A 72089-nucleotide genomic window follows, 5' to 3' on the forward strand; every position below is an offset into this window, starting at 1 on the left:
GGCCAAATTTTGTCTGCCGTGGCAAGAGATGGAAACGAGCAAATGTATCCATTGGCTATGGCAATGGTAGACAGTGAATGCAAAGCATCGTGGGAGTGGTTCTTGGAGAATCTATTCAATGATTTTGGGAATCCCAGGGCAACAAAGTGGATTTTTATGTCTGATAAGCAAAAGGTAACAATACTTTTGTTCCTTATTAAGTTTGATCTAATTATTATGGAATTGGATAGATTTTTATAATTGTTTATGTATTTGCATAGGGTTTGGTTGAAGCTATGGAGAAGTTGATTCCTGGGGTAGAGCATAGGTTCTGTGTGAAGCACATGTATGACAACATGAAGCTCATATTCAAAGGACTAGAGTACAAGAAGCTGTTGTGGGATGCTGCTAAAGCTGGGACTGTTAGGCTGTGGGAACACTATATGGACAAGCTTAAGGCATTTGATGGAGCAGCATGGACATGGGTGATGGAGAAAGATCCCAAGACATGGGCTAGGTGCTATTTCTCAGTTGAAACAAAATCCGATGTTGTGCAAAACAATATGAGTGAGTGCTTCAATGCTTATATTAAGAAGAGTAGGGATAAACCTGTGGTTAGTTGCTTTGAGTGGATTAGGAAGAAAATGATGAAGAGAATTCATGTGAATACTGAAGGTATGAAGAAATATAGGGGTGATATTTGTCCTTACTATCAAGAGAAGCTGGAGAAGCTCAAATTGAGTGCTAGAGGTTGTATCGCGACTCCCGCTGGGCAAAAGCTTTATTCCGTTGATTGTGGGGATTACACAAGCGTTGTTAATTTGCAAGATAGGACATGTAGCTGTAGGATGTGGGATATAAGTGGTATCCCTTGCAAACATGCAATATCCGCTATTTTCAGGAATAGGGAGATGCCTGAGGCATATGTGCATGAGTACTTCTCCAAAGCTGTTTACTTAAGTGTATACAGTCATATAATGGCACCAATACCAAGCAAGGAGGAATGGGAGAAAACAGATCTTCCAGACATCCACCCATGGGTTGTGAAAAAACCTGCAGGAAGGCCTAAGAAGAAAAGAACTAGGCGGTCCGATGAACCGAGAAATCCATACAAGGTAACAAGAGCAGGAGGAATTGTCGTATGTGGTAATTGCAAGAAAGAAGGGCATAATGTTAGAGGTTGTACCGCGTCTGTTACAGGCGAAACTGGCTGGCAAAGGAGGATGAGGAGAGCCAAAAACAAAGAATTGAATGTCCAGGTAAGGTTATATCTAATGAGAAATGGTCATTTGTTTACATTATCTAATTTTTTATGCATAATGATTTAGTTTTCATGTTTTTTTGTAGTCCTCACCCCCTAGACGGGCTGGAAGACCAAAGAAGAACGCTCGTACATCTGCACCATCATCTGCACCATCATCTCGGCCTTCATCATCTGCATTGCCAAGTAGGCGTGTAAGAACACCATTATCACAGCCACAACCAGCATCAACTCCACTCTCTGCAAGAATACCTGCAGTTTCAAGTTCGCAGCCCCAACCAATGACGAGTTCACAGCGCCAAACTATGGTGAGTTCACAGCCTCCAAGTGCAAGCAAGACGACACTCGAAGATATCTTGCGGAGGCTGAAAAAATGAGCTTGGGATTAGATGTTTTTTTGGATGCTTATAGCATGTTAGATGTTTTTTTGTGGGTCTGAAGTACCCAGAGCAATACTCTGTTTATGTGGCTATCGGGTCTAAAGTACCCTGTTTTTGGATGCTTTGTAGTAAAATTTCTGTGTCTAGCGGGTATGAAGTACCCTGTTTTTTGTGTATGTTATTACAGGTTTAGTTAAGACGATTGAACGATGTTGACTTAACTGCTTTTGTAATGCATCTTCGATGTTTTTTTGTAAATTACAGGTCTATACAATGCTTACAATTATGTGTCAATTACTGCTTCAAGAGCTTACAATTATGTGTCAATTACAGTTTCAAGAGCTTACAATTAAGTGTCCATTTCTTTTCAATTACAGGTCTCTACAATACAGTTGTGTGTCAATTAAGTGTCCATTTTTTTATCAATTACAGGCTTCATTGCAAATACATAATGAATGTGCTTGCTAATGTCGCCAATATCAGCCTTAATCCATACCTAAATAACCTACTCCAGTTTACCCAATACCTTTACATAATTCTAACCAAAACATTAAGCAAACATTCCCATTTTGTGTCAACAAGAACAACATGAAACTTAAGCAATTCATATCATAGAATTCCAATACCAATTCATAACACAAATTAACATTTCATACAAAATCCCATTTCATGCCCAATTGGTATCACAGGATACCAAATACATACCAAAAAATCCAAGAACAATTCAAGAACAATTCAAGGTGCCAAAGAATTCCTATCATTGTTCCCTAAATCCAACCAATACATCTCTAACCCTATTATGACAATAACCAAGCAAACTACATTTCCTATACAGCAGTTCCATGTCCATCTTCTTCCCTGCCTCTCACTCTGCACAACGATTTCTTTTTCTGCCACCATCTTTTTAGCCAAACTCAACTCCACCTCCAACTCTTCAATCCTTTTCTGAGCAATTGCAATACCTTGTTCGTATATCTTTCTCTCCTCCTTCAATGCTAATAACACCATCTTTCCCCTCCTGCATGGCAATTCATCAATCCATTCAAAGAAATTACAGCCCTTCACCTCCTTAAAACGCCCACAACCAAAAAACCGCCTGCCCATGTTCCCCGGCGTCTTAGCTGTTCGTAGTGGTGAAATGAATCCGCAATTGCATCTCACAGGTCCTGACCATTCTTCTTGACTTCCCTGCACCCACGAATTTGAGGATGTTCGACTCATCCTACCTGAAACGCGTTCGGGATTACAATACGGTGGACGGAGAGTTACAATTCGTGCCAGAACGGGAGTGTTGGGTATCCAATTAAGGAATTAGGGTTTGCAATTTGGGAGAGGGTAATCGAATTAGGGAAAGGGGGAGAAGAAGAAGGGGTGCGATTTTGGGGATTTTTGTTTTTTGGGTTTATATATAAAATATTTAATTTAATCCCTGTTTTGCCCATGGTCAATATTTGGGTCAAAGTGCCACGTAAGCAAAAATGACGGAGTGAGTGAAAAAATCTATTCTTTGCTAACGGCGTTTATCACAGACCTCCGTTTGTAAAAAAAAAACTACAGGTCCCAGTTCGCAAATCCGGTATACCACATGCATTTTTTTTGTACTTATCCCTATTTATAATTAACATATGTTCCATTTAGAAGCGGAAGGTTTCTATTATACCCTATTAAATACACATTGTCACATCAACACACATGCTATTTTTTTTTTGAAACCGAACACACCTGCTATTAAGTTCCAACTAATCCTTGATTTAGAGTGCTATATTCCGATTCTAAAGAAGGGTGTTAGAAATATTAATCCAAAAAGATAATAAAACATGAATAACAATAATTACAACACATAATATTAACCTGAAATTTCAATAACATAAACGAAATAACATAGTACCTTTACATTAACAAAAATTTGACTGGATGGAAAAGGAATTAAGGCCTGATATTATTAGTCTCCTTAAAACAAGTTTTACTACAATTGGTTATCGTCTTTTAGGATACAATAGTTACGTGCTATAAACTCTAACCATGTGCAAAGGTTGTCACCATAACAGGAACGTGGATAGAACATAGGGACAAAACAAAAATTGCAATACGGTATCCTTTCATTAAATTCAAAGGAAAAAAGTTAGTAAGAAAAAACAATTCAAACTAAAACTTCACTATTCATTTTTTTTCTCTATGGAAAAACAAACAAAACCAAAAAATCCATATACAAGGAAAAATTCTATTGATACAACTTTTAGGATTAGATGCAAGATTTGGATTAGATATAATATTTGGGGATTGGATACAAATATTTGAGAATTTTAATAAATCTAAATTTAAAAAGATTTAATTCCATATTTATCCAACAATCCCTCACATGAATAAAATTGGAAGTGAAAAAATTCTATGCAGTGATACCTTTTTCTATAGTCGATATCTACATAGGATGGATAGGTAAAAACCACAGAACCTTCCATTGTGAAAATATATTTACTTTACTGGTTAACTAGCAGACGTGATATCCTTGCACTATTCTACTGTTTATATAAATGATGATATACTTCACATAAATACTAAAAATAACTTAGGTTTTGATTCTCGTGGTTATGCTCGTTATGGCCATAAACATCTCTTAGTTCAGCAAGAGTTTAGAGAACTAAGCCTCATTAGTATCCTTTGAAGCAACCCCACTTCACTCTCACATATGTGATTTCTAGTTCTCAGAATTCTGATACACAAAGAATCTTTAAAAGCACAACTTACATTTTCTGGTTTATATCAATGTTTACATCATAAAAATGGACTTGGATTGATCTTCACAATGACCTGACAAATTATATGTAATTAGTTGTCCCTGTGAACCTAAAATCTAATGGGTTTCAGTCCCACTCTTTAATCAAAAGCGTACCATAAATACCTAAGTATAGTGCAATCCGTAATCACAAGCGTACCGTAAATATGTTCTCTTGTATAGTGAAATCTGTAATAAGAAGCATACCGTAGATAGGTTGAATCAAATAGTGCAAGCTCTTCAAGAGAGTCAACAACGAAGTGGGGAGGGAATGCAATAGGAGGATTCTGATTCACGTCAACTTCGACTTGGTGTAACTCCTGAAATGATTGAGCAGGTTTTAAAGAGGCAAGCTGATTTAGAGGGGCAGATGAGAGATCAGCTAGGATCTTTGCAGTTAGTTATAGGACGCTTTCAGTTAGAGCTAGCCGAGCTACGTGGGCATTGCAAAGAACATTCGTCTAACCAGGATGAGTCTATAGATGACGATGATCTCAATGAGAATGATTTGACTTAGGACGTTTGGCTTGGCTTTATCTAGATCCTGTGGTTAGGATATATCTAGTTTATCTTAGGTCGGACAAATATATATAGTTAATTTGTCTACAGTATTTTGGATTGACTTAGATTTATGGATATTTTGATTTTATGGTAATTATTGAAGACTATTTACTAAATATGTATTTTCATTTAATATCTTTCATAAATGTTACAATTATCTGTCTAGTATACAAAAATATCAGTGAATTTATGTTGTCAAAAAAACAGCAGCTAAATCAGGTATGAAAAATGATCTGCTATAATCAGCATCGGAATTGCGACTGAATATTCCATCGCTGTAGAAATAAATAGCAGCCAAAACTGGTCGGAAATTGTTTGTAGCTGTGGAAAAATCAGCAGCAGATTTTTGTGACCGACACATGGTCGAAAAAATTTGCTACGGACACGAATACTGTGGTCGCTATGCTGTTGCAGCGGGGGTATTTCCAGCGGATTCGGATGCGCTGCTGATACATATTTGCTACGGAATATGGCTTATCTACGATGGATTTTTCCGCTGCTGATCAGCTGTTTTCTTGTAGTGGATGTGATGTGGAATCTAAGATAAAGCATATACCAGGAACGATCCATATTCAAATATAAAGACTATATATCTCTAACGGGTATAGTTCCAAGTTTGATACATGCACATCGAGCACCTATATAGTACAGAAATGCTTACTTGTGTCGCACTTTTTCATGTTGTTGTGTCGCACTTTTGTGCGACACAACAGGGGTGCGACACAAGAACTTTGCATCGCTCTTGAGAGCGACACAAGCTACTCATCTGTTGTGTCGCACTTGTCAAGCGCGCGATACAATAAAGCGATAACTCTTGTGACGCGCTTCTAAAGTGCGCGACACAACATATGATATTCTTGTGACGCGCTCTAAGGGTGCGCGATACAAGCTCCCTGATTAATCTGGTACACTTTATATCGCTCCTTCCTCACGCGCGACGCAAAATATTGATATTTTAAAAAATATATATATATTTTTTTGGATTGAATGGAGCTCTAATATTGAACTATAATCAAGCATAAATATCACCAGTAATTACACGTACATTGTATTAACAATCATGGCTAGCTAGCATTTTTACTTTATTAGTCTCTTTTATATTCATTGAAAATTATTTAACAGTAATTACACACTCATAAGGGATAAGGTACCAAAATAGGCCTATGGTTTTTGTAGAAATAAATTTAGACCCATGTACAAAATAGTACCAATATAGGTTTAACGTTTAAAAAAGTATCAATCTAGGCCTCAAGAACGGATTGGACACGTCATTCCTATTACTCCGTTAAGTTTTGACTTTCCCTCCATGTATAATTGACAAAACTTAACAGAGTAATATCAACATCGTGTCTCGTTCCGTTATCGAGATCTAAATTGGTACCTTTTTTAAACGTTAAACCTATATGTGTGCTATTTTGTTTTCAATTAAATGGACCGTTAATACATAGTAGAGAAAAGTAAATGAACACTAATAAGATAACAGACAACCTGGTAAGATTACATCATGTTGATTCTTTGAGCTTAAGATATCAACTTCCGGAGCAATTGATTCTTGTTGAATCCTCCATGTCCTTTCAACACCTTCAGGCTCGAGATAGCCTCTAGGAATTGGCGGAAGCCACTGATTAGAAATATCACATATTAGAAAAGGAAAGAAAAAAGAATTCTACTTTTTATTTTATGGGAAGGATCAACAGTGTGGAGAGAAAAAATCTAGCAGTTACAGTACAATAACATGCCAGGATCTAAGAACAGAAAAACTAACCATCCTTCAATAAATAAACTATTTTGATATATTAACTAACGTTAATGAAACAAATTGAGAATCACTTTACAACACTCACCCTTTATACCTTCCAAAACCAGAGATGAAAAGAGAAGATACAAAATTAGAACAAACTATAAGATATAAAGTAGCAAGTAATTCACCTTCTCAGCCTTGGCAGCAGCTTGTGCAGATGTTCGATATAATCCTTCTCTATCAGAAAGTTGTCCCTTTAAATTTTTTTCTTTTAATACCTGCAAATAATTGAGAAATCAGAATGAGAGGGAAAATAATAAATAAATAACTCTGCCACTAGAAATCTCAATCACCAATCCCGCACCTCCAAATTAGCACCCTCTCCTCTAAGAAACTTTACTTCCGCATCCAACTCATGGGGTAACTCCTGCAAATAAGAAGCACAGTCCATTAATTTTACATCCACACAAATGTTTCGGGGTCACTTACTATGGATTAAAAATGTGATCTAATGTGGTACCTGCTCCATAGGGGGTTGCTTGATACCATCTTGCTTGACATCCATGTTTACAGGCTGCAGGGTTAATAAGAAAACAAATCCATTTAGTACTTCTGGCCAAATAGACGAAACTATTTTGATTTATGCATGTTACATAGTAGAGGGCACAACAAAACATAAAGTATGCTCAAACTATAGCAGTACTGAGTTATGATAATCAAGGAACTAATAAGGTTGAACAAAAATGAAGCTTCGAATTTATTCACTAGTTTGTCCAACTCACATGCATTCAAGTTCGTTAATGGAAAAAGCAATAAGTGCTGAAAGCTCAAGTGAATTAGAATTACTGGAAAAGAAACTACATTTCCCGAATAAAATTTAGTACATTTTCACTAGATTCGAGTTTGAGGGAAACAAATTCAATTTCAAATTTTAGAAGAACAACAAAAACGAAAGGACTATAAAATAATGGTGAGAAGACCGAGAATTCTTTGATGTACTTGTGTTGTTTCTTCTGAAAACTGCCACAGAAAACTAGAATTCTGAAATGGGTAAGTCGAGAAATAAACCTGGGGATGATCATCAGTAAAACAAAAAAAATATAGTTAATGAACCATATGAGATTCCCATAGAAGTATGGAAGGGTGCAGGAAATGTAAGAGTTTGTATGGTTTGTCCTCAGTAACAGAGTATAATAATTATAGATGTATCAAGCTCATGAGTCATACTATGAACTTGTATCAGGTGGTCACCGAACTAAGGTTGTTCTAAAGTGTGAGAATTAATTTGGCTTTATGAATAGAAGTTGACTATGGAAGCTATATTCCTCAAAAGAAGTTTGGTGAAAATGTGTAATGAAGTAGAAGATTCATGCCAAGAATATTCATGCAACTAAAGACATGTGTAATGAAGTGGTTATGGCTGTGAAGAACCTTGACAGGGGAATCAAGAAATTCCTATAATTGTTTAGTTAACAATCTGCTTTGCGTCCTTATCTTTTTACCTTAGTAATAGATAAGCTTAACCAAGCATATACAGAGGAGATCACCTGATAAGAGGGAGTAAATATTAAGTTGGAACTATGCAAAGTACACGAGAAGATGATGCAACATAAATTTCAAAATAGTCAAGGCTAATATAGACGTTGAAGTATGCCTTGGAGGATGCCAGTACCTTTGTCTAACTGCCTCCTAAAATTAGGATTTAAAACTCATGATACATAAAATATGGCAGAGGAATGATGTCAGACATAAGAGACTAACAAACAGATTGTATATTGATATTCAAAATGGAAGAGGCTAACAAACAGATTGTATAATCATCTGACCTTACAAAGATGGAAGAGACTAATAAACATGGAAGAGACTAACAATATACTACTATCCTAACTAGACCAACCAAGCACTGCGGCAAAAAAATCCCAAATAACCACCACGAACAGAAATTTAACCCAGAAATTAATTCATCACAACATGAATAATAGAAATTTAATCCAGAAATTTACTTACATCGCATGTGCGAGACGGAATAGAATGATGAGACGGAACGACACTATGCAAGAAGGAACGACGAGATAGAACGACGCTGTGCGAGACGGTAGAGGAACGAGAGCGCTCGGAAGGGATGAACGGTGGAGGAACGACGGTGGAGGAAGCCACTCCTTGTTTCCGACGCCTTGAGAAGCGGAATGACCGGCGGTGTGCGAGGTGGCGGTGCAAGGTGGAGATGGCAGTGTGCAAGGTGGAGGTTGGCGGCTATGGAGTTGACGGCTATGGAGAAAATAAAACCTAGAGATAAGGAAGCAGAGAAAGCATACGATAAAAGAGTTCTGGTTTTATTAATTAGGTAAAATTCTTATATTTAAACGTTTTATATTTTTTATAATTAGTAAATGCTTGACAAGAAATACAATGGTTCAGATGGTTAAGACATTAGATAATAGTTTTATAGGTTAGAGGTTCGAACCTCTGTATTTACATTTTAGTTCATTTTATTTTTAATTAATTTATTGGGATAAGTTTATAATCAGTGAGTGGTTGACAAGAAATACAATAGCTTAGATGGTTAAGATATTAACTAATGTTTCTACAGGTTAGAGGTTCGAATCTTCATATTTACATTTTAGTTCGTTCGATCCTCCATTTTTACACTTTAAGTATATATTTTTCAGTTCATTTTATTTTTAATTAATTTATATGGGATAAATTTTTAAGTTTATATATATATATATATATATATATATATATATATATATATATGATAACAACCCAAATTATTCTTGAATAAGGAATAAGGGAAAATTAATAGAAATAATGGCAAACCATTATTCCTTCCAAAAGAGATATTTATACATGATTAATATGGAATTAATGATAATTAATGCAGGGGAGAATATGCAAATAATGAGGTTCGAACCTTCATATTTACATTTTAGTTCATTTTATTTTTAATTACGTTCGATCCTCCATTTTTACACTTTAAGTATATATTTTTCAGTTCATTTTATTTTTAATTAATTTATATGGGATAAATTTTTAAGTTTATATATATATATATATATATATATGATAACAACCCAAATTATTCTTGAATAAGGAATAAGGGAAAATTAATAGAAATAATGGCAAACCATTATTCCTTCCAAAAGAGATATTTATACATGATTAATGTGGAATTAATGATAATTAATGCAGGGGAGAATATGCAAATAATGAGAAAAGGAAGGAGTCTCTAGTATTATGCCACGCCACGTGGACCATGGCGAGATACGCCATAACGAGATACGCCCGATGAGAGCGAGTAGCGGAGACCCACCATAGCTCTCAAGGAGAGCGTACATACGCCTTGACGGATCAAAGAATACGAAAAGGGATATTCATCTTACTGACAGAATATTATCCCAAGGACCAAAAGGGATATTCACCTTGAGAACGTCACAAGAAGAACCGGATGGCGGATCTCCACGGTTCAGCTCAGTGAGATCCGCTGGCGAACCTATGAGGCGAATCTCCTCTTTCACCTGATTCATCACAGTAACGGCTAACCGCCGACTCGGTCATAAAGACCATTAATGAGCTATCAATTAGCTAACCGTCAGGTTAAAGGTAACCAGTAACCGCCAGCTTAAAGGTAACCAGTAACCGCCATTAATGGAGCATTAATGGAGACCTTCTAGTTGCTGAAGGTTACGACTTCCTAGATATATATAGCCTACATCCTTAGGCTATCAAGGTACACTTTTACTTACCCTTTGTCAATTCACTTTGCTCTCTTGTTCTTCCTTACTGACTTTGGCATCGGAGTGTCCCCGGCCGATCCCAACGGCGCCTCACAGGGAAGTGCTCCGATCAAGGATTTTTCCACAAGTTATCAATATATATATATATATATATAGGATATTTAATTTTCATCATTTTTATAATTTTTTAGTTTTTTAAGAAATATGTAGAAAAAAGAAAAAAAATATGAAGAAAAAATATTTATATTCAAATAGTAGTTTGTATTAGTTGTGTCGCACTTTAGAAATGAGCGACACAAATATAACACACTACTTGTGTCGCTGTTATAAAAGCGTGTCACAAAGATAAAACACTCATTGTGTCGTTTTAGTAAAAGCGCGTCACAAGCTTACTCTTGTATCGCACTGAAAGACAGGCGATACAAGAAGTAATTCATTTGTGACGCACGCTCTTCAAGCGTGACACAAGTGATGACACAAAATACTTAGTTGTGTCGCGTTTAAAGAACGCGCGACACTAGTTGCTCTGTTGTGTCGCCTTCTCTTCAGGCGCGACACAAGAGGTGCGACACAAGTGAGCATTTCTATACTAGTATGTTCCAATATGTATATAGCACAAGAGCTCTCGATAGTAAGCCGGTCACACAAACTATTTACAATAGCATGGATGAGATTGAGATGAGAATAGGTATATGTTCCATTACGTGCGAGTGAGAGATGTTAGAATTATTCGAGTAATGGATCGAATAATTAATCCACCCGAAATGGAATCGGGCCAAGCCCATCTAAAAAAGTGGAGGATTAGGGTTAGGGTTTTATGGCCTAACTGAAGGCTATAAATAGATAGCCATCTAACCCTAATCATAAAAGAGAATTAAGATTCACTCATGTGCCTCCTCCTTATCCGAGCCTTCCTCTCTCAATCTCAGACATCCACTTTAGTTTGTGGATCCTTCGTTGATCACCTCGTGATTAATATCTATATGGATGATTACGACATCGTCGTTGATCCAATTCCGATTTTTCCACTGCTATTCTTCTCAACGGATTCTGCTCTTATAGAGGTAAACCTTAAACCCATATTTGTATTATGATTATTTGTTAGGATAATCCCTTCAAATACGTCAAATTAAATAATATGAATGGCTTAGTGATTGATATTTCCATAATTATTTACCCTAAAGATAACAATACACATTTCAAGTAAAGATAACTTGGTTGCAATACTTTTAGCTAAATTTAGAAGAGGCATTGTGTATGATGGACATATCATTGATTCTCTTTTCTTTTCTCATGTGGTGTTTGGGAATGATTCTGCTTCTCTAGTTGGAATATGTCTATTTCCATACTTATTAAAGTTATATATTTATATACATTGAACTGCTGCTTCTGTGATATCACTATTCTCTTACTTAAATTAGTAATACCCCTTTCAACTAACTTAGCTGCATGGTTTATCCAAACCAATCACTAATATTTTCAAGCTTATTTTAATTCAAACTTAAGATAACTACACACTAATTAATCATCATCTTCTCTTAAGTTTATTAATTAAATTTTATGCTTGCAAGTTTTAAACACAACTTTATTTTTATGTTTTGATAGCTCTAGGATTTGTTGAAGTACGTAGTATCTAGTTTTAAAACTCTCTGAACATTTCATATAGGGGGAGATTTCCTTAGCTGGATCTCTAAAAAAGAAGAAAATTATATAGCTGTATGTTGGGCTGTATCAAGCCGAGTCAAGCTTTGTTCTGATCATACTTGTCTTGTTAGAAAATTGAAGAATTCGAACTCCATATTTGGCTCATTAGCTGCTATATCGAGCTGTTGGTTTATTTGTTCATGAGTTTTTCTCAAGAGCATCTCATTAATTCTGTTTATGAACTTTGCTCACTAACAGCTCATTGATTATGTTTATTTGAAAATTTTCAACAGAAAACTACATAGTTTTCATAAACTAAAAAGCTAAAGTTTCACACAAAACTACTTAATTTTACATTTCATCGTTTATAGAAATACTATTATTAGAAAATAATCAAACCCCACTTGCTCATTAATTTGTTCATGAAACTATAATTGAGCCTGTTCGCGAACTTTTGATCCGAATTGCACTATGTTCAAGCTCACTCATTTATAAATTGAGACGAAGAAGAGCTGTTATCGAGCTGAATGCCAAGACGTTCATAAGCGACTTATCTCATTTACAGCCCCATCTGGATGCATGGATAATTATTATGAGATATTATATAATAATAAAAGGTATTTTTGAGCTTTATATCTCTCAATTGAAGCTTTGAGGTTAAATAATTTCTTAATATAGTATCAGTGCATTTTAGATAAAGTGGTTAAGGGTTCGGATTTTAATAACTCCATTTGATAATAGATTTACAATACATAATAAGATGTTCATGCATTGCATGTATATGCTTTAAGCTCATAAAATATTCATGTGTATAAGTGTGTCAGAGATAATAATAAAAACTTATATATGAACTTTACCTGTTTATTTGCTTTTAAATTAAATGGTTTCTTATCAATTAATATTGACTTGAGGGGTTAAGGGGTCCCAAGTCTCTTAAAGCTATACTTCAAATTTAAATCTTAACATACGCACAGAAAGTTTTAATTAGAAAATATTCATCTAAAATGTGTATAATGAGTCTCGAAATTATTATTACTTGTCCTCTTAAAAAAAAATTTAAATTATAAATAGTTAAATCTCTTAAAACAATATAACTTTTACACATCAATATGAATATATATCACATGTCCTCTTTCCAAAAATAAATAAATTATATTACTTGCAAATGGATAAAATCACAAAGTTATTATTATTATTATTATTATTATTATTATTATTCCTTAAAATTTTATAGAATTTTTAATAATTAATCCAAGTATCTTAGCAAAGGGAAGTATTCTCGTTTTTTCCCCTAAAACAAGATTTAAACGTAAATACTGCAAACAGTTTTTTTTTTTTTTTTTTTAAATCTCAACAATAATGGAATATAATCTGATTATAGATGATCGATGCGACCACATAGCTTTAAGTTGAAGAGTGCCCCATTTCCTCAAATACCTTGCGATTTTGAAGTATAAAAAAAGAAACTACCACTGAAAGAATAAGGTATAATTAAGTAAGATTTTAACACATCATCACCAGATGTGATAATGTACAAAATCAGAAATTATTTTACCTTGTTTTGTTGTCTCTCACAATTTTTGCTTCAAAAGTATGAATTTCAATTCAAATAATCTCCCTTGACTTTACATGCGTTTAACATATGAATTTCAATTCAACATATGTTTTTTTTTTTTTTTTTATGGAAATAGTTATATCTTCGATAGATGAACAAACAACAAGTACAACAAACAAACATAAGGAATAAAAACGTTACAAGGTCCATAAAGGCACTAAAACGACTACAAAGAGCAGAAATAACCATAAAAGGTATCAAAAACATAAAAGAACAAGAAAAAATATTGCAATCCACTCATCATCATTTAAGCCAGTCTGAACATTCGGATGTAAATCCATTCTTTTGTTGCAACCACGTAGATCCATTAATCCACGAACAAGATAAGTCGTTTCCGCTCGTGCTAAATTCAAAAAAGGTATAAACGAAAGAATAATAGAGAACCGATACAATTCAAACGAATAAAGAGATCAGATGAAGTATGTGAACACAAACAGAAAAAAAAAATAACAATATTAAAAAAACACAATAAATCCAACAAGCGAGAGGAGGAAGAGAGAAACTCTTCAAAGTAGATTCACAAAATAAGAAAAATTGTCTATTTGATAAATGAGGGGGTTATGAGGAAAGAGGGGGAAAGAGAAGAGAAGAAGATTCAACATATGTTTTGATTGTTATTTATAGAGGTAAAGAATTTCCTTGGAGCAAAGTTTCCCATTTTCCAAGTCTGGTTCAAATAATCAAAAGTAGAATTGGCTCTGTAATTTCAATATTGCAAATTGCAAAAGTACATACATTCTCCTTCTCTCTCCTTCTTAATTAGAAAACATCTTTCCTGGCTTTTTGTTTTTGGAAGAAAAAAAGGAGGTGAAATTCTTCCTTATCTTTTAAGTTGGAGAAGAGGAATTTTATGCTTTAAAAAAAGTGTCAACCATACAAAATTTATCTTGATTGAAAATACGTTGTAATTAGCGTGAAGCTTACGGGTTGTTTGCATGTAACGAAATTTTGCTTAACCATAACTTGTCGCAGCAATGAGAGAATTATGTACTCATGGGATTAAAATCCTTAATAATTATAAATACTTTAAAGATGATATTTTTATTTATTACAAACACTTTAATGAGAGAAATTTCAATATTATAAACATTTTAATGAGGGGGTTTTCGTTATCATTATAACACAGTAATGAGGGTAAAATTACTTATAATGAAGAGATCACTTTTCTATATGTAATTAATGTTTTTAGCAAGAGAATATTTAATAAGGAAATCCACGAGGGGCATTTCTCTCAATAAAAACTATTTAATGAGTGCATTTAGATTTTTAATGGGGATTTTGTCAATCGTAGAAGTTTTTTTTTTCTTGTAGGAACATTATTCATGACAGTTTCCAACTTAACAATGAGAGATTCCGCGACAGTGGTAAAAGGTATAATCTGAAAGGGGCAAGGAAGATGAGATTAGGGAAAGGGGAAAATAAAGAAATATGTAAAGACGTTTACCTCATGGGCTTTGGCAAGTACTTTCTTTCATAAGCGCAAGGGAAGACATACCCTTCATTACCTCATGAATTGTGGGTAGTAGTTGTTAGGGCCAAACAAACAACAATACTCACAAATAAATAATAGATAAAAGATAAAAAGACACATAAGAATTTTAGCGTGGAAAACCTATTCATTAAGAGTACAAACCACAATACCCTTAGGCGACTTAAATCTCCACTATAAACGCTTACAATTTTTTAACGGAAAAAAACTGTACAAACCCTCTAACACTCAAAACTCAAAGTCCAAGTTAAACCGTCACTAGTTAATTAGCCTTGAAAATGCTACCAATTCAATTAAAATCCTAAAGCCTATTTTATAAGAGAACACCCCCTTAAGAATCCCACTTTTTTCCAATGTGGGAATTTGGAAGCTATCCCAAAATATCCTCCCTTAATCCAACTCCCCACATATCCCGACAGCTTTAGAAAACAGAACTCTCTTTTGTAGTCCTTTTTTTCTTCATTCTACTAAGGGAACATCCATCTAGATAATATAGATTTTTTTCCTTTCTTCATACCTTGCAATTTCAAGCTATCACAATTGAACACCTTACAGAAGTTGCCGGTACCAACATATCTACACCCACGAGAAGCCAATTCACCCAACAAAATTATGTTTGCTTTAGCACTAGGTATGGACTTCACATTAGCAAGACAACATCATTGAGCTTTGGGTGGACTCTTCCAACGCCTTCAATCTTCATATTTGAATTGCTCCCATCACATATGTAGCCAAAAGTTGGTAATTCTTCAGCTAATGTGGTTAAAGATTGTGATGTACTATTGACTGCTGCAGGCTCGCACCTCCATAAGCCTCTTCCCATTGAACTTCAATTCCGCGGGGTTAATTACAATTGTTATGGCCTGGACATCAAGAGTGCCATATATAACAACACAAGGCTCAATAATTTGAACTATTTTTTGTTTCTTAGTCTGAGGAGAGTCCTCCAGATCTTGATTCTCGACGGAAGGGTATATTTTCTTATTGGCTTTTTAAGACTTATGGTGGAGGAATGCAAAAGATATCCATAAAGTTCACATCTTAAAATTTTATGTATTTCATTGTCCTGACGCTTATGCATACCTACATATTTGTAAAAATAGAGAAACTGTAGAGATCAATGTTATTAGAGTAGATGTGATGTGGAATCTAGGATAAAGCATGCACCAGAGATGGTCCATGTTCAAACCTAAAGACTATATATCTCCATGGGTGTATAGTCCCAAGTTTGATACATGCACATCGAGCAGTTAAATGTTCTCTCGATAGAATGTCGATCGCCCACACTTTTTACTATGGATGAGATTGAAATGAAGATTGTAATATGTTCCATTACGTGATAGTGGAAGATGTTACAATTATTTGGGTTATGGATCAAAAAATTAATCTGCTCGAAATAAAATTGAATCAATCCCATCTAACTGGAGGATTAGTGTTAGGGTTTTATAGTCTAATTAAAGGCTCAAGCCGACTAACCCTAACAATACAAGAGAATAAGAATTAAGATTCTCTCCCGAGCCTCCCTCTCTCCCTACTACTATCCCTCTCTGTCTTTGACCTCCGCTTTAGTTCGTGGATTCTTCATTTTCACCTCGTGATTAATATCTATGTGTGTGATTTGTGACCGGTGATACAAGATCGTGATTGGTTTGATTCTTCTATTGTCTATCTTTCCAACAGATTCTACTTTACAAGGAGTAATCTTAAATCCGTATTTGTATTCAGATTATTAGTTTATAATCACTTGAATTAGTAAAAGACCATAAAATCTTTAAATAATAAAAAACAATTGCATTGGAAAGTGTTATTGGAAAAAAAAAAAAAACCAACTTCAGTATTGGTTCACTTTCAAAATATTACTATTTTCATTTTTATTTTTTTAAATTTGACCATTAGCAGCCTGTATATATATAATTTAGCAGGCCTTATTAAAACACACGTGATATATATGTACTTCCAGTCTTACTAAAAAAAATAAAATATACAAATGATAAAATAACAAAATTGTGATAACTGCTAATTAGGGACCAAATCTTTTTCCTTTTTCGTCCTCAAATGTTATCTGAAGCAAGTTGTGATAAAAGTTGCAATAAAATGCTAAAAACAAGTGTTTGTTAGGTGAAATTTGGGCGTAAGTTCCATCAGCTTCATTCTAGTTAGTCATTTCATGAATTACTTTCGGCTGTCATGTAAAATCAACTTAGCTTTTTCTTTTTTTTAAATTTATCATTTATAACAAGATAACAAGCCCAAAATTTTCTTCCCTTTACTTATAAAACAAGTTTACAATTAATTACAAAATTTATAAAATGGATAATTAGAAGAAATCGAGTTAACGCGGAGCTAAGCAACATATGAGTATCAAAGATTATAAAGATGATATTAATCCATGACATTTTATTCAAAGGGATACGCAAAAATCACCGAAGGAAGTCGGGAAGTGCAGAGCACAACGGAAAGTGTCAGAAATGAGTGATAGGAAATTTTTGAACACCTGAATTGCCAACATAGCCCTAGGTTCCCAACCTCAAATCTAACATCTTGATCCAATGCCATGTATATATTGTCCGTTTTGTTTCAAATCCAATATCTTGAGTCCTATGGTTTTAAAATGTGTCTGCATACGAATAAGCCACAGTCAGACATGCGATAAAATTGGAACGATATAGAGAAAATTAGCATGGCCCCTGCGTAAGGATGACATGCATAAATCAAGAAATGGTCTAACCTGGTCCGGAGTGGATGGTGCCAGGATAGAAGGTCTGAGCAAGGAGCAACCCTAAAGAATGACGATAAGGACAGGAATAAACTGAATCCATATTGAAAAGGGAGAGACAGAGTAACTGGATCTTATTAGTAAAGTGGAAATCCAATACATGCAAACGCGTATTAAAGCCGTGTGATCCAAGGTGTTGGATTTGGGCCAAAGTGGACAATATCTACATGGTATTGGGCTATGATGTTACAATTGGTATCAAATCTGACTCTCCACGTACGATATGTGGTTCAATGACGAACCAGGCAGAAGCTAGTGGTCCTATAACGATCCAGTCTAGAGTGAGTGGCGCCGGAATAGAAGGCATGAGCAAAGAGGGTCTTAAAGGATGGCGATGGGGGACATGAATGAACTGAATCCCACATCGAAAAGAGAGAGAGTGACGAAAGCTTAAGTTGGATTTGGGCCAAAGCGAATAATATTTACGAAGTATTGAATTAGAATGTTACACTAAAGTCTCTTGGATGAAAAACGATGAACCTAAACATCTAACCTTTTTTCTTGGGAAAATTACACAGAAATTCATCTTTCAAAAACTATTTACAACTATGTCAAATCATACTTTTGAATTATGTCAAACTAATAAAATCACAATTTTTAATCTATTTTGAAAACTAGAGTTTATAAATTAGAGGTCTTGAATTTATTGTCTATGGTTTAGGATTTATGAATTGGTATTTAGAATTTTTAAATTGAGGGTATAAAATCATAATATATAAAAAAATAATGACATATTAAGAATTAAGTTTGGTGATATAACTTAGTTGTAATTTTGTAATTAATTATGATATTCATGTAATTGACCCTTTTTGCTTCACAAACTTTTAATTAGTTGGCCCTTTCCACTATAATTACAATTTTCTTTGATTTAGTATTATTTTTCTTTGATTTTTTTTTCACTTATTACAAATATATTATTAGTTTGTATTTAATTATATATATATATATATATATTTTTCTCTTTTTCTTTGTCTAGTTAACTTTTATGTCTTCGACTTTGAGGTAATTTTATTGTGAATTAAGGGAGAGAGTAAATCGTATTGATTGATTTCCTAGATTGGGATTAAGGTTATACATGGATATACATAGTAAATAAGTTGGAAAAATAGTCTAACAATACAAAGTGGGAGAAGATTAAAATAGAAATGTGTTATCTAGAGAGAGAAGTGATAAAAAAATTTATGATAAGAAAACATCTCAGTACACCAGCAAAGTAAGGAATAAAATCTTACATAAATATAGACATAGCATAGTACAAAATTTATAAAGGTAGAAAAGAATTACAAAGAACAAAACAAACCATAAAGGTACAGATAAAACAAACAATAGATCTCAAACTTCAAATTTGTAGAAAAACACATGTAAGCCCATCTACAAATTTTAAACTCTTCTGAATCTTCAGATATGAGTCATTTCCTTTGCAATCACGTAGATGCAGTGATCTACATATAGGATACCATTTCTGCTTTTGCTAAAACAGAAAATGTTACAAATGAAAAGATAATAAATAACTGATGCAATTCAAGCGGAATAAGAGATTTGGTGAAATATATGCAATCCAACTATAATTTATTAACCAAATAAGAAAAACAAAACAATAGAACTGTACAAGAAAGAAAAAGGAAGACAGTCTTCTTTCTCCCTCTTCAAATAGAAGACTCCAACTTGAAAAAGTAGAAAATCTAATCAACAGGGAAAATAATTAATGAAATTTGTGAAGAATTGATAAAAATGGAAGAGAATAAATGGTTTGAGAATTAAAAATGTTTTTAGTTAAAGTCTTACATCAAATTTTCCCTAACTTTTTAAGCTTTCATTAAAAAAAGGTCACAGTTTTAAAAATGTATTTAATTTTATCCTAGCTTTTTTACTTTTTGTCAATTTTATTTTATATAGTTTTAACTCTACAATAAATTTAACATATATGTTAAATTTATTGTAGAGTTAAAACTATATGGTCCTAGACTTTATGTTAAATTTGAATTTGTTAACAACTTTCAAATTATTTTATATGTTGAACCAAACCTAGTTTCGAGCTTGAGCCGAACTTAAAAATTCTAGACTCGACAAGCCCAATTCCTTTGATTCTCGAACCAAACCTACCTAGATTCATTATTGGTTCGGCTCGTTGACACCCTAATTGGCAATGATAGGATTGGGAGATATAAGATGATACATTGTCAACAGCACGCAAATATTAAGGTAAAGTTTGTATTATCTAGATTAGAGAATTTGATGTCATGGTTGTGAGTCGTCGGAGAGAGTAGGGTAGAGGCCTGCTTTGGTAGCATAATTATAAATTAAGGGAAATAGTAAATTGTACTGATTAATTTCTTTGATTAGGGTTAAGAGTATACATTGAGTATGAATAGTAAACAAGTTAGAATCATAGATTAAGATAGAAATGTGTTATCTTAATCTTACAGATACGTGAGAAGACAATTAATAGATAAATTATCAATAATAAATTTATCTCTTTCATTTTGTAACGAAAAAAGCTATCGTTGAATCAAAATTTCATAACTATGAAAGCTAGAATTTATGCCTTTCAAATTGGAGATTTTGAATTCCTTCAAATGTTGTAAATCTTTTTTTGTTGGTTTAGGATAACATTGTTGATTAATTTCCATTCATAGCTAATGTCAATTATCAGTTTCAATTTTTAGACGTAGGTTACATATAAAACATGTTTTAAATTTAGATGGAAATGGTATAAAGTTGTATTATTGAATGAAATAAAGGTAGATAGCACTATATATCCAAGTATATGATAGTTTTTAGAAATAATTCCATTTATAAAGCTAATATAATTATCCTGGCAAATCCCCAAACTTGTATAATTAAATAGAAATCCATTACATAGTTTGAAACTCCCAAATTATTCTTAATCTGAAGATTTGGCAATCAGGTAAATGAGTGGCCAAATAAGGGCATAGGCCATGAACTTATCAAGTTGGTCACGACACTATCATATCAACTCCACTTTATACAGTATATATAAGAACAAGATTGGCATAGTTTTATTATGTTTTTTCCTGATTGAAAGAAATCAATATTAAGAAATGAATTCTTTCAGTGATGAAATCAACCCATCAAGCTATGGTGAAAAGATTACAGTTCTAAGCATTGATGGTGGAGGCATTAGGGGCATCATTCCGGCCACCATTTTGAATTTCCTTGAATCTATTCTACAAGTACGTATGTACATTCGAGGCGGAGGGCGGGGGCTGGAGGTGCCGGAGTGTCATGGGGCCAGGTCTTGGCTACGCCAAATGGCCCCAAGTCCTCGGCCAGCCAACCCATATTGAAGGGTTCTATTTTCTATAAGACCCATCAATACGTTTGTCAGTAATCTGTCCTGTATATATCAAATTTCGCCCTATAAAAGGCACGTACTATGGGCTATCTCGGAGCCCAAAGTGTCTATAGGGTTCCCATCCCCTATGAAGACATTAGACTCTCTTCAAGAAGACTGAATGTCTGACTCTCCTAGTCCCGAATGGACTAAATGTCCCCTGTAGTGTTCTTTATACCAACTCATCCTTTCAACAACAATTGATATACGGAGCACCCCGTTAACCGGGAACCACTCCTTTTAAGGGTAGTTATAAGCTATTGTCGCCTCCGCTAGGTTGTAAAAGGAAAAACAACGTGGTTTTGACTTGTAAAACAGTGTCATTTTTTCATAGGCTGGGCGTACAAATTTGAAACCCAACTCGTAAGAAGTGGTGGAACTAGAGCCTAATACCCGGGTAGTTAATGGAAACGCAGATTTCGAGGTGATTAAGGATCACGACGAAAATATTCATCGTAATGGTGTCAAATTTTCCCCGAATTTTAGAACTAACAAAATTACTCGGTATTTTTATGTATACTGACGGAATTTGCGTCGGTAAATATAATTTTCGATATTTTATTTCCGGAGTCGTGGGGGGTTCGGCAGACCTCTGTTACCTATGTAGTTCTGCCACTGTTCATAAGGGCTAGGCTTTTATTTTTAATTTTTTTGCACCTCCACCCTATTTGTGTGCTTTTTTTTATTATTATTTTTGTGTTGATTTAAGGTTAAAATCAACGCTTTCTATCAACTCCTCTTTGTATTACTTTTTCTCGTCAAATCGGGAGGATGACTTTTACACAATACAATGTTAAATACAGTTACAATTCATTTTCCATTTTAACGTAATTTGATGTTCGCAGCTAATTAACTATCTCGTTGATTACGCAGGAATTAGATGGAGAAGAAGCCCGAATCGTGGATTATTTCGATGTGATTGCGGGAACAAGCACAGGAGGATTAATTTCTGCTATGTTAACTGCTCCTAATGAAAATAATCGTCCTTTATACATGGCCAAAGACATTGTTCCTTTCTATTTGAAACATTGTCCTCACATTTTTCCTCAGTCAATGTATGTAATAACTAATAATATATTTTTTTTCAAAAAAAAAAAAAAAAAAAACTAATAATCTATTATTTCATCAAATTTATTTTCTAATTAAGAGATTAATTATTGATTATTGTGTTTAATTAGTGGAACGATTATGAGATTGAAATTGTTAAGAGGACCTAAGTATGATGGAAAGTACTTTAAAAAGCTAGTTCGTGAGATACTCGGTGCTCGAAGATTACACGAGACTTTAACTCGTCTTGTTATTCCTACCTTTGATATTCAATTGCTTCAACCGGCCGTCTTCTCTACATTTGAGGTATGCTTAATTAATTAATATATATCATGAAGCGTAACATAATAAATAAATGTGTACACGTGACGTTAATTGATTTAATTTGTGTATATGCAGGCAGAGATTGATGAATCTAAAGATGCATTGCTTTCTGATGTTTGTATTAGTACTGCTGCAGCTCCAATTTATTTTCCGGCTTATCATTTTAAGAATAAATGTTCTCAAGGGAGTGAAAGAGAATTTCACCTTGTTGATGGAGGGGTTGCGGCAAATAACCCTGTAAGACCATTACTTAATTAATTTTCTCATCCTAGTCCAATTTCTTTAATTAATTAATTAATTAATTGAAAATTACTAATTAAACCATAGGTCCTATTAATTTAATTGATTGGACATACATGAGGTTTTTTCTTCCTAGCTAGATAGTAGACTAATGTAGTTTCAACTACTTTGATGATGACCATACATGATCAGGAGTACTAATCAGTTTGATTAAAAAAAATTAATAACTGATTATGATAACTATAATGAGTTTCAAAACAATACTATAATGTAAATACAACAAAAGTCTAGCATCTAGTGAATGAAACCATGAACCTCTCACCAAAAGAAGCAATCTGGAACAAGATTGATTGTGCAAATTATATATCATATATATATATTAGAGTAAAACTTCTTCTTTAAACCTAATTCTACCTATCATTCCTCTACATTATACTCCTAGCAGTAAAGAGATGACAAATTTACACAACTGATTACATGGCGTAAGATCGACACGTAATTATCATGTTGGGTTTAACGTAGTAGGTAATAGATCATTTTTTAGATCGACACAAAATTAACATGTAACTTCTTTGGTTGTATTAGGTTGATCCGCTAACTCCAAAATGAAGCAAAATGATAAGAACATTTAAAATTAGTGTTAATTTCAAATAAAACCCTTGTGTTCAGGTCGGTATTTGTGGAATTTTTTTTTTTTGTTACAAAACAAACCATTTGGTTTGCCTCGATAGTCATTTTGGGTTGATTTTATCAAATTTGGCCGATAACGACCTCAAAATGAAAATTTTCAAAGATTAAAATTGTTTATAGTGTCATATTAATTACTATGGAACAACGTTTTTTATTTTTCAAAATCATCATTTTTGGAGTTTTATCTCTCTAAACATTAAGTTTCTCTCTCCTTAAAAGTATCACCTAAATGACCTCAATTCAAGAATTAAAGTTGCTTAAAATGTTATTTAATTCTTGAAAAAAATTCATTTTGAGATCGTTATTGATCAAATTTTGTAAAGTCAACCCAAAATGACTAACGATGCCAGCCACATGGTTTGTTTAAAACACCACATGTACCGATCTGTAAAAATATGAAACTACAGGGTTTTATTTGAAATTAACCCTTAAAATTATTATCATATTCTCTCTTGTGTTTATATGTTATCTTGATTAATAAAAGTAATCAAAATTACAATTATTAATTATAAATATGGCTCAAACTTTTCATATTTTTGCATGTAAATTGTGAATACAACCAAACATAATACAGCAGCATATTTTTGGATCGTCATGATTAACCGGAAAATAAAAAATAGAAATATTACTATATTCTACCATATTTTTAAATATCATGAGTCAAATTATATATGACCTGAAAATATAATACGAAATCACTAAACCGATTAGATTAACATAATTATGGCATAAAACTTTTTAAATTGGATTAGGTTGGCTCCTTTAACACTAAACTGATAATTTATATGACTCTAATACAATACTAACCGGATTTGTTGTTACGGTGAAATGAACGAAGGCATTACTAGCAATGAAGCCGACTGGAAAAGTGTTTCCAGGAGATCCAGATTCAGTTCCAGATCAAGCCCTAGAATACGAGAAATATTTAGTACTTTCCTTAGGAACTGGAACTTCAAAGGTCGAGAAGAAATACAATGCTCCAATGGCTGCAAAATGGGGACTTCTCGGCTGGCTTTACACAGACGGCCATTCTCCTTTAGTCGATGCTTTCACCTATGCTAGTGGAGACATGGTCGATCTTCACATGTCCTTAATTTTCACCTCTGTTCGTTGCGAAAATAACTATTTACGCATCCAGGTAATATATATTCTTTTTAATAAAGGCCGGATGATACCCAATATTATTAAAAACAAAACTCCAGACAGTTTTATTTGATTATATTTGCCCCGTAATTTATTATTTTATTTATTTCATTTCATTTAATTAACCCCTCATTAATAATAATCTAACATTAATTAAAATAAATTTAGGATGATACATTAAGTGGAGATACATCTTCTACTGATAAAGCAACTCCAAAAAATTTGGAAGACTTAGTCAAAATTGGTCAAGGGATTTTACAGAAACCTGTTTCAAGGGTTGACCATGAGAGTGGCATTTTTAAAGCTGTTCATAATGGAGGTACTAATCAACAAGCTCTAATCAGGTATTAATTTATATTTAATTCTGTTTTAATTATTTATATAAATTTATTTAATATTATAAGTTATAGATTATATTGTAATTTTCTCTCTTGTTACAGATTTGCAAAATTGCTATCTGAAGAGAGGAAACTCCGTAGGCAGAAATTTAAACGTGTTCAGCAGCTGCCTTGATGATTAGATTATTAATTAATGTAACAAAAGAATAAATAAATAATTAGGTTGTTAATTTAATTTGTGTAGCTATGGAAATTAAAGTTGGATTTCCCACTTTATCATGCAATGAGATGGAGGAAATCATCTAAATTTGCTAAATGTACAAAATAAATTCTTAATTTAATTTGTAATATTATGTCATTATATGTATTCATCTTTTAACTCTTTTATTTTTAAATTATACAATCTATTTCAAGAATTTGGGGCTTGATTTCCTGTTTATACGAAAGGGAAGGACATTTTACTTAATAAAGCTTGAATAGAAAGTGGGATTTTTTAGTACTTTAGGTATATGTGCTCTTAGTACCATCCACGATCTACTATATAATCACTCTCATGCCGGTCCTGATAATTCATGGGCCCTAGGCGGAATAATAAATAAAGGCCCTTTTAATAAAAATATTTTACGTAAAAAATATTTAAAATATATTTCAGTACATATATGATAAACAAAAAGGTATTTCATTAATTCCTTATTTATCTATATATTAAATCTATTTGGTAAAAAATTAAATAAATTGCCACATGTATATATCACATGTCAAAAATTGTATCATTTGACAAAAAATAAATTAGCAAACCGATTAATTTTTCATCCAAGTTAAATGTCACTTATTGAAATACTTTAAGGGGAAAATGTTATAAAATGATATGACAAAATTTTGCATACCACATAAACCTAAACTTTAGTAAATATATTATATACCCTTAATTTATAAGCCATAATCTTTAAAATATATTAAAAATAATGATTTTATTAGTTTGATCTAATTTAAAGTATTATTAGATATAATTGTCAATAAGTTTTAAAAAGTAATTTGTATATAAATTTCTTAATATTAATATATATATATATATATATATATATATATATATATATATTTTTTTTTTTTTTTTGAAGAAAGCCAAATATTTGAAAAAGTGAATTTCTATACAAATTCCTTAATAATATATATATTGAAGAAAGCCAAATATTTGAATATATTTTTTGGGGAAAAAAAAACTGCAGTCAATGGGGGTCGAACCTAGACCCCTTTGGATACTTGGTAGTTTTGGATTAAATTTTCTACAGCTTAAATATACGTAGATCTAAAAATTATTTTGGACCCTCTTATAGCCATGGGCCCTAGGCCAGTGCACTCCTGGCCTAGGCCCAGGACCGGCCCTGATCACTCTCAGTAGATATATATCATATCACTGGTATGATACATTAAATAAACTCTATTTCATTATATCAATCTCTATGTTAATTAAATTCTATAATCACGTAATGATACGAGACTAACCAATTAATTTAACAATGTATTACATTATTTAAAAAATAATAAAATAATAAAAACCTGCTTTTTTTCGAGCAGAGAAAAGAAAATAAAATAAAAAGGAAAAGGAAAAAAGAAAAAAGAACTAAGACACACGAACAATGCGCTCGAGCCCAGTCCCTCTAGAGTCGACTCTCAACACCTCTTGGATACCTGCAGGCGGTACACCACACTCGTGATATTCCTGGAACAGTTGTCCTGCGAGGTTTGTCATCCAATCGGCTGAGCGATTGCATTCTCTATAAATATGAGCCACTTCCACTTGCCACTCTCGTGCTATAAGTTCACAGCACCTCTGTAAAATCCCCGAGTTTCTATGGATGTGCCTTTTGCCCTTATTAACCAACTAAACAATAAGATTAGAATCAAGTTCCACTTTAATCCTTTTAAAGCCTTGTTTCCACGCGAGTTTTAGCCCCATGAATAAACCCCAAAGCTCCACAACCATGGACGTGTTAATCCTAATATTCACCGCAAACCCAATTTCCTTGCATATCTCAAATTCAACCCCCAGCCGAGGCAGGGCCAGGATTACCTTTACACGCTCCGTCACAGTTAAGCTTCATCCATCCTACCTCTAGCGGGCTCCATCGGATAAGCAAGGCATTGGTTGAATTAGCCACTGTTAGCTTGCTTAATGCAAATGCATTCTTTCATGTTTTTCCGCTATATGATATTCTTGATATTAACTTGTGTTTTATACTATTTCTCCAACTGCTCATGGTCAACGTACATAACTAATATATGATAAATTGCCTAGATTTTTCGGTGGCTAGATGTGACTCTCTAGTATCTAAGTTAGTATCTTCTTAAAGAACGATAAAGCAAATAGATTAGAACATATGTGTGTAACATATCTGAGTTTTTCTGAACTCTTGTTTATATTGTTCTCTCGTGGTTTTAATTAGCATAAGAATTATTTTTTCTTTAGAAACTAATATCTGTTATAAATGATTAAACCAAAAACAAACAAACACAGAAAAAAAAACACATGAACAGTAAACAAGAAATTAAAAGGAAAGAGTTTAGACAAATATGAGACATGTATTAGCAGTTTTCTTAAGACAGATATTGTCGCTATTGACAATCGTCTCCCAGGATACAACAGATTACGCAAGCGAACTCTTACCGAGTGTATATTAGTTATCATCGGAGTAGAACAAAACAACAACGTACAGAGAGCAGAAATATTTCAGAGAGTAATTTTTCAAAAAAAAAGTATGTAAATCTAACAGCTCCATCATGTCTATATATATATATAACTTGAATGGACATGTCTGTTCTCGAATGAACACGACTATTCATGAACGAACACGACTGTTCACGAACTGACACGACTAATCATGAACGAACATAATTGTTCATGAACAAAGATGACTATTGGAATTTATACTAATTTCATTTATATATAAATTTTCTAACAATATCTTAACAGAATAAAAATATTGCCTCGGGCCACGAGTTTCACATTCTATTTTCTTTATAAATTTAAAATTAACTAATCTTTTTATTGAACTAAGAAAAATCAAATAAAAATTATTATTTTTGGGAGAATTTGCAATAAACAAAACAATTAGCAACCATATTATTGTTAGAATAAAGTAAAAAAAAACAGTGGTTTGACCTTTTGCAAACATAGTCTTGTGGTTTAAAAACTTGCAAACATCAGTTTGTGGCTTGTACGGATGCAAACTCAGATATTCCGTAAAAAAATATTGTAATAGATATTTACAAAATGAAGCGATTTAGAGAAATTAAAAAGTCTGACTTTGCAAATGACATCATATATAGGGTCTAACTTTACAAATTAACTAAACCACAATCTTTATTTCTACTGCAAATTTGACTCATAAAATCCTTTGACTGCAAACATCACAAATTAGAAATCCATGTTTACAAGTTTTTAAATCGTGGGACTGTGTTTGCAATTAGGATAAACCACAATTTTTTTTTTACTTTACCCTTATTATTAAGAGAAAACTAGTCGAAAACCCGTGCGATAAACGGGGTATGAAACTTTTATATAATTTAGATAAATAAATAAATTGACATATTTACTTTTAAATAATTTTATATCATGCTATGAAAAAAATTTATATTATGTATATTTGAAATTAATATATATTTTTTAATGATAATTCAAATTAAATTAATTTTAAAAATAATTGACTACTTTTTTGTAGAATTTTAACTAAAGATGAATGATTTATTTATTTTTACAAAATTCAATGATTTTTATTTTTTAGGAATTTTAATACATTTTCATATTCCAAATATTCTGTGAAACAATAATAATAAAATAACAGATTAATTAAGAAATATATTAGAATATAATAAAAAATCAAAAATTGAATTAAACTATAATTAAAATTAAATATTATATTTATGATACAAAAGAATTACAATATAGGTTAAACAAAAATTGAATTAAACTACAATTAAAATTAAATATTAATTATATCTACGATACAAAAGAATTACAATCTATGTTAAAATGGAAGCAACATCAATTTATTATTCTATAAACTATTACAATCAATACATTTCTAATGTTGCATATGAAGAAACTTTATCAATTCAATATGTTACATATAAAAAAATAAAATTTGTAAGAATTAGTCACAAATTCATCTTGATGATAATTATTTTGGTTGATGGAATTTCATGATCACCAAGTATTCGAATTCAATTATTCATTCTGCTGCAATAACCCAATATATCTAATTGAATCAGTTTAAGATGATGATTTCTCCTATTTTCATCTCGTAATATCTCATCAAGACATTCGATCAATTTGTTCTTCATTCTTTCACTATATAGAATATCAGCCATACTCGCAGATATCACTTATTTGACTTCATTAATATTTTTTAATAATTATATATTCTTGAATTTTGTAAGTAAGAAAAACAAACAAAAGAATTGAAAAAAAAATAAAGGGACGAAAAAGATAATTAGGAGAGAACCATCTTCCTCTCGGGTTTTTTTTTTTAAAATAAGAGAGAATGTCGAGACATAAGCGTATAAAGAGGAGAGTGAAAATATTTTTTGCCCATTAATTAAACATTTTATTTTTTCTTAATGAAGTATTAAGTCCATAAATTAATTTTAGTTAAATAGAATTAAATCGCAATTGTAACCACTCAGCACAAAAAAACGTTTTATAATTAATATGTGAAATTAATTATATTAATTAGAATCATTATGCTCAACATTTGAGAATTTGAAGAGATTCAAATAATAATATTTTCTTAATTAATATTTTTCAATAATTTGTCCTATGATCATATTTCATTTTCATCTGTTAAAAACTCTTGAAATATTAACAATTTTGTACGAACCATAATATAATAGTTAAAAATTATATAAGCCAATGTTGCAAAAGCAATTATCTCAATATCCATAATTAATGTACATTTTTAGGATTTTGAGCATCAAAATTTATTTTTATTTACCTTGATTTTGAATTCCTATCTAGCATAATCCACATTCTTCAAGAATAAACATCTTATCAAGCGTATTAGATGCTTACAATCTCCTTGTCAAGAAAATTGGGAAAAAATAACTTCTTGATAATAATAATAATGGTAAATTCCAAAAAAAACTAATGTGGTTTGATGTTGTTCCAAAAAAACACATGTGGTTTGTTTTTACAAAAAAAAAGGATCGTGGTTTACCGTTACCCGAAAAACGGAAAAGGGCTTAACACCGTTAAAAATGCTGGCGTGGCAAGGGGTAGAGTTGGAAAAATATTTTTTTTTTAATTTTTCTTTTTTCTTTTTCTTTTTTCTTTTTCTTCTTCTTCTTCTTCTTCTTCTTCTTCTTCTTCCTCTCCTCCTCCTTTTCTTCTCCTCCTCCTCCTCCTCCTCCTCCTCCTCCTTCTTCTTCTTCTTCTTCTTCTTCTTCTTCTTCTTCTTCTTCTTCTTTTTTCTTCTTCTTCCTCTCTCTCTTCTCTTCTTCTTCTTTTTTTCATCTTTTTTTTTTTAATTTCCAGAATTCTGGAAAATTTCCAGAATTCTGGAATTTTCCAAAAATTCTGGACGTCTGAAATCCAGACGTTCTTAAGAACATCTGGGTTTCAGACGTTGAACGTCTGAAAACCAGACGTTAACGTCTGGGTTTCAAACATTGAACGTCTGAAATCCAGACGTTCAACGTCTGAATTTCAGATGTAACGTCTGGACTTCAGAAATTTAAAAAAAAAATAAAAGAAGAAGAGGGGAGGAGGAAGAAGAAGAGAAGAGAGAGAGAGAGGAAGAAGAAGAGAAGAGAGGGAGAGAGGGAGAAGAAGAAGAAGAAGAAGAAGAAGAAGAAGAGGAGGAGGAGGAGGAGGAGGAGGAGGAGGAGAGGAAGAAGGAGAAGAAGAAAAAGAAAAAATAAAAATAAAAAGAAATAAAAAAAATAATAATTTTCCAACTCTACCCCTTGTCACGTCAGCATTTTTAACGGTGTTAAGTCATTTTCCGTTTTTCGGGTAACGGTGAAACCACGGTCCTTTTTTTTTGTAAAAACAAACCGCATGGGTTTTTTTGGAACAACATCAAACCACAGGGGTTTTTTTTGAAATTTACCCTAATAATAATAATAATATAACATAATTTATATTGAAATAAACTTCATTGTAAGTATAATATTCCAATATCTCTTTAATATTTTATTTAATATGTCTCAAACTTCAATGAACAACTATCGTGTGAAACTTTATATCTATTTGTACCAAAATGCATAAAAATAAAAAATACAATCCATATCAATTAGGTAAACTCAAACTAAAAAAATGAGTGGATTTCAACATGTTGCGAATTAGAAAAATTAATCTAACTTCAATTAAAACTAAAAATTGAGTTCATAAAAAGCCGAAAATCTAAATTTTGGTTAGAGTTAACAATCAAAACGATAACACCTAGGAACATATATTAAAAAAGAATGCAAATATACAAAATCTTTATTTTAATCATTTTGAAAAATAAATAAATAAAAAAGAAAACATGGATAAGATAGCGAGAGATATGGAATCTGGATAACGACAAAAATGGAATTTCATCTCTGAAAGATGAAACTATAACAACAATTGTTTAACAAAAATAAAGCAACAGCACAATTGAGAAAGCCAAAAATTGAGTTCATATAAAGCCGAAAATCTAAATTTTAGTTAAGAGTTAGCAATCGAAACGATAACACCTAGCAACATATACTAAAAAAGAATACAAATTTACAAAATCTTTATTTTAGTAATTTTGAAAAAAAGACAAATAAAAAAGAAAACATGGCTAAGGTAGCGAGAGGTATGGAACCTGGGTAACGACAGAAATGGAATTTCATCTCTGAAAAATGAAACTATAACAACTATTGTTTAATAAAAAGAAAACAACAACACAATTGAGAACAAAAATAACTACAACATATGAAAAAAAATCGAATAATTACCTTGAGAAACATAAGAATTTCTTGTAATTTTTGACACTTTTGTGTTTTCCGGTTTTAGTTGTTCATACATCTTCTATTTCTATCGGATTTCTTCAATTGAAGCTATCAGTTTGGAAAAAAAAAACATGGATAAGATAGCGAGAGGTATAGAACCTGGGTAAGAACATAAATGAATCTGAAAGATGAAACTATAATAACTATTGTTTAATAAAAATAAAACAACAACATAATTGAGGACAAAATAACTACAACATCTGGAAAAAAAAATCGAATATTTACCTTTAGAAATATAATACTATCTATCATGACCAATGAATATAATGGTGGAATACTATCTATCATGCTTTATATAAAAGTTTATTTGTGACTTTTGGATTTCCTTTGCTTTGTGTTTTTTCATCTTCCCGTAACTCTTGCTTTCTTTTATTATTTTAATTAATAGGCTAGTAATTATTTAATATATTATAAATATAAATTTGTTATTTTTAATTAATTAAATATTTAATTTTAATTAATTAAATATTTTTAATCTGATTTTTTACTACGTTGACAACTCATCAAAAAGACTTCTAAAACACTTCTTCTCATTTCTCTCTGCTTCCGTAATTATATATAGTATAGATTTGTGAAATAAAATTTGTAGGACCCAATATCAAATTTGGAGAATTATTACTGATGAACACCAAGATTGGTGACGAACATTACTGATGGAATGAATGAAGAAGCAGAATTGATAAAATCCGAATTAGAAAGTGTAACCTACATCTTTCTCTCGCTAACAACTTATTCCCTTCCTATCTATACCTCAACTAGCTGTTATACTATGTATAAAGTGTGACCTTTTAGCCTATTTAAAAAAATTGTTTTGCTTAGTTATTCTCTATTACCCCCCGGAACCCAATCACTCTGGAGTATATGTCTAAAACTCAAAGCTTGGATAATATTGGCTTAACAACTTTAACCCAAAGTACTTTAGTAAAAATATCTGCTAGTTATTGTGTAGAAGAAACAAGCAATGGACGAATCAAACCAGTAATCAGCTTCTTATGCATAACATGACAGTCAAGCTCTATGTGTTTTTTTCTTTCATGGAATGTAGAGTTGCTGGTGAGATACAATTATTACAAGAAAATTGAAATATGTTGTCTGTGAGATATCTGCAATGTTGTTAAATATAAACCAACCATTGCACTTTTGCAGCAGCTGCAGCCATTGCCATGTACACAGTTTTTGTGGATAACTTGGAAATTATTGCCAGCTTTTTTCTTTTCCATGAAATCAAGGACTATCTCATGAACACACAAAAGCATGTGACCTTCTTGTATCCACACATATGGCTCAGTATACATTAGAAAAAGATCGAAGACTCATATAAGCATATGATGAATAGAATAAGCCTTTGCCTAGGTCCTTCTTGATATACTGCAGAACTCTGTGAGCAACTTAGAGATGCACTGATGTTGGTTTTTCCAGAAATTGACTTAATGTGTTAACTGCAAATCAACATCAATGCCATTGTTAGTCAAGTAAATTAATTCCCCAAATGAGCCTACTATAAATTGTAGGATAGTGTAAAGGTAACTTTTGATCTTGAGACAACCCTAACTTAGATCTTGAGACAGCCCAACTTAGATCCATAAAAGTACTTACAGGTTTGAACCAATGTAACTTGCATCTTTCTCTCTCTACCTATTTATACCCTTCCTATCTATACCTCAACTAGCCATTACACTATGTATAAAGTGCGGCCTTTTCCTACTTAAAGAAAAACACAGTATTTTCTTAGTTATTCGCTATTACCCAATTGTATTATTGTTGTTGACAGATGGTGATTGAAAAAAATTACAGTTTTCGCTATTATTGTTGATTTTCGATTCTATTGTAGTTGATTGTATTCTTATTTTCAATATATAATTATTATTATATTCAGATAATGGTTAATAGCTATTTATAAATATAATGTTTAATAATTGAAATTTCAATAATGTCATTGAAATATATTTTGTATTGGAGGCCCTTCCAAATCGAAGGCCTTAGGTGGGGAGCTGGCTCTGTATAATTAATCATACCCAAAATCATAACACGACTAAATTCATATAATAATCACATTAAATAGAAAATTAAGAAACTATATAGAAAGTTTTTACGGCATACCTTTTGTAAAATTTTCAAGTGGAAATTTGATTAATACATCACGGAAAAGAAGAAATCACATAGTAAATTATATAATTTCGTATTTTTTGTGACCACTTGTGGATAGAGAAATTTACCCACAATTTCACTTTTAAAAAACTATCCACAATTATGTCCAGTCATAATTTTGAATTATAAATTAATTAAATCATTATTTTTAATATATTTTAAGAATTAGAGTTTATAAATTATGGTACTAGGATATATTGTTTAGGGTTTATGATTTATGAATTGGAATTTAAAATTTTTAAATTAAGGTGTAAAATTATAATTTATTTGTTATATATAAAAAATAATAACATATTCAAAATTAAATTTGATAATCTGATTTAGTTGTAATTTTATAGTTAATTATGATATTCATGTAAAAAGCCAAATTTTATTTTATTTTATTTTTGAATAAACGAAAGTATTATTGGCTGATATCAGCAAAAAGAATAGAAGACAAAAAAGGAGGAGTTCCAAACCACTCCTTACGAACAGACGAAGAACTGACTGCTTTGGCTAAGCAATGAGCAGCACAGTTCGTTGAACGTTTAACAAACGAGATAGACACATTATCTAACTCATGAATAATCTTGATACAATCACCTACAATATCTGCTAAGTAAGAATCATTCAAACACTGATCCTTAATTGCTTTAACAACAGACAAGCAATCCGAACACATAACTGTATCCTTAAATGCACCCTCCTTAAGCCAAGATAACGCCTCCTTAATGACCAACGCCTCTGCCATAATCGGATCAAAATAACCACACACCGCACCATGACTAGTATAAATGCAAGAACCGGAATGATCACGAATCAGAAACCCAAAAAAGCAGTAGCCATTGTCATGAAATAAACCAGCATCAACATTACATACCAAAGCCAAAATTTAATTTGAATTCCTAAAAAATGAACTAGGCTTAAACACAACAAAATGCTATCAAGCCCAGTCCGGTGCAAACCCGAGTGTTTCTGGACTGGGCTTAGAAAGTATAGAAATAAGACTATCTGACCCAACCCGAAATAAGGCTCCGTGTTGGCTAAGATCGGACTCGGACATGCACACAGTCGCCCAGATGCTTACACGTCAACAGCAGCGGGGAAATCGAAATTTACCACCCGTGACTGTAGCAAAAACCTGGTTCAATAAGATGACGTAATTAAATTGAAACAGAAACTGAAAAGAAAAAGGAGTAATTTCTTTTTAATTCTATCTTCTGGTTTAACCTCACATCGCCGCCTTTTTTGCTCACAAGGATTTCTAGTCTCTCAACATTGAAGAAAATCTCTCCTTCCGCACGAGAAATCAAATTGATTCCAAAATCAAACAAACACTCGCAATTTTCTCTCTCAATCTTCAAAAAATTCCCGAGAAAATTTGAGATGGACTCTGCGCCCGTGAACTGGGAAGCTCTAGACTCTCTTGTCATTGATTTTGCTAAATCAGAGAATTTAGTCGAGGATACTTCCTCTTCGCCTTCGCCATTATCTTCTCCTCCGTCTCCTTCATCTTCTGTATCTTCTTCCTCTTACCATTCGAGATTGATCATTCGCCAGATCAGGCGGTGTTTGGAGGCTGGTGATGTTGACTCCGCCATCGACCTTCTCCGGCTTCATGCTCCTTTTATCCTCGATGACCATCGGATTCTGTTTCGCTTGCATAAGCAGGTTTGCTTTTTGCTCGCTTGTTTGTTTTTACTTGTGTTTTTGTTTTGTATGATGAACAAATGCGGGGAAGTTTGAAGTAATTTTGAGGTTTGATTATTTTTGTATTCTTTAGTTTATTAAGAAACAGGATAGCTTAGTAATTTTTTGTTTGATTTCATTCTGATTTAGATTTTTAGTTCTCATTTTCTCTCTTTTTTTTTGGCTGAAGAATTTTATTGAGCTACTGAGGAAAGGGACGGAAGAGGCTAGAGATTCTGCAATTAAATGCATAAGGACAGCTCTTGCTCCATGTGCTCTTGATGCGTATCCGGTAATTACTTTTTTCTTTTTTGAAGAAAGAATTAAAATTAGAGTGTGATAAATTCTCTAATTGGTAGCATTGTTAATGCTCGGCAGATGGAATTGAAGATTAACACTTGTGGACTTAGCTCCCATTCCTTTGGTTAGATGTTGTCTAGTACTGCAATTTAATGAAGTCTTGGAAGCTCTTACTGAATTTAAGTCTTATGATAAATATTGCACATTGGCTCTTTGACTCAGTTGGGATGGTGGAAATAGAGGAAGATACATTGAGATTTCGTGGTAGATAAATCATGTTGTTATCATTTTACTAGGGTATTCTTATCGTATAGAAGATTAGATGTAACTGTAAGCACTTGAATTTGTGCATCAAACTTGCTACTTGCTAATGGAGATCGAAAGACACAAGCACAGTCTCGAACCCTAATTGCCTCTCCTACAAATTCATGTTCAGGAATTAATGGCGTGTGCAGAGAGTCCAGCATTAACTAGATTAATGGATATTTAGAAACCAAATTTACCGTCAAGATTGTACACCTTGGTTTTTTTTATTGAAGCTAGTGTTTCACCATTTTATGAATAATCTTTTGGTTAGCTCATTGTCCTTGAAACTAATTGGATTGTCTGTACAGTTATGACTGAATTCATGATATCTGCTGATCTACATGATAATATCCAAATCACAATAAATAAATCTATTAATTCAGGAAACAATATCTCACAAAGACCAAATTGCTTTTCTATTTAAATCCGATATGATTGCTTTTCTATTTTTAATATGTGCATATCCCAGAATGCCAGTTTGGCATTTACATTTAATAAACCAATTTGGTGTTTTACCTTTTATATCACAAATTTACTTCTTTTTTTATCTTTGGATTTCGGAACAAATTTCTAGGTGGAAGAAATATCCAGAAATCTCTTTCTTAAATACCATGGTTATTTTCTATTCAATCTGGGGTCTCACTGATCTTTATGTTGTGTTTAAGGAAGCATATGAGGAATTCAAGCATGTTCTTCTTGCCTTTATTTATGACAAAGACGACCAGAGTTCTCCAGTGGCTAATGAGGTGGGCATTATTATAATTCTTTTTGTGCAGAGTACTGGGTAATTGACATTTTCTTGTTCGGAACATTTTCATTAGTGTTGTCCATTAAAATAAGAACATGGTGAATGGTGGTACTGGTATATATGTGTTTATGATGAATGATCTGTGGTTGCAAGGGAGAACTTTTTTTTTTTTTTTTTTTGGTGGGGGGTGGCGGGATGCATGTTAAAAGTTTTTTTTTTCAGAACCTTCTCTAATTTGACATTTTCTTGTTGGGAACATTTTCATTAGTGTTGTCCATTAAAATAAGAACGTGGTGAATGGTGGTACTGGTATATACTCCCTCCATTTCAAAATAATTGTCACTTTTGATCAAATTTTTCCATTTCATATTATTTGTCAGGTTTAGTTTCCAATGCAACTTTTTCCTATTTTACCCCTATTAATGAGCTTAATATTAATTACACTTTTTGCTATTTTAAGTTTTCAATGTATGGAGAGAGGTTCAATTTAATGAGAGACACAAAAAATGATAATTATTAATGAAGAGAGATAGAGGGTATTCTAGTCCATGTTGCATAAATTTAATGCAAATCAATCATTTCCTTAATATGTGTGCTTTGGTCAAATGTGACAATTATTTTGAAATGGAGGGAGTATATGTTTATGATGAATGATCTGTGGTTGCAAGGGAGAACTCGTTTTTTTTTTTTTTTTTTTTTTTTTTTTTTGGGTAGGGGATGGCGGGATGCATGTTAAAAGTTTCTTTTTCAGAACCTTTTCTACTTCCTCTATTTGAAGAACCAAATGGAAAGGGCATGATATTTAAGGCTGGAACCATTGTAAACTTGGAATTTAATTTGAATACTAGTGCATCATAGATGAGATGAAGTGATATTATTTTTCATGTATGATATTTTCTAAAATCACATTGATATTAGTTGCAAACTTTGCGTGAAGAGTAGTATCTGTCTTGGATGGATGTATAATCTTGCATATCATATATGCTTCAGTGGTCTGAGAGGAGGAGATTTGACATTGCCGGAATGATGTCTTCTGTCCTAAGAGCTCATTTACATGCATATGATCCAGTCTTTTCAATGGCATTGAGATACTTGATAAGGTTAGGATTGAACTTTAGCCCTATAATGTTTCATGTGTGGTTGTTGATGCATGGCTTGTGCCAATATTATCCTCTTCAACATTTCCTTCTATTGTGCAGCATACATAAAGGTTTTTGCTTTCGTCAAGGAATTTCATCACCCATTTCAGATCTGACTGAAAGATTGCTCCTTGAAGAACGTGATCCTCCTGCTGTGCCACAAGAGAGTTTGTATGAGGCACCCCCATTTGATGAGGTGAGGTTTCTAAAAGTTAGGGCTTGGAGATGATATTCAATTCCTATTAGTATGGAAATTGACTGGCTGAAATATGAATTTGTTATACTCCCTTCATGTCATTTTCATATGTTTACACCCTCACTAATATAAAAATTGTTTTATGAACTTTAACTTTCTCTAAAATATTATTGATTTTGTGATTTTTCTTAGGTGGATATACAAGCACTTGCGCATGCTGTGGAGCTTACAAGACAAGGGGCAGTTGACAGCTTGAGATTTGCTAAGGGAGATCTGTTTCAGGCATTCCAGGTTTTCTTTTGTTTTGCATATACATGAATATTCAAATTGGTTCCATCTGTCCAAGTCCTTTTTTTCCCCATGCAGTTTTCTCCTCACTGCATTAAATTTACAACAATCACTACATAGAAGCTATTATTAAGTTGGCAGGAAATATATTTACTACATTATAAAGACTTGACATTTAATTTTTCAGACCTACTTGGACTTAATCATATTTTATCAAGTTGATGATTAATATTCAGAGTTCATTGCAGCACTGCTGCATTTTCTAACATTTTTCAACTAGCTACATTGAGCTTAATCTTGAAAGTTCTGAAAAGTTATTTTCTGATTTAACTTTCGCTACTTTTGGCTAGTTTAGAGACAGGTGAAAAGATTTAAATATAGTGAGAGACAGAGCTTTTTTTTTCAGATTAAAGGGCACAGTACTTTATGAAATAACTTCTCTGCATTTAAAAGAGCAGTTGATTAGTAAGACATCTTCGATTTTGTGTGCTTGCACAGTGATAGTTATGTGCAAAGTTATGTGGGTCTGAGAAGGTTCTTAGCTGCTTAATTGTCTACGTAGTTATTAAAGGCACATGGTGCACTTAGGCGCTAGGGGTCCTAGAGCCTTGCCGCATGGCCCATGGCGATGGCGCGCGCCATAGTGACACAAGGCGCACTTACAAAAATAAAATTTTTAAAACTATAAAACTAACATAAAAATGCAAACTGCTAAACCATGACAATATTTGATAAATAAATTTTAAAATTCAAAATAAACCCCGTATTATAAAGCTAAAGTTGAATACTAAATTCTAAGTTCTACTCATCAAAACTCTTGTGTTTCTGTTGTACTATACTTTTTTCTCTTTTAATAAGACTATCTATTCCTCTTCTAATTAATTCAAACGTGTATAATCTCTTTTTTAATATATATATATATATTTTTTTTTTTTGCTTATTTGGGACCCTCAGATCAGATCACAATTAATTCAAAACGTGTATAATATATTCCAACTTTAAAAAACCCCTAAAAACTGCACCTCTGTCACCAAGGCTCGCCACTACTGCACCCACCATTCTGGATGTCAAGGCGCTAAGGACAGCGCCTGGTGTGCCATGCGCCAAAGGCGTGCCTTTAATAACTATGATTGTATATGTCAGGATTGACTGTATGCTTGAACTGATATTTGTGTCTGTTGCAGAATGAGTTGTGTCGGATGAAATTGGATGTCTCCATGCTTGATGAGCTTGTTCGCGAGTACTGTGTTTATAGGGGTATTGTGGATTCTGGCGTTGCACCCCATTCTGGTGATTCCCAAAGTCTTTGCTCTATATTATGTTCTGTTTCCATTTTAGTGTCTTTTTGTCTGTTTTAATTTACAAGCTACACGTCCTTCAGGATCGGCCATGCAGACCTCAGATCCACTAAAAGGCAATCTACAAGAGCTCAACCATTGTTCCTCAAGGAACTGTTCTCTTCAAGTCGACTCTACTGGTAAACATTCAGATGGAGAGACTTTCATGAGCATTGCTCGTGCGGACAGTTCTCCCGAAAATATTGTGGATGTTAATAGCCCACAAGGAACAGATGCTGAGTTGAGATGTTTTTGTGATTCAACTACCAATAACGAAGAGTGCAGCACCAGCGGATCACATCAAACTGGAGTTTTTAAAGTTCTGCAGAGACATAGAAACTATGCAATTGGAGAAAGGAGCAAACGTAAACGATGGAGGGGTAGGCAAGATGACCAAGATTACATATCTGAAGTTTCTTTTAATACTGCTGCTACCTTGACAAACATGTCAAGTGAAGAACAGGTATCTTCTTGGTAATTGTTATGCTTTTTTGCTTACGTTCATGTTGTAATGGAATATTTACTGCAGGGTTCTGAAAAAAGGGCTGTGTTAAAACTAGACAATAGGGAGGATAAATATGAGATTGCACTAGGAATGAAGGAACTTGCAACTAGAGGAATGGCTGTAGAGGTTGTGGAAGAAGTTAATGCTTTAGATGCAAATTTTTTTGTGCAAAATCCAGTGTTACTCTTTCAATTAAAGCAGGTAAAAATGATCTTATTCGTCATTTCCTGTGGTATATCAAGGACCACCGTTGATATTTTGTATTTACTACAGGGTGCTTCATCTAATCGTTTTTACACTTTGCAGGTTGAGTTTCTTAAGCTTGTCAGTTCTGGCGATAATTCAAGTGCTTTAAGGGTTGCATGCTTGCATTTAGGGCCCTTGGCTGCGAATGATCCTTCTTTGCTGAAGCCCTTGAAGGAAACTCTGTTGGCATTGTTACGTCCTACTGAAGATGCTCTTGGAAAAGGCTTGCCTTTACAGGCCCTTGCAACTTCACTCCAGGTATTTTAATTTAAGACTTGGTGGAATCAGTACTGGAGTCATTACCAATATTGTTGACTTTTTATTTATTTATTTTTTAATAATTTCAACATCCAAACTAATATCATCCTCATGTACCTGTTTTATCTATCTCGAGTTTTAAGGGTGCCAAATTAATATCAGTCATCCTTTCAGATGCCACACTTCTTGTCTTTAGATCCATGTGTGTCCAGTCATCCATCTCGACATCTTCATCTCTGCTGTTTTTGTTTTATAAATATTTTATCTTCCTTAAAGCACTGCCTTTCCAATAGTTCTATTAATATTTTCTTTCAGTTTTACAGGCATGTTTTTATTTAAGCAAAACTCTTGTTGCATCTCTTTTTTTCACCACCATGCTTTAGTTCAATGGCCGACATATATCCTGCTACTATCCTAGGTAGTGGAATTGGTTACATGAAGGTACTGGTATCCACCCAGCCAGTATATACTAAGGCATCTACATTAGTCTTGCTATTTTCATACTTGCAATGTATTTTTGTCCAATCCAAGTTCTATTCAACTTGAACCACAATATTTTCTAAGGCATCCACGTTAGTCTTAATATTTTCAAACTTACAATATATTTATTCAATCTTATGTCTACTTAACTTGAACCTTTCTCTTATGACATTTCACAATTCTAAATATATATTTTTTTGCCTCTTTTCTTCTTTTGTAGTTTTCACATGCACTTTTATCTTGGCATTTAGGTAACCTTTTAACCCCCTCCGGTTTTTCTTTAAAAATTTCCCTCGGACCTTCCATTTAGATATTGATTTTGGTGGAGGCTTTATCATATAATGTTCTTCAAAATCTTCATTCAATATACTAACAAAGTGTTTGAAATGGATACACAGCTGAGATCTGTCAATGCACAAACTGAACTGTGATTACTATTGCTAATTTTGAGACTTAAAAGTGGTTTCACTGGCATATTTGATCAGCAGTGTCATAGATGCAAAGCATCATGTGTACTTGTGTAGACTGCGTAATTTTAGATTTTTGGCCGTATAAAATGCAAAACCATGGTTACGGATTGGACTCTTGATGATTACTCTTACAGAGTTTTTGTCTGTTTTCCTGTATCCTAATAGTATTATGTCCTATTACTTTTGCGTCTCTGTTAGATTTCAAACGTTTAAGAAATTTATCGTTGAGCAAGGGTTGAGCAAGGATAAAATAATCACATGATAGCAACCCCAATATCCCATTCCTCGGAAGGAGATGCATAACAAAGTTTGCAGATGGATTTCTCTGGTCTCTCAGAGCTAATTTAGAAACTTTCATACTGTCATCTGAAATTATAGAAGGCACATTGGTTAGTGATTACAACTAACAATTTGCAAATATTGAATTTAGCATTATAAAGGATCAATTGATAAATTATTCTCTAGAAAATTTATCAAAGGAAAAACTCACATGTTCTTTAATTTGGGACTTGTTTTCTGTTCAATGTAGTTATTATTTGTGTTCTGTTATGTGCTGAAAGCATCTTGTCATAAAAGCCGACTGGTTTCGTTGAAATTAACCGTCTTTTTATATGCTGAGTGATTGTTCCTATCACAAATCTGCCATATCTAAGGATTGTGTATGCAAGATGAATGTAATAAACTTAATCTTGGATAGGTTGCAATTGGTAGAAGGCTTGGTATTGAAGAACCGTTGCTTATGAAGATGATGAGAGCAATGCTTCACACACATAGCGAGTGGTTTAAAATTCAAATGTGTAAAGATCGGTTTGAGAATCTTTTGAGGATTGATTCCTTGAAAGAAGTAAACGCCCCCATGCTTACGGCTTGTTCCATATCAAAATCAAATGCTGATAGCTGTACCCAGGGATCCTCTCAAGTTACGGTATCTTCAAGTATGAGATTGTCAGAAGATGGTAGCAGTCCAACCCAAGCATCATCTAGAGATGTGTATGATGAAAATGCAATTATCAAAGTAATGGTATGTATTCATCTCTTGTTGTGCTTTCTCTTTACTCAAGTGAGTTCGATAAAAATGGCATCTTTATGCTCTATCTTATACTTATGTAGTTCAAAGAAGGTGGATACATATATTAGATTTTGATTATGGTTTGTTGTTGTTGTTGTTATTGATTGCCAGAATGAGCTTTTTTATTTTGTACTGGTGCAGGAGTTTCTGGCGTTGCCAAGGGCTGATGCCATACACCTGCTGGCACAGTACAATGGAAATGCAGAGACAGTGATCCAGCAAATATTTGCATAGTTTGGAACCAATAACTGTATCAAATATCAACAACTGATTCATTAATTCTTTTGAAACTAATAATTATTTATTTTATTCAATTTGTACCATAGTAGTTAGTGGGTACTTTCTGCCCTCTGTGCATTTTCTTTATTTAATTAAGCAGCCATTAATAATAGGGCAAATTGCTGGATTGGACTGACATGGCTTACTGGTATATTGATTATAACTAAAGAGGATATCAAAGAGAAACTACAAGGAAAATAAGAAAAGATCCCTATGGCCCAAAATGATAATGATCAGATTCACCACCTTTCCAAACATGCAACCTTTTATATAACTGGCTTCTTACGGCAGTAACAAACTCTGCTCGCTCACTCCCTTCCCTAGTAGTGTATAGCCTCAATACATTAGAACCATCATTCACATGGGCCAAAACTGGCCTATTATTATCCTTGAATTCTTGAAGTGTTTTGTCCTCAATATAAATTGTGAATTAGTATTCCTAGCCACTAATTTATACCTCTAGCTTCGGAAAAAGACCGAACTACCCTTTGCACCAAAATTAAAAAAACCCAAAACCTCTCAAGAACCCTATACAATAATCGATCAAATCCGGATTAATTTTTGAACCGAATCATGGATGGTGACAAAAGCCGTAAAGGGAAAGCGAAAATGGTAAGATTTACGGTCTTATTTCGTTGAATTTCGCTTTGATTTGAATCTGTTTGGCAGATTTTGAAAATCGCCGGAATCGCAGTCGGGCGTATGAACATCACGCCCGACCTGTGGTTCCGGCGTAAGAGCATCACGCCCGACTAGTGGTGCGGGCGTGATAGCCACATGCCCGCACCATTGGTCGGGCGTGATGCTCTTACGCCCGCACCACTGGTCGGACGTGATGTTCATACGCCCGACCAGTGGTGCGGGCGTGATTTGCATACGACCAAGGTTTTTTTTTTAAAATTTTACATTATTTACATTTAAATTAATTTAGTGTAATTTATAATTTATATGTTACCATTTTTTATTAACTAGATGTAATTTTTTGTAGACGGAGCGGCCTACTAGGGGTGGAAAACCCATCCCGTCATCTGCTCGTCGTCTAGATATGGACGACGAGGATGATACACCACGCCATACGAGATTGCGCGGTATTGATATATCCGATCGTAGGCGGAAAGGGGCTGCGACGGACCAGTTGAGGAGGGGGCCGATTGTGGATCAGCCCGATATTCATGGATCGGAGGGGGCGACGGATTTTGGTGACAGAGAGCCTGATAGCGATTCTGTGGAGGACTACCTGGATGTGGTAGCCCAGGTACTGCGACAGTCTGCAGCTGCACGTGATCGTAAAGTTGAGGATAGCGATGAGCAGCCGACCCCGGGCAGACAACCGACCCAGCGCATAGGAGGTCGTTTTGCGACTACATGTATTTTTTAGTATAATTTTATAATTTTAGTATAACTTTATAACTTTAGTATACTTTAGTATAATTTTAGTATAATTTTATAATTTTAATATAGTTTAGTATAATTTTAGTATTTTAGTATAATTTTATAATTTTAGTATAATTTTAGTATAATTTTAGCATAATTTTATAACTTTAGTATAATTTAGTATAATTTTATAATTTTAGTATAATTTTATAATTTTAGTATAATTTTATAACTTTCAGGGACCAGCAAACGTCCCAAAGCTAGTGAGGACGAGAGCTGGCTAGTTAGTGGACCGGTGGATGGTGGCCCCGTTGATGGTTCCGTGATTCCTAGTTTTCTAGGACATGTTGCCTCACGGATGCTGGGAGGAGAGCTTGGGTCGTTTTTGACATGCTACAACAGATCAACAGCATGCCAAGATTTGTGTCAGTAGTTTTCTGGTGCGTCATCCGAGGTAAGAATAATATAGTTTGTCAACATTTATTGTAATTTGTATTTTTAACTATAAACATAAAAAACATTCAGTAATTGTATAAATTGTATATGTGTCATTTTACAGCTGAAGGAGATGATCGAGAAGACTGGATTGTCTCACCTTCCACATATCATGTTTAGGAACCTCGACACTCCGCTGTTGACTGCGTTCGTGGAGCGGTGGCAGCCCGATACGAACTCCTTCCACATGTCGTTCGGGGAGATGACTATCCAACTGCATGATGTATGGCAGATTCTTCGGATCCCGATCGACGATCAGATGGTGTCCGAGTCTCACACTACTGACGGGCTTCATGCCATGTGCATGATGATATTTGGGGTGGATCGGGAGCAGCTTCTGTTGCCGGGCCGACATTTATGGAGTGGTGGAGGTGTATTTGTTGAGGCTGTACACAGGCTTGTCATCCAGGGTAGGGATGACGCTACTCGGGCCACAACGTGGATGTGGCTTATGCTTGGATCCACTTTGTTTGTTGACAAGAGTGGAGATAGGATTACGCCGGCCCATCTTGCTGAGGTTTACGGAGGTGTCAGAGGGGCAGCTGGATTTTCATAGGGGTCTGCTACACTTGCCACGTTGTACCGGCAGCTGGGGATAGCGAGCAGATGAGACTGTTCCGGTATATGCGGATGTTTGACCCTACTGCAGGCGTGGATATACGAGTATTTTCCGGTGTTCCGGTCGCATAGACTAGTTCACGTGATCCCAGCTGACCATGCCCGTACACTGAGATGGGAGGTCGGGGGTACCAGGCAAGACGACCGCCCGACTAGATACCATACGCGGGCAGCTGGACCGTATGACGGCAGCAGAGGTATTTTATAAAATTTTAGAATTAATTTAAGTATTATTTATAGTATATTATTATTTATTATTGAGTATTTTTTTTCAGGTGACGTGGTTGCCTTATGGTCCTGTCCCCGATGATAATCGGCTTCGAGTGTCCTACGCCGGTTGGATACGGTGTAGAGACATCGTCGACCCGTATATGCCCGATCGAGCGCTGCGACAGGTCGGATATACCCAGCTTATCCCAGCTGAGCGTATTAGACCTGATAAAGCAGTACGACCATGGAGATTTTTATCGTACAAGCTCACGCATTCCTCTGTCATAGTTGAGGATACCTGGCGGAGATTTCCATCGGCTCGGGGCATTGATCGGAGGAGATGCCGACCAGTTGGATACGATCTCACTGCCTGTGATCCTGCTTATATGGACTGGTATATGCGATATTCGCATCCTCATCTCCTTCATGCACCACAGGCTGGACCGGTCCAGCATGCTCGCGCCAACAGCGAATTTGTAAGTTTATTATTATTTAATATTAGTTTATATGTGTTTATTTTTTAATATTTTTTTTTTGCAGTGGGTTAGCTGGTTGTGGCGTGTCACCCAACTAGCGGCTACCCACCGATCTGACGAGGATGCTCCACGCATTAAGAGGGAGATGGATGAGTTTATGGAGGCGTGGCGTCGGGCGAACTAAATTATTTTTGTAGAACTTCATACATTTTAACACTTTTGATATTATATGTACTCTTTTATGTTTATTAATTTTTATGTTTATTAATTTTTATTTTAATGTTTATGTTTTTAAATTTTATTTGTTAAAGGGTAATCCGAGTTAAAATGTCGTAATTTTATTTCTAAACGGATAATTCGAGTTAACCACAATTATCAACAATTTTTTTTTGTGATTTATTCATGCGGGCGTGAGGTAATCACGCCTCACCACAGGGTGAGGCGTGATTACCTCACGCCCGCGTGCCGGGAGAGGTTTTTTTCTCCATTTTCCCACCTCAAAGTCTCAAATGGTACTTTCATCCTTTTATGAGACTAGAGGTGGGAAATTGGGGCTGGGTTCAACACCCTATAAATTTCAGGAAATTGACTTTGGATAGAAATAACATCTTCCCGTGTAGCCTCTTCCACAAGACATCCTTCCGCTGTAATTGGGTACCCTATATAAACCAAAATAGTCCTACAAAAAATGACTGAGAAAGAGGGGATCACAGTCACATACTATAGATTTGGTAGCCCATTAAGCCATACAACTTTCCGAACAAAAACTTCAGCAATGTTTGGGGTGGTGTAAGGATGTTTCAACAATACAAACTGGTTTGTCAGCCTATCAACGACAACCAAAAGAGTATCATACCTTTTTTTATTATTATTTCGGTGAACCCAATATAAAATTTAGGGTGAGCATCATTTCAGTTCGGTTACTAATCGAACCAAACTGTCGGTTAACCAAATTGAAACATACCTCATTTTAGAAACCGGAACTAATTGGTAACCAAACACTACAATCGAATTTTTTTGAGTTCGGTTACCAATCGAATAATCAAGATATATAAATTTATGATTTAAATGTCTAAACTACAAAATTTTATGCTAGAAAATAGATTTATGGGTAAATTTCAAATAAAACCCCTGTGGTTTCACTAATTTTCAGATAAAGGACTGTGATTTACTTTTTGTCAAAACGAGGATTGAGGTTTCGCACTTGGATTAATGCTATTAAAACCATCTTTAACGACCTGAAAATGAAAATTTTCAAGAATTAAAGTTGTTCAATTTCATATTTTTTATGGAACTACATTTTCGATTTTCGAAAATCATCTTTTTTAGAACTTTCTCTCTCTAAACATTAACTTTCTCTCTCTTTACCAAACATCATCTAAACAATCTCGAAATAAAAAAGTTGAAGAATTAAAGTTGTTTAGAATATTAGCAGTTCTTAAAATATGTCATTTTTGAAGTCGTCAATGGTGATTTTAATAGTATCAATCGAAAAGGTTCTTATTTTGCTAAAATTGAAAACCTCAATCCTCGTTTTGACAAAAAATAAACCACAGTCCTTTATCTGAAAATTAGTGAAACCACAGAGGTTTTATTTGAAGTTTACCCTATATTTATTTATAAACAAATCATTGTATTTCTTTTAAAGATAAAAATGTTTCCTACTGATTAGAGATTTATAATTAGTTTGAATAGACCTAAAATTAAAAGTCAACTGTTAAATACCGCAACCAAATTCCTTATTACCGCCTTTTTTGGACTTTTGTGCCCTTCTCATAATTTTAATCAAAAACTGAAAATTCTCTCTCCAAAATCATAAACCCGAACAACAATAATTGAAATTATGAAAATAATTGATGTGTGACAATCCGAACCCTGAAAATAGATGATTACGAGTCGGAAACATTAAGATTTACATCTTTTTATCAAAGAACTCATGAAAATAATACATATTTTTTATGACGATTTTACATTTTTCGTCACAAAAAATAGGAGAATTTTTCATTTTTTGTCATAAAAAATTGAATAATTTAGTATTTTTCGTCACTAAAAATTTTACGATTTTGCATATTTCAAAATTTGGTCTAAACGGATGCGGCATACCGTTCAACCCATGGTGGGAACGGATGCGGCATACCGTTCGACCTATGGCGGGAACGGATGCGGCGTACCGCTCGACCCATGGGTCGAACGGTATGCCGCATCCATTTAGGCTAAATTTTGAATTTTCTCTCAAAAAAATTTCCAATTTCGAATTTTTTTTATGCGAAGGGCAAAATTGTCCAATGGATGCGGTGATAAGAAATTTGGTTGCGGTAAATAGCAATACCCAATTAAAATGCAATGAGGTTACGAGTATGTGAGTTTTATTTATTTTAGATTTATTCAATATGACAAAAAGAATTATAATTTTTTTATTTATGTTTAAACTTTGATTTGATTCAGTTAAATATATATATTTTTAATGAATTAACCGAACCAATAATCTATTACCAAACTAAGCAATTACGAAAACCGAATTGAACCAGAGAGAAAAAACAATCGAACCAATTTGGTTATCTATTTAGTCATTAGTTACTGGTTATTTGGACAACCTTGACAACATTCATGGATACATGTTAACTTCTAGGATCTCCAAATGTTGCAGCAGCCTACCTGGAGTGGCGGAGCCAGGAATTTAGACTTGGGGGCTAATCTTAGCCGTGCGGTTGCCTGTTAGGGTTAGGCAAAAAAAATTTAGCCTCCAACGCGTTAAAATTGTAAAAATATTATCATTTTTTAGAAACTAGCATTTAAACTAATAGAAAATTAAATATGTTTACTTTTTTTTTTAAAATGGAAAAGACAATAAAAATGAATTTAAAAATTTTATCAAAATAAAGAGTCCATTTAAGTTAATTAATAATGGCAACATGTTTTTATAATAATTAAAATAAAGTTAAAATAAATAGAAACTTTCCAAAAGATGAGGTTGAAAAGACTTGAACAAAAGACTTCTCTAATAAAAGTATGTAAGTTTAACCATCTCATCTACCTTTAAACATTGAAATGATACTACATAGAGTCAATATATACTAATTTTAGGGGGGCTACAGGAGACAAATCGACTCGTTCTCAAGGGCGGAGGGGCTCCAGCCTCCCCAAGCCCTGGGCTGGCTCCGCCCTGACCTGGAGTCAAAGAACTTTATTTGCAATGTTGATAACTGACACTAAAGATAAGTCATTGGTGTCAATTCAACAGCCGATATTAAGCTTTAGTGTCGCCAGTTATCAGCGTCGGTTCGACAACCGAGCAAATAAGCAAAATCAACTATAGAGTCGAGGTGATTGGAATAGCGGAGGAGATAATGGCAGCAACAGTGGTGGAAGTTTCAGCAGCAACGACGACGGTGCTTTAAAATATGGCGGCAATTTTTGCTAGGTTTAGGGTTTAGACTCTAATAATATAAAGAATACAGGCAACTTGATTTTATTGACACTGTACTGTTTGGCAAATAGTTTTTGGCTGTTAGGTAATTGTCGATTGTGTAAATTTGTTTGGGATAAAGTTTTTATTTAGGGTTAGAGGATAATAAATAAGGATAAAAATGTTTTTTTTTTTTTTTTTTTTATAAACATAAGGGTAAAAATGTTATTCAAAAGATATGGAGTAATAAACTAATTAAAAAAGCTCATAAAATGAGTTTTTTCAAAATTAGCTTTTTGAAGCTCTTTCAAATCACTATTAGAATTTTGACTAGTCAAAATTCTTAATATAGTTCAAACCTCCAATTTTACCTTAAAAACTCTTTACTAAACAAGACCATTATATATACAACAATATTAAAAAAAAAAAAATATTACATGAAAACCCTTAATTACAAATCCCCAAATAATAGCTTGGTATATGAACATATTTCTTTTAGAATATCTATCAATATATACAACAATTTCTTATTTTCTTTGGTACATGTTTTATTTAATTATTAATTTGAACTTTCACTCTTGGATCTTGATTCACGAAGTCTCTTTTCATCTGATAGTTTTCTGGCAAACCTGAATTTAATTATCATCACAAGTAATGAAATTAGCAACACATCTTAACCAAAAATGCCCAATTAAAAAGCATAACATAAATTAATTAATTAATTACTACAACCTTTGTAGTGCTTGCTCATAAGTCCCAGCATTTGGAACAGGTTCATAAACTCCAGTGTCCAAATTAATTCTGGAAACAGGACTTTTCAACAGTTTTTCTCCAACTTTCACTAATCCTTCCAAATTTTCTTTGGTAGATAAATCTGCTGAAGTCAAGTTTTCTTCCAGTTTGTCATCCTGAACCCAACAAAGAAGACACATTTTTAAATTGACTTTGATAAAAAAAAAACATGTTGTAAAAGTCAACCATATGATATCTTACATCAATTCGAAGGTAGTTGTCCTGAGAACGAAACACCTGGAAGACAACGCAGTTGTGAAAGTCAACCATATCAGCACTTGCTTTACTATAGCAATCAATAATAGGAGTTGACCCTTTGTAAGTTAACCAGTTTATAATTCCCCATTTCGAAGCTATGTTTGAGTTGAATTTTCCATCTGTTTTGGAGCCTGTCCCTAAAGATATCACAATAAGCTTCTCATAATCCATTGACTTGAAGAAATCTGAATTCTTCTTTATTATCTGCTTGCTCACTTCACCGATCGCCACCAATGTCTGCATATAACATTAGCGGTGTCAAAACAGATTATCATATCATAATCGCGTTACATGATTCAAATAAATAAATAATTCATACGGGGTTATTAGCGGCCACGCCACCATCAACAAGGTTGAATTCTTGGGTATTCCCATCAGAATCTTGGTTATTGAAAGTATAAGCAGGAAGGAGAGTTGGAGCTGCTGATGTTGCTATGCATATGTCTGACAGCCGAGCATCCAGAACTGGATGCTCGTTGACCTGTCATAAAATAAAAGTATTTGATTAGGATCGAGAAATACTTGTTAATACCTATTTTGAAAGTAAAATCAGCGGATTTAGGAAACAACCTTAAATGTAGAGAAGATGGTAGGCTGGAGTTTCTTAATGTCAAAAGTAGGAATAACAAGATGTGTTAAAGCTTGGTGCAACTTTGTATCCTTTAATATACCTTTCACTAGCTTGTGCAGATATTCCCCATCATACTTTGGTCCTGTTAATTGTTTCCAAAGTTTTTCTAAAATACTGCATTTTTCAACAACAAAAACTTGTTAATTTTATTTTCTTAACTCTAAAATAATCAAACTATGTTACACATAATTAGATACCGGGAAACATTATTTAATAAAAAAAAACATAAAAACCGAAATGTGGAAAAAAAACGTGTAAAATTTGAAAATATAGAGATATATATAAAAAAATTGGCATATATATTTACATATCATGAGCATAAAAATAGAAATAACTAGAAGTTGTGTATTTTTCATAAATTAACAAGTTCTGGTTAAAGAGAAAGTTTCAATTAGCTAGAATCATAATCCAATTATGGTATTCACCATGCGGAAATGATTTCCCAAACCAAAAACACAATTGGAAACGTGTAGGGCCCCTTTGTTTTAGTTGTTCCTGTTTGGTGTTGCTAATAGCTAATAGATATTAGTTGTTTTTTCTGCAAAAAGCAACTGTTTCGAAATTTTACCAAATATTTTCTATCTAATGTTTAGTATTAAAAGACAAAAAGTAGTTTCGAAAAGTGGAAACAAACAGATACTTAGTGCGGTTTCTAGGAGTATTCGTTTCCAAAACCAATAGGAAAAGCATTGAAGAGAAGCTTCCGTGTAACATAGAGTAAGTAATCTAAATTAATTTTGATCCTTACTTTGGCTGAGGGAAAATTTTAGGGCAGTTTTGAAGGTAAAACGGCACAATATCTTTAGCAGCATATAAGGGGCGATTTTGTTGATTTGGTGCAGTTAACATAGCAGATATAAGTCCACCAGTACTTGTTCCTGCTATTACATCAAAGTAATCTGCAATTCTTGCATCTTCTCCATCAAGTTCCTGCAGTTCGTACATTAATCATGTAATTAAGGAAATGAATGAATTAATTAATGTAATTAGATATGTACCTGAAGTTGAGATTCGAGGTAATTAAGGATAACTCCGGGGATAATTCCTCTTACACCTCCACCATCAATACTAAGGATTGTGACAGCATTTCCACATTTTGGAGGTTGATTACATCCTAATCCGTTCGCCATTTAAATTATAAGTTTGATTAGCTGTGTTTTGGTCTCCATCTCCATATATGTTGGTGCTTATATAATCAATTTCGGGAATGTTTTAGTTAGGTCAAATATTTGGTTGTTGGATTATGACGTGCTTTCACATTTTTGCGTACAAGGACATCCCACTTTTTTCTATTCATAAACCCAATTTGGTTCGGTTGTGAGTTAATATTTATTATTAGATAGTTTTCGGTTTTAGGGCAGCTCTCTAGGTTCAAGACGTGAAGACAAGGGGGCCTTGTGGCCGGACCTTTCAGCTGCTAGAATTATTCCTATTAGGGATGGTTACGACACCTCTATTTTTTAAAGATTAGGATTGTGGATTAGTAAATTTAAATACTAGACATTCAATTTCTTTTTAAATTACTATTGTGCAGTTAAATCCACGATGATTTTTCTTAAAAAAATATTAATTATGTTTAACGCTAATAAAACTTCATTAACTAAATAATACTATATAAATTGGTTAGATTAATGACGTATTTTTTTTTTATTATACAATAATTTACTTTTATTGCTTTTTTCACACATATAAGGCTATTCAGGGTCGGTTTTATGAGCATACCAATGAGATTAAGGCTTCATAATTTTTAGTTTTTGCCTAAGGCTTCATGATCGGCAAGGCCCGTCTTAGTTGTTATTGTTGTTGTTGGTTGTTAACTATTTGATATTGTTATTAGTTATTTTCTATAATATAATAATTATTAATTAAAATCTGTTATTGTTAGTAGTAAAAAAATTAATAAATAAAAATATATACAAATTAGTAAAAATAATATAGATAATCCAATAATTGTTTAAAAAATCATAACTAGCAACTTTATGAATATATAACTTATTATTTTTATTAGTATCATTGAATTCGTGAAAAATGATATATTTTCTTAAACAATAGTTATATTGGAAGTTATTCATTCTTTATTTGAATGCATAATCCCTATAATGTTTTTCTTTTTTAATCATATTGCTTTCCTAACTTAATTTCTAGTAGATTGTTTGTAAAAGAAGTATATAACTATTTATGTGTTAGTGATCAAACTTTTGATAAATCTATTTAGAGATTCATTTGCCTTTTTTATATGCTATAGTACTCATACATACTTGTCTTTTTAATAGATAATTTGTGTCAATACTTTGCACATATCTTAAATCTTAATTTAATCAGACATCACAAACAATTACGAAATGTTAAATTAGTTAGTCCTGGCACGTTATCATACCTCAAATAAATATCCACTTGTAATGTTGGGTTTAAGTCAACAATAGCCTTAACCTCATCCATATTCTTTTGCTTAATATAAAACTATTTCGTAATTACCCACATCACACCATCAAATGCCAACTATTCAAATTTGCTTTTAATTTTGATTGAATGAAATTTGGAATTGTGTTATATCTCCTTTATTAAACGTTCAGCAAATTTGGTTGTTCATTCTAGTAAAAGCGGTCAATTCTGTATCTGTTCGGAGTGAGTGACATGTCCACCACCATTTCTTAGCAATATTCTTTTTATCTAATTTAAGTTAATAAATACTATCAAAAAAAATTTAAGTTAATAAAACTTGACATTATTTATAAAAAAAACAGTATTCCATTTGTCATTTAAAACAATATATATTCCCATTTCAGTTTATAGGACAACCTACACACAGTTGTAATATCATAATACTTTAATAGTTAGCATTTTTTGAATTCAAATGTTGAATTCAAATTTTAATACTCATTTTACTCACCTGAATTGGATTCAAAAAAGCATACATAAAAAAGAAAAGTAATATAGAATTGGAAACAGAACCTAGTGCAACTGCAACAAGAATAATATGCAAATATTAGGTCAAATAATGCTAATTATTATATAAAATAGGCTTAATAGGCACCCAGCTCCCTAAACTTGTAACTTTTTTTCACCTGGCCACCTCAACTTAGAAGACAACCTCTCAACCCCCTCAACTCTCCAAAAACATCACATACAGCCATTTACATCTCTATGTTCGGTCAAAATATTGACCTGTGTAGAAAACGTGCTTGACTGTTGACCACACCAATGTCACGTGTCACTTTTTTATTAAAAATTTTCATTCTGTCATAAGAATTCTGATCGAAATCCATCTCTGGTAGTTGCTCGCCGAGCACAAATGGGCTTGCTCGCGAGCAGGGGTCTCAATGGAAAAATTTAATAAAAAATGACATGTGGCATTGGGTGGTCAACAGTCAAGTGCGTTTTCCACACGAGTCAATATTTTGACCGAACATAGAGGTGTAAGGGGCTGTATGTGATGTTTTTTGAGAGTTGAGGGAGTTGAGAGGTTGTCCCCTAACTTGAGGGGGCCAGGTGAAAAAAAGTTGCAAGTTTAGGGGGCTGAGTGCCTATTAAGCCTATAAAATATAAATAAATCTAATATCATTGCATATCAATTTAATTTAATTTAAAAATATATACTATGCTACTTTTTTTATTACAATTTACATTAAAATATTGTTTAGTTTTTTTGTAAAAAAAGGCTAGGGTTAGTTACAAGAAACTCAAAAATGACTTAAATAAATACAAGTTTCTAACATGTGTTAAAATAATCCTAACTATGTCAAACTTTAATAAGACCCGTTTGTTTTACCTACTGTTTGCTGTTATTGTTTGTTGTTTCCTGTTATGGTTTACTGTTTGCTATTGGTAAAGGCTGCTTTTCCAAAAAGCAGAGATTCTCTGCTTTTGTAAAAGGCTGCTTTTCAGGTGTAAAAAGCAAACAGGAGATCACTAACCAAACACTTAATGCTGCTTTTTAAATGTAGAAGGCAAAAAGGAATGTCACTAACCAAACACCTAAAACTCTCCATTTTGAACTGAAAAGGTAAATAGGAGCACGAAAAGGAGTACCCAAACATCCCCTAAATCTAATCCAATTTTGACAAGGGATCGACACATCCTTTACCAAAAGGATAAATTATAATTTTTTTATTTTAAATAATTATAGTTTTTACTTTGTACTGTAGTTTTTATAGTTACCACAAAATAATGAATTGTATTTTTTATTTATTTATATATTTATTTGTTTTCTCTGTTGCTGATTAACCCTCACCATTTCCATTACTCTTCTTTCTTAAAAGAATTGGTTTACAATAACTGTAATTTGACAAAAGCATAATAAATATTAGTTTTTCTGATAAAAATTTAAAAACTGATTATTTTAATTGTAAAATAAAAATGAAAAATGAGTTTTCATGTAAATTCCTTAAAAGGTTAATGCATTATGGCCTTCTAATTTGATACATGGTCAAGTGGGCTATTCGGCCCAAGGAAATCTTCGATAATAGAACTCCCATTCAGCCTCTTGCACTCAATCACTACCCTTTTGCATACTTCCAAAAAAGGGTAAATTACAAAACTAAATCAAATGGGAAGCTCGTTTATATATTTAACTCATTTACTCAACCTACTACATATCTAGACTGCTTTTTGTATAACTTTTTTATAATACCCTTAATATTTACGCGCGGCTGTCTTCCTCCCGTCTGACTTCGCAGAAGTTAGCATATGCGAAACCTGCGAAGCAAATGTTTGGTTTAGTTGTTGATTTTAATTAACATATGCGAAGTTTGCGAAGCTAATGTTTGGTTTAATTGATGATTTTAATTAGCATATGCGAAGCCTGCGAAGCGAATGTTTGGTTTAGTTGATGATTTTAATTAGCATATGCGAAGCCTGCGAAGTGAATGTTTGGTTTAGTTGATGATTTTAATTAGCATATGCGAAGTCTGGATGTATTTTTAACAAAATTTGTTAAGTGGTATATAATAAAAAAAATGGCAAACAACAACGGATTCTAACATTAAAATCATAATATTATCAAAATTTACAACAAGATTGCCACAATAACAATATTAAATATCACCCAAAGCCAAAATTAACATTAATCAGAAATGGATACTCTCTGTTTAAAAACAGGGATTCACGGTATTGCTCCGTCGATCTCCATCGATGGATCTTTGGAGGCTCGTATAAACACATTGCATGTAAGTAAGTTGAATCGAGAGAAATCTACTGTGGCTGCCGCTCAGCCTCAGAAAGCGGCATCTAAATTCTCTTTTAGGTATTCTTTGCAATCTTTATGGCCCGGCGGAGGTAAAAGTAATAGGTCTAATGGATTGGCTGTAGACGACGCTGTCTTAGTCGAGAATGGAGAGAGAGGTGGGAAAAACGTGTTGAAGATTTTGCAGGTTAGATCCCTGTGGAAAGAGGAGGAGGAGCCATTTCGAGTGAAGAGGAAACCGTAAGAAAGAGGAAGAGGAAGGGGAAGATGAAAGATTGGGGTATTATAGGAAAGTCACACAAAAAAAATCTAGATATGTAGTAAGTTGAGTAAATGGGTTAAATATGTAAATGGACCTTCTATTTGACCTAGTTTTATAATTTACCCTCCAAAAAATTGATTAGTTGCTAAGTTTACATAGTGTTTTCTTAGGTCTCTAAACTTGTTTAGAGTAAATTATCTCCTGAATTATTTAAAGTAATCTAGTCATATAAATTTATTTAAAATGTCATATTCATAAATTTATTTAAATTTATCGATTAGTCTCGTAAATATGATTAAAATGACTAACACATTTCAATTTGTCTTAATCCTCTGTTGTTCTATCATATCAAGTTGGGAAGGCTGACAATTTGTACTTTAATAAAAAAAAATTGGGCCCTTAAATTTAGAGAGCTCTTTATACTCCCTCCTAGAGCTGTTCACAAGCCTGGGTATCCGTTCGCCCTCCCCCAAACCCGTGTTTCTTGGGCCGAGCTTGGACAATGAAAATTGATCTTAGGTCCAGACCCGCTAAAACCCACTTATTTTTTGGATGAGTTTGTCATTAATAAAAATAACACGGACCGGCCTAACCTGGCCCGCCTGTTAATATTAATTAATAAATTTATATATTTATATATTATATATTTATTTTTTATAATTAACAATTATATATATTTAGATGAGTTTATATGGATTTGATTTCTAAACTCGAGCTCAGCCCGGCTCGAACCCGCCTAAATTAATAATAGACTGGGATGGGCTTGTAATGCCTCAATTACAAGGCTTACTTCCAACTTGCAGCCCTTTTCTCTTAAAATTGGAATTTCGGATTGTGTTTATGTTGGTAGTGCACTAATTTACATGTATGAAAAGTGTGAAAGAATACATGTTTCTAGACGTTGTTTTTATATGATGCCCACTAGAAATTTGGTGTCTTTGTGGAAAGACCAAGGACGCTATTGACATCTTTCAATTGATGAAAAATGTTGGCAAAAGCCTGATTTTGTTAGCTTTTTTTCTGTGCTTTCTGCATGCAGCCAAGGTGGATTCACGGATGAAGGTCGGGGTTATTTCAACAGCATGTTGAAAGATAACAGCATTGAACCTAGATTGGAGCAGCATGCTTGCGTGGTGATTCTTCGGGGTCGCGTTGGGAGTCTGCCAGAGGCACGTCACATGATCAAGTAAATGCCAGTAAAACCTAATGCTTGTGTTTGGGGTGCTTTGGTGAGTTCCCGCAGAGTACATTGTTAGTGTCACGAGTAGTATTGACTTTAGTACATAACTAGGAGAATTGGGTTTAAGAATAAAATAATAGAAGAAAAATGAATAGATTGGAAAATTCTGAATATTCTCAATCAAAGACTGATAAGGAAATACAGCTGTGATGTGCTGTTGGCCTAACAACTTCCACAATAGTCTAAAATAGGCTATTGTACAAGAAAATAAAATATATAACAAACAGACAAATAAGGCAGAAAACTTAATAAATAACAGTTAATAATAACGAAACAATAACTAGTTTACTTTTTACTTCTGTTGTATGTGACAATACCCCCTCCTTTAGCATATTCTTATCCTCAAGAATGATAGAATTCTAAAAATTGCTTGCTAATTGTAGTTTTATCTTCACAAGTGGCATCTAAGCTGTTTGATATAGGAGTTGCATTAATGTAAGCAATTCTTGTGTTGGCCTACTCTGCATCTACTAATGGAGGAAGTGTAGGTCAGTTAGTGGCTTACTAATGCTTCCACATCCTTTATGAATTGCCTCTAATACCCTGTCAAACCCGAAAACCCTCTTAGCCCTTTAAGAGTCGGAGGTAAAAGTCAATTAGTCATTGTAGCAACCTTAGGAATGGAAGAAGATATAATAGATTAGAAAATTCTGAATATTCTCGATTGTTACTTTCTATTACATAAGTATAACCTTATATGGCAGCTAACTACAACTACGGTTAGAGGCTGATAAGGGAACATAGATGTGATGTAACAGCTATCCTAATGATTTTCATAATAGACTATTGTACCCAAAAAAAAAAAAAAAAGCAAATATCTAAAAAACATACAAATAAGGTATACAACTTAATAATAACGAAACAATAACTAATTTACTTTTTCCTTCTGTTGTATGTGAGAGTTCGCTTAGGTGAGATTGTTGCTAATAAAACTAGTTGAGTTAGAACCCCGAAATCCAGGGAACTACATTCTTCTATCAAACTTTTATGCTTATAAAGCCATGTGGAATGAAGTACATATGGTTAGGGATATGATGAAAAACAGAGACTTGAAGAAGAAGCCTGGCTGTAGTTGGATCGAGGTGAAGAGCAAAGTGCATATGCTCCTCGCTGGTGACAACTAACATCCACAATTGGCCCAAATTATTGAAATATTGCTGAACTGAGCATGGAAATGAAAAAAAAAAAAAAGAAATCAGGTTACTTTGTATTGAAAGATGTTGAGGAGCATGACAAGGCCCAACTTTCCAAATCAGTTATTTGAATTCCATATGTAAAAGTAAAACATGACCTTCATATAAGACCCTGGGTTGAAACAAAAACAATGTAGTTACATCAAAACAGAGAAAAAAAAATGAAAAAAATACAATTTGATAAAAAAAAAATGAAATGGGAAATGGTATAAGAGACAAGGGAAATTTACACAGAAATTCAGATTTGAAAACTTATTTACAACGATATCATACTAATTTAAATAATGAATCGTTGTTTTTTATATATTTTAACAACTATGTTTTATAAATTAAGAGTCTAGATATATTTTTAGAGCTTAAATTTTTTTAAATTAAAGTCTAAAATTTATCAATTAGAATATAAAATTATAATTTATTTATGATATATAAAATAATGATAAATTGAGAATTAAGTTTTGTAATACGATTTAATTGTAATTTTATAATCGTATATTATTTTCACCCAAGAGACAACCTCCATCAAGCAGGCTGTAAAATAGGGAGAATTGTGGTCGTATAGTGGATGGTCCACTTAGAAATTTTTTTGGCTTAAAGCCCATATTGGCCCGTATAGTGTACCATAAAAATTCTTAAAATGATATTAAAGGAGTTCATGAAAGTTAACCGTGTTATAGAGTTCCAGTGGATGTCGCTAGAATTTAGCATATCCAAGAATGAGATTTCAACTGTTGTATATTTGTGATTATTTTTCAACTAAAAAATACATAATGTATGTTTTCACAAAAAAAAATATCTCATCCATCCATTTTCTATGTTCTCGGATTATAATTTATCAATTATTTTCAGAAATTCAGTTTTGATCAGAAAAAAAAAATCATTCACAGTTTTGAATGAAAAATATAAAAAGGGCAAAATTGTCTAATAAAAAACGATAACTAGTAATTTGGAGATGATAAATAACAACACCCTTTAATTTTCTAATAGCTAGTAAATAACAACCAATTTAATGGATTTAATATCATTTTAGCATTATTAAACTCTTTATAATGGAAGAGTTTACTAAGCTATGTTTGGTTACTTTTTTTTTTTCTCTCCTGGCTGCCTTTCAATTTTAAAAAGAGAGTTATACCTGTTTAGTTAGAGACTTTCTATTTATTTTTCTATTTTTTTAAAATTTTATATTTATTTCTTATATTTAAAAAATAGCTTTTTATAACTGTTTTTTTTAGAAAAAACATCTTTTTTTTCCCAACAACAAACAACAACATCAAACATCATTTACCCAAACCGCCCTAAGTCCAGTGGCTATTGAACTTTCATTGATCCTTTATTAGAAATTCTTTAACCAATTTATATTAATATGTGTATTTTTATTTTTACTTTTAATTTTTATAAAATGATAAGAATGAGTAAAAATAAAAACTATTCTTCCAAAAAAAATTAATTATCTATTAATAAAGCAAGTAAAATATAGAAGTAATGTGGAATAACATAGACTAATTGAATTAACAATAAAAGTTATATATATGACTTTTTTTTTCAAAAAATTAAGGGGTCTAAATTAACAATTCTTTTTACAAGTGTGACCGGATAATGTTTTTTTTTTTTGACCGGATAATGTTAAGTGTGACTTGATGACAAGTAGAGAAATTCTGATCGACTTCCGTCCCTGTGGGGGGCGTCGTTGGGTTCGACGGGGGGAAGCTCCGTTGCCAAAGTCAGTAAGGATGAACAAAAGGGCAAACTGAATTGACAAAGGGTAAAGGAATGTGTGTGTACCTGGATAGCCTGAGACGTAGGCTATATATAGCTAGAAAGTTGTAACCTTCAGTAACTAGAAAGTTTCCATTAATGTTCCATTAATGGCGGTTACAAGTTATCCTTAAGCTGGCGGTTAGCTAATTGATAGCTCATTAATGGTCTTTATGGCCAGGTCGGCTCAGCCGTTATAATGGCGAATGAGTGTTCAATGAGATTCGCCTCATAGGTTCGCCGGCGGGTCTCTTTTAATGGGCCCTTGGAGAACCGGTGATCCGCCAGGCGGATCTCGTCAATACGCGGCGTTTTCTTAGGTGAATATCCCCCTAAGTCCTCGGGATAATATCTCAATGTTATCATGACTTTATCGGTATAATGTAAAAATCATTATTTAATTAAAACAAAATGATTTGTTTTATAACGTTATTGAGACATTATTTAAATAAATGTGACCGTTGTATGAGTATGATTCAGGCCTCTGCTGGAGCTTACAAATGTTCAAATTTGGTGATGATAACGCAATCCATGGCCCATGTTATGTTATGGTAAAACAATTTGAAACAATGATCCTCTCCACATATTATTAATTATTATTTTTGCCTAAAACTGATAATATAATATACACTATTCAGCTTGGAGTTCACGTTATCATATATGATAGTCTTTTTTTTCTTTTATATTTATAAAAATTAATGTTTTCTATGCTCATGATGGTACATGAAAACAAAACTTCAACACAAAGGAAACTTTGAAGCCTTTGACTTACAAATCCTTTCGAAATTGATGATTTAGTTACACACTAATTATTGCAGATGGTCATTTTATGTCGGAGCAGACGTAAAATGAAGTTACAGTAGAATTAAAATATTTTGCTGTGTGTATACCATGTTAAGAAACCAATTAAACTAAAAATTTAAATAAACCGTTAAAATTTAATAATAGTTTTTTATATTATTATGGAATCAATTAGAAATATTTTTTACGGAAATCAAAATTCTTAGACCACCATATTAAAATGTATTTTTTAACTAGTTAAACATCAGCCACAGTGTTTATTTGCCTCTGATTTCTTGATCACCTTTACGATGAATTATATGGCAATCTTATAAGAATATTGATTACTTTTTATTAATTGAAATATGGCACCCTAAAACAATTATACAGCATATAAGAAATTAAGTACAAATGGATCACAGCCGACTTATTTTCTAAAAGATTTTTAAGATTTTGTTATTGTTTGGTTTTCTAAGATTTTTCATTATTCTTATTGCTTTTGTTGATTTATTGTTTATTTTAGATATAGTTTTAATAATAGATTGAAGAAATAGAACTAATAACCTGAGCCCTCAATATTAATTTGGTTAGAAAAAATCACTATCTCCAATAATAGTTTTAACAACTTGGATAGAATTAATTGGTTTAAATATATTAAAAAAAAAATGAAGTTAAAAGGTCTAGCTTTCCACTTTATAGAATTTTATTATTCTTTATATTGATTAAATTTTGTTGTTCTATTTGTCATTACTCAAAAATCTTCTTTAATTGATTGTTTAAATAAAATTCATTTGTGTCCGTTCGCCAAGGAGTGTTCGCGTGTTGCTGAACTGAACCCAACGGAGGGAGAGTGGAATCGGATTGACGAATGGTTCTTCGAGATTATGCGAACCGAACCAGCAGACACGGTATGTAGGGTGGCGGTGACGCTGTGGTCAATTTGGGGTCAGAGAAATCAGAAGTTATGGAATCAAAAAATGGATACGGTCGGTCGTGCTGTTACGAAGGATCTGAATTTCCTGACAGAATGGCAGGCTGTTCGCTTAAGACTCGGTAGAGGAAGGGAGATCGGATCAGGGAGAGGTCGGATTCATGAGGGATGGAAGAGGCCAGCAGCGGGTTTCGTCAAATGTAATCTGGATGATGATATCTTTACTGCAGCCGGACGAAGTGGATCAGGAGCAATTATCCGGAACAGCGAAGGAGAGGGAATAAGATGGATGAGTACTTTGGTGGATGATATATACAGTCCAAAGATTGCCGAAGCAATTGTTCTCCGGAACTCGGTTCAATGGGTACTAACGTTGGGGCTGTCACAAGTTATTTTTGAAGTGGATGCAAAACAAACTGCAGATGCTTTCAACTCGGATACAAATGATATTTCAGAGTTCGGTATTATAATACAAAAATGTCGTAGTCTAATGATAAGTCTCCAATTCAACGTTCAAATGTCCACTTTAGTGCTATGTTATTTAATTAATTTGGTGTTATTTTGGGTATTATTGCTTGTTTTGGTTTGATTTGCCTCCACAGGACTTAAATGATTAAAAGAAGCAGAATTGGGCTTAATTGGAGAAACTTTGGACCAGAAAGGAATTTGGTGCTGAATTAAAGGAGCTGAAGCGAAAATGGAGTTAGTCTTGCCCAAGACTAAGGACCTCCGAATCTTCTGATGTTCAAATTGACCAGGACCTTTTCCAACTCAAAATAGAAGGCAGAAAATCAGGGATTTGAAATTTGTAAAAGTGGTTGATGATTTAGATAGATATTATTTTGTTACCCAACTTTTAGGAGGGGGTTTTCTCTATAAATAGATGAGAATTTACACCTTGGGGGGAAGTTCTTTTTAGGTTTTTTTCTCTTTTTGGTTTCTTAGCTTTATTTATTATCGTCTTTAATGGCTATCATAGTCGATTTCATGACTATGTGTAGCTAAACACTTTATTTGGTTAAGGGATTAATCAAAGGCGAGCATTATTTTCTATCGTGAGATTGTTACTCTTTAATTTAGAAATCTGAATTTATATGAGTTGTTTGCATGCTTGTTAATCTATAAAATCAGACCATCATTAGAGGTTCAGGTGAAGGTTTGGCCAGACTTTTGCCTTTTCATTCATTGAACAACGTTAGGAAATAGGATTTGTAATCATCTGAATATCTTAACAACGATTAAGCGCATGAACATGTAATTTGGTTTAAATCGGAATCGCTAAGAATTCGGTTAACTTAGATTGGGTCCTTCTAATTCCTAATGCTTTCGACGGATTAAATTCTAAGCGCTAAGCTAGAACTGTCTGATTGAATAGGAGCTTATCTTTAGGCGCTCTAGGATTTGCTTTACAATTAAGGAAGGATTAGGTCGGGAATGAATAAGGAATGACTATAACCAATCCAGATCATATTAATTGAGATAATACCTCACCGTCAATGATCGATGGGAAATAATTGTTTGGCCTGCGGAATCTCCCTTAACTGAATTCCAACATATAATTTTACATTCAATTTCAATTCGATTCTGCAATTTTTATTTATTCATCAATCAACAATTTCAATCCCCCCCTATTTACTTTTTGTTAATTGCTTGGTTATATTTGTGATTAGATCAGTATTAATCCTTTGGGTACGACCTTTACTTGCTCTTTTACAATTTATTTTCGGCTAAGTGAAGTTATAATTATCTTTGGTGGATTCGACACCCATCAAATTTTGGCGCCGTTGCCGGGGATTAATTTAACTTGATTTAATTCCATATATGACCAGGTCTGAAACTTCCAGTTCTAGTGAAGAAGAGGAAATTTCCAGCGAGGAAAGCGAGTCATTAGAAGCAGAAACGATGGCAGGCAGAACCTTAAGACAGCTTCATGCGCCTCAGGCTGATCAGCAGCCCTTATGCGTCACTTACCCAGTCCTACATGCAGCCTTTGAACTTAAATCGGGACTGATTCATTACTTGCCTAAGTTTCATGGAATGGAAAGCGAAAATCCGCATAATCACCTCAAAGAATTTCATGCAGTCTGCTCAGGTATGAGTCCCCAAGGGATAACTGAGGAACAAGTGAAATTAAGAGCCTTTCCATTTTCTTTGCAGGATGCAGCTAAAGACTGGTTTCTCAATCTGCCCTCTGGATCCATCACAACATGGATGGGTATGGCACAAGCATTCCTGGAAAATTATTTTCCAGCTTCTCGAGCAGCAATGATTCGAAGGGAGATTAGTGGAATAAGACAGAAAGATATTGAGACACTCCATGACTATTGGGAGAGGTTCAAAAGGCTGTGTGCAAGCTGTCCCCAACATGGGATAACTGAACATTCTCTTATTCAATATTTTTATGAGGGAATGTTAGGCATGGAAAGAAAAATGGTAGATGCTGCAAGTGGGGGAAGCCTCATTGATAAAACACCATCTGCTGCTAAAGAATTGATCCAAAGCATGGCAGCAACTTCCCAATAATTTGGGAAACAACAAGATGCTCCACGAAAAGCGTATGAGGTAGGTACTTCTTCCATTGAAGAAAAGTTAAATACTTTGACATCGCTTGTACAAAATTTGGTTGTAGGGAAGATAGCTCAAGTGAAAACATGCGGGATATGCTCGGTTATTGGACATGCTACAGAAAAATGTCCCACATTGCATGAAGGAACACCGGAACAGATTAATGCCGTCCTCGGATATCAGGGGCAACCTCCACATAAATATGATCCATACTCCAACACGTATAATCCAGGATTGCGTGATCACCCATATCTCAGCTACAATCAGCAAAATAATGTGCTTCAACCAAATGCAACCCAACAATATCAGCAAAGACCTCAACAATATAGTCATGTTCAAACAGATCCAAATTCAGGTATGCTGCCAAATCCTAATGACCAATCTGTTCTTTCTAACTTGTTGAAATTTCAGGAAGAACAAAGCAAGATCAATGTAAATCTTCAAGCAAATGTCCAAAATTTAGAGAAGCAAATGAGTCAGATAGCGACCATTCTGAGTGCAATACAATCCCAGGGGAAGTTGCCTTCACAGACCGAGGTGAATCCGAGACAGAATGTGAGTGCAATCTCACTCTGTAGCGGAAAAGCTTTAGTCTTGCCCAAGACTAAGTCCTTTTCCGAATCAGGACAGACTGTGTCAGAGAAATCTGCAAGCAAAAAGGAGGTATTCGAAAAAGAAACAGAAGGTTTAGCTACAGAAGATTCAGCTGGTAAGTCATCCGAAGAGCAAGACATGCCTTTTGTAATTAAGGTCCCTTTCCCTCAACGTTTAGCCAGATTAAAGAAGGAAAAAGAAGAGAAAGACATCTTTGAGGTATTTCGTAAGGTTGAGGTGAATATTCCATTGCTTAATGTTATTAGACAAATCCCTCGATATGCTAAATTCCTTAAAGAATTGTGTGCTAACAAGATTAAAAAAATTGAGTATGAAAAGATTACCATGGGTGAGAATGTGTCTGCTATACTCCAAAAGAAAATGCCCCAAAAATGTAAGGATAGGGGTATGTTTGCTATTTCTTGTCAAATTGGGAATACTAGTATTAAGAGAGCAATGTGTGATCTAGGAGCGTCAATTAATGTCATGCCTAAATCAATTTATTCATCTTTAAATGCTGATCCTTTAGAGGAAACAGGAGTAGTAATCCAACTCGCTAACCGATCTATAGTTTATCCTGAAGGTTTGTTGGAAGATGTTCTTGTGCAGGTTAATCGTTTAATTTTCCCAGCTGATTTCTATGTTGTAGACATGGAAGATGAAGATCACTCTTCAGATTCATCGGAAATCCTGTTAGGTAGACCATTCCTAACAACTGCCCGGACAAAAATCGATGTTCACAAAGGAACAATGACTATGGAGTTTGATGGTAAAATTGTTCAATTTGATGTTTATAAGGCCATGAATATTCCTAGTGAAGTGTCTTCTGTTTGTGGCATAGATGTTATTGAACCAATAACTCATCAAGTTTTTGGAGCATGTAGGGAAGACAGGATGCAGGTAGTAATAGAAGAAAGCTTAGAGGTGAGCAGCAAAATAGAGGAGAAAGAAATGGAGATTGGAGAAGATGTGCAGGAAGTAATGCAACAGTTGGCAGCTCTGAAATCAGAACCTGGGCGTTCTAATGTTGAAACAATTTCACACACCACTCAACATCTTTTAGCTTCCGTTTTGCAGGAACCAAAATCAGAGCACAGAGCCTTATGGGCAATTGAGCAGTGTAACATGAATATTGATGAAGCAGGAAAACTTAGGAAGCTGAAAGTACAAGAGCTTGAGGAACTAAGGAATGAAGCTGTGGAAATTCAGCATTTGGAGAATGGGAAAGTGCAAAAAGTAAATGGTCTCACGCCATTCTATGAGAATATCCCGATTGAAAGTGGTGAAGTTATGGAGATACAAGTTCCTGGAGACTAGCCTGAAGCTCGATTCCGTCTAGCCAAAGACGTTAACTAGCGGCGCTAATGGGAGGCAACCTAGTGTTGGTCCTGCCCAGGACCAGCATCTGTCATTTATATTCAGTCTTTGTTTTTATTTATTTATTCAATTCATATGGAATAACCAATTTTATCATCATCTTCTACAATTAAGTTGTGGTTCTGGATTCTGATTTGCAGGTGTGTAGGGAAGAAAAGAATGGAGAAATAAGCTTAAATGAGTGAAATAAGAGAGTTAATTGAATTAATAGGGGCCCAATAAGAGAAGTTAAAAAGAGGGTTAAAAACAATTTTTGGTTTTAATTCCTCTGTTTTTACCCTTGTTTTTAATCCCCCTCTTTTTACCCTTAATTCTTTTTTTACTCTCACCACTGTATTTCCAAAATCAAAACCCTGTCTCCATCTCTTTCAATCGTATTCTTCAAACTGCAGTCACACCAAACCCATCTCTTTTAAATCGCACAACCACCGAAGATCAGCCACCATCGACTCTAGTGCAGACAAACCCAGCACATGAACCACCAAAAAAAGGACAGTAAGCATAATCTTTTCTTCTCCGTTTATTCATTTTTCTCATGTTTGCTACCCTTTGCCCCTAATTTTTGTGAATTCCGCATTGAGACAGTGCGAGGAGAAAGTGGGGGAGGCGTTTTTACTATAGAAGTGTTTGCCTTGTGATTTCATGATTAATTGGCTGATTGTGATGGTTAATTTGTTGAAAGGCTTCTGATTGTTTTGGAAATTTTGTGCTAGTATATTTGGGATGAAATTTATCTGCTGTCGAAATTTCATTATCTTACTGCTGCAATTTTAGTTTAATTTTATGGAATATGTGCTAAATTAGTGTGAGGGTCCACCTCAAGTGAAAAAACCCAGAAAATATGCTCGAGTCTAGTGTGGAGTGTCCACCCTTTGTTTTGTCCCTAGAAATAACAATGCTAGCTCTCAGTTTTGCACTTGGTTGAAACTAGGTTGCCAACTTAGTATTGAAACCTCTAAGTCTTGTTTTGAGTAAAGCTGTCAATTTCAAAAGGTCAGGGTTGCACAATTGTCTTGAGCATGCATATGAACAACTTGATTAATTTCCCATTACATGAAAGACGTTTTGAATGAAACAACACCAATTTACCCCAATTTTTGAAAAGTTTTTGAGCCTAAATGCAAGAACAAAAACATTACACTTTGTTCTATTCTTTTTGAGTGTTATCCAATTCTAGTTTGGAATTCTAGAACTTGCCATGTTATGCATTTCGAGACCACACTGATGTATTCAAGCATTAAAAATGATCAGGGCAGTAGGTTTCTTTTCTTAGCCATTTCAAATAAAATTCGAACCCTTAGTCTTGCTCAAGACTAACAAAAATAACAGTACCAGCCCTTAGTTAGCCACATTTGAGCCTTTTCCCATTCTTGACACACCTTTGTTCGAGTCCTTTGGCCAGGAATGTTCTAGCCACCAGAGTCTGTACATTCTCTCACTTATTTTTGTGTTTAGCTGTTGCTTTAAGCAATCTCCATATTCGAATTAACCACAAGCTCATCAAAGTATAAGGATTTAGCATAAGCCTTTTGCTTATATGTGGTTGTGATTCAAAAGGTGTCTAAATGGACATTAGCTTGAAAAGTGGTAGCTTTCTTATTCTAGTTTGAAGTATTATCTTTAGAATAAAAAGAAAAAAAAAGCCTCAAAGAAAAAAGAAAAAAAAAACAGAAGCAAAAAAAAAATGTTCTGTTAACTTATTCATTTCAGTATGTATATAGTTGTTTAAGTTTGTCTTAAACATTCATTCTGAATTTTAAGAATTGTGATTCATTTGTAAATAATTGTGTCTTGATTTCCATTTTGGCCATTTTCAGAGTGAATGTACATTTTTATTACTCTCGATTTCCCTTTCTTCCTCAATTCCTATCCAAACCTTAACCCTAGCCTACGTTACACCCTGTTTTAAGTCCCTTTGATTTAGTGTCTTGAATTCATACTAAGTGGTGGAGATTTGATATATTGGCAAGCTTATGGTAATTTCATTCTAGGTTGCGACTTGAGTGATTCCTTGAAGACTAATCATAGCCTAAACACTTGAGTGCAATGAGTGGCTTCCGTGAGGGTGTTGTTGATTTTAATTCATACCTTATGTACATGGTCAAAAGCTCAATTGCTGAGATTCTTCAAGTAGCTACATTGTGTGTTTAAACATGAATAATATCTTTGCTTTGAGAATTGATGGCTGATAATCTTTACATTATGAGGGGGGTCGAGAAAGGTTGGTAAACACGAAATCATAAGAGTAAAAAGCTGATGACATGATCTGATATGCTTGGGGACAAGCATTGGGTAAGTGTGGGGTATTTGATAAGTCTCCAATTCAACGTTCAAATGTCCACTTTAGTGCTATGTTATTTAATTAATTTGGTGTTATTTTGGGTATTATTGCTTGTTTTGGTTTGATTTGCCTCCACAGGACTTAAATGATTAAAAGGAGCAGAATTGGGCTTAATTGGAGAAACTTTGGACCAGAAAGGAATTTGGTGCTGAATTAAAGGAGCTGAAGCGAAAATGGAGTTAGTCTTGCCCAAGACTAAGGACCTCCGAATCTTCTGATGTTCAAATTGACCAGGACCTTTTCCAACTCGAAATAGAAGGCAGAAAATCAGGGATTTGAAATTTGTAAAAGAGGTTGATGATTTAGATAGATATTATTTTGTTACCCAACTTTTAGGAGGGGGTTTTCTCTATAAATAGATGAGAATTTACACCTTGGGGGGAAGTTCTTTTTAGGTTTTTTTCTCTTTTTGGTTTCTTAGCTTTATTTATTATCGTCTTTAATGGCTATCATAGTCGATTTCATGACTATGTGTAGCTAAACACTTTATTCGGTTAAGGGATTAATCAAAGGCGAGCATTATTTTCTATCGTGAGATTGTTACTCTTTAATTTAGAAATCTGAATTTATATGAGTTGTTTGCATGCTTGTTAATCTATAAAATCAGACCATCATTGGAGGTTCAGGTGAAGGTTTGGCCAAACTTTTGCCTTTTCATTCATTGAACAACGTTAGGAAATAGGATTTGTAATCATCTGAATATCTTAACAACGATTAAGCGCATGAACATGTAATTTAGTTTAAATCGGAATCGCTAAGAATTCGGTTAACTTAGATTGGATCCTTCTAATTCCTAATGCTTTCGACGGATTAAATTCTAAGCGCTAAACTAGAACTGTCTGATTGAATAGGAGCTTATCTTTAGGCGCTCTAGGATTTGCTTTACAATTAAGGAAGGATTAGGTCGGGAATGAATAAGGAACGACTATTACCAATCCAGATCATATTAATTGAGATAATGCCTCACCGTCAATGATCGATGGGAAATAATTGTTTGGCCTGCGGAATCTCCCTTAACTGAAATTCCAACATATAATTTTACATTCAATTTCAATTCGATTCTGCAATTTTTATTTATTCATCAATCAACAATTTCAATCCCCCCCTATTTACTTTTTGTTAATTGCTTGGTTATATTTGTGATTAGATCAGTATTAATCCTTTGGGTACGACCTTTACTTGCTCTTTTACAATTTATTTTCGGCTAAGTGAAGTTATAATTATCTTTGGTGGATTCGACACCCATCATCTAATCTCTCAAATTTCTGAGTTTAGTGTTGTTTTTACACCTAGATTAGGGTATAATGCGGCTCATGCCATTGCACGGCTTGCATGTTCCAATGCTAGTTTATATTCTTGTTCTGTTATTCCAAATTGATTAGTAGATATTCTTTGTAAGGATCAATTCTCGAGTTAATAAAAAGTGAATTCTTTTTCGAAAAAAAGAGCTATAAACACAATTTCCAGGGACAATACTCTACTTCTTTTTATTACTCCAAGTTGTCAATGTTGTTGATAGAAACGTATATCTCGTACAAACAACAAAAATGGAAAAAAGCTCCTTTGCAATACTGGCAAAGATCTTACCATATTTTACAAAGTAAAGCTCACTTCATACCTAATGTCTGAAATGGAAAGCTCAGCGGAACCAAACAGAGCTAGCAGTCGACAACAGAATCAAAGGCATCACTGACTCTTGTTAGTGAAATCAAAAGACTTTTCTCTCCCACCCACGGGATCTTTGACATCAATGCACTATCGTAATTTAACAGATTACTAGGTTTTTCCTATTTTCTATATATGTGTGTTTATGCTGGGATAAATTGAAGTAGGTCTATAAGAGTTAAGCATGTGTTAAGTTAGTAAATTTGTAATTAAATAAGTACAGTGGTATTCACCTGGTCAATCATAATTGAAAACCACCAACTACCATAATTGTCACATCCGTGCCCTTAATTTTAGTTAATATACCTTAATATTATGTTAAACTATATCTATTTATTGATTGGAAAATTAATTTGGCATTATGGATATAGTTTGGAGACTAATTTCATGATTTTAGAAG

At 33.5% G+C, this 72089-nt stretch overlaps 4 protein-coding genes, 1 long non-coding RNA gene and 1 pseudogene across 5 annotated transcripts; 4 read left to right on the forward strand and 2 right to left on the reverse strand.

The window, feature by feature from the left end:
- Nucleotides 1-7057: 7057 nt before the first annotated feature.
- LOC136229346 (uncharacterized) lies at nucleotides 7058-8724 on the reverse strand. The gene is made up of 3 exons (XR_010689071.1): nucleotides 8703-8724; nucleotides 7216-7269; nucleotides 7058-7122 (listed from the first exon to the last, which is right to left on the reverse strand). It is a non-coding gene; the product is annotated as an uncharacterized lncRNA (long non-coding RNA).
- Nucleotides 8725-17795: 9071 nt separating this feature from the next.
- LOC136231408 (U6 spliceosomal RNA) lies at nucleotides 17796-17913 on the forward strand (annotated as a pseudogene).
- Nucleotides 17914-20899: 2986 nt separating this feature from the next.
- LOC136230164 (patatin-like protein 1) lies at nucleotides 20900-25506 on the forward strand. The gene is made up of 7 exons (XM_066019122.1): nucleotides 20900-21150; nucleotides 22185-22366; nucleotides 22490-22664; nucleotides 22758-22919; nucleotides 24451-24750; nucleotides 24924-25099; nucleotides 25196-25506. The coding sequence occupies exons 1-7, from the start codon at nucleotides 21019-21021 to the stop codon at nucleotides 25266-25268; spliced, it is 1200 nt and encodes a 399-aa protein (XP_065875194.1). The 5' UTR covers nucleotides 20900-21018; the 3' UTR covers nucleotides 25269-25506.
- Nucleotides 25507-35439: 9933 nt separating this feature from the next.
- Nucleotides 35440-43591, forward strand: LOC136229452 (uncharacterized). The gene is made up of 12 exons (XM_066018249.1): nucleotides 35440-35908; nucleotides 36117-36218; nucleotides 37198-37278; nucleotides 38271-38380; nucleotides 38480-38615; nucleotides 38808-38906; nucleotides 40088-40193; nucleotides 40285-40703; nucleotides 40770-40946; nucleotides 41052-41249; nucleotides 42897-43220; nucleotides 43410-43591. Exons 1-12 carry the CDS (start codon nucleotides 35624-35626, stop codon nucleotides 43500-43502), a joined length of 2130 nt encoding a protein of 709 aa, XP_065874321.1. The 5' UTR covers nucleotides 35440-35623; the 3' UTR covers nucleotides 43503-43591.
- An 82-nt stretch (nucleotides 43592-43673) lies between these two features.
- Nucleotides 43674-46895, forward strand: LOC136229453 (uncharacterized). The gene is made up of 5 exons (XM_066018250.1): nucleotides 43674-44159; nucleotides 44536-44896; nucleotides 45161-45375; nucleotides 45481-46231; nucleotides 46310-46895. The coding sequence occupies exons 1-3, from the start codon at nucleotides 44121-44123 to the stop codon at nucleotides 45352-45354; spliced, it is 594 nt and encodes a 197-aa protein (XP_065874322.1). The 5' UTR covers nucleotides 43674-44120; the 3' UTR covers nucleotides 45355-45375; nucleotides 45481-46231; nucleotides 46310-46895.
- Nucleotides 46896-50494: 3599 nt separating this feature from the next.
- Nucleotides 50495-52950, reverse strand: LOC136230464 (patatin-like protein 1). The gene is made up of 7 exons (XM_066019528.1): nucleotides 52806-52950; nucleotides 52556-52737; nucleotides 51747-51921; nucleotides 51496-51657; nucleotides 51120-51413; nucleotides 50859-51034; nucleotides 50495-50755 (listed from the first exon to the last, which is right to left on the reverse strand). The coding sequence occupies exons 1-7, from the start codon at nucleotides 52935-52937 to the stop codon at nucleotides 50686-50688; spliced, it is 1191 nt and encodes a 396-aa protein (XP_065875600.1). The 5' UTR covers nucleotides 52938-52950; the 3' UTR covers nucleotides 50495-50685.
- Between the last annotated feature and the right edge of the window lie 19139 nt (nucleotides 52951-72089).

This window comes from Euphorbia lathyris, chromosome 5 (genome assembly GCF_963576675.1).
Source record: "Euphorbia lathyris chromosome 5, ddEupLath1.1, whole genome shotgun sequence".
NCBI classification, from domain to species: Eukaryota; Viridiplantae; Streptophyta; class Magnoliopsida; order Malpighiales; family Euphorbiaceae; genus Euphorbia; species Euphorbia lathyris.

Coding starts and splice junctions, on each gene's coding strand:
- LOC136230164 (XM_066019122.1), top strand. CDS start 21,019: ATGAATTCTTTCAGTGATGAAATCAACCCATCAAGCTATGGTGAAAAG. Junction 21,151..22,184: donor TCCTTGAATCTATTCTACAA/GTACGTATGTAC, acceptor TTGATTACGCAG/GAATTAGATGGAGAAGAAGC. Junction 22,367..22,489: donor CACATTTTTCCTCAGTCAAT/GTATGTAATAAC, acceptor GTGTTTAATTAG/TGGAACGATTATGAGATTGA.
- LOC136229452 (XM_066018249.1), top strand. CDS start 35,624: ATGGACTCTGCGCCCGTGAACTGGGAAGCTCTAGACTCTCTTGTCATT. Junction 35,909..36,116: donor TGTTTCGCTTGCATAAGCAG/GTTTGCTTTTTG, acceptor TTTTGGCTGAAG/AATTTTATTGAGCTACTGAG. Junction 41,250..42,896: donor CCCTTGCAACTTCACTCCAG/GTATTTTAATTT, acceptor AATCTTGGATAG/GTTGCAATTGGTAGAAGGCT.
- LOC136230464 (XM_066019528.1), bottom strand. CDS start 52,937: ATGGCGAACGGATTAGGATGTAATCAACCTCCAAAATGTGGAAATGCT. Junction 52,738..52,805: donor ACCTCGAATCTCAACTTCAG/GTACATATCTAA, acceptor TACGAACTGCAG/GAACTTGATGGAGAAGATGC. Junction 51,035..51,119: donor ACAACTACCTTCGAATTGAT/GTAAGATATCAT, acceptor TGTTGGGTTCAG/GATGACAAACTGGAAGAAAA.
- LOC136229453 (XM_066018250.1), top strand. CDS start 44,121: ATGGATGGTGACAAAAGCCGTAAAGGGAAAGCGAAAATG. Junction 44,160..44,535: donor GTAAAGGGAAAGCGAAAATG/GTAAGATTTACG, acceptor AATTTTTTGTAG/ACGGAGCGGCCTACTAGGGG. Junction 44,897..45,160: donor ACCGACCCAGCGCATAGGAG/GTCGTTTTGCGA, acceptor TATAACTTTCAG/GGACCAGCAAACGTCCCAAA.